Source organism: Pituophis catenifer, unplaced genomic scaffold (assembly GCF_029215685.1).
Source record: "Pituophis catenifer annectens isolate HBS135680 unplaced genomic scaffold, rPitCat1.0.hap2 SCAF_6, whole genome shotgun sequence".
Lineage (NCBI taxonomy): Eukaryota > Metazoa > Chordata > Lepidosauria > Squamata > Colubridae > Pituophis > Pituophis catenifer.
Window position 1 is genome coordinate 26683153 of NW_027256886.1, and position 60948 is coordinate 26744100.

At 37.4% G+C, this 60948-nt stretch overlaps 1 protein-coding gene across 1 annotated transcript; it reads left to right on the forward strand.

Moving 5' to 3' along the window:
* Positions 1–39047: 39047 nt before the first annotated feature.
* LOC139318029 (phospholipid scramblase family member 5-like) lies at positions 39048–53367 on the forward strand. Its single transcript, XM_070945267.1, has 7 exons — positions 39048–39060; positions 41621–41763; positions 46938–46980; positions 47923–48143; positions 49267–49428; positions 51919–52080; positions 53329–53367. The coding sequence occupies exons 1-7, from the start codon at positions 39048–39050 to the stop codon at positions 53365–53367; spliced, it is 783 nt and encodes a 260-aa protein (XP_070801368.1).
* The last annotated feature ends 7581 nt before the right edge of the window (positions 53368–60948 follow it).

Here is a 60948-nt window from a genome sequence, read left to right on the forward strand (position 1 = left end):
GAGGTAAAATAGGTGATGACATTTTTGGGAAGAAAAAAAACTTGCTGGATTTTGCCTTTAGATGTAGCTCATTTTCTCCCTTCCTGTCTTCATTTCTACATTTTTGAGCTAAAGCTTTGTAAACTTCTTCATGATTAATCCTTCCTTTGATTTCATTTTCAACCTTCTTTAACTTCCGCTTCTTTGTAAGATGCCTATTAAAAATACTCTAGATATCTGCTAGAATTTATTATTATTATTATTGTCTTCAATTATTAAAATCTGTCTTTCCAAAATCCATGGTTGGTCTTTAACTAAAATTCTTGTTAAAACCAAGAACTTAGTTAAATCCTCCCTGTTAGTAAAGATCAAATCCAAGATAATTGATCCACTAATGTCCACATCAACCCGTTGAATGAATGTTTTTCTCTCTCTATTTCTCTCTGTTTACATGCATTTGCATATGTTTGTATGTACATGTACATGTACACACACACACACAAACACATTGTGTTTTGTAACATTAGTTTTCCCTCAGATGCCTGGTTTGCTTATCAAAACCACCATAATTTTTGACGCTTCAGTTATCTGCTTTAAAACATCTTCAGCAACCTACACTACTCCTTTTGATGGGTGTAGCGATCTTAGCAAGATAGTCCTTCTATTTTTGTGCTCTTTTATATTTTAACACTCACATTACCATTTGTCCAGTTACTTCTGTACATATAGCTTAATGCCTGATATATAAAACTACATAACTTCCTCTCTTGCGTTGCCTGTTCCTCTCCAATCCACCGGTCCCTTCCAGGGAAACTTTCATGCTTATTATTCAATAAATTCAAACTGGCAAATTCAGGGCATGTCAAACACTCTGGATTGTTATCTTGCTAATGGCAATAAGAGTTTTCTGATTATTATGCACCGAACAGAATGAATATTTTTCAGATCTGTTTGTTGGCTTTTATTATTGAAGTAGGTGTACAGCTTCCTGCTAAGTGGTCAGTCCCTCCCTATTTGGAAAGAAGCATTTTTTTTAAAAAAAAAGAAAAACTAATTTTAGTAATTTTGTTTTTTATAGGAAGGCTTGCAGAACACATTCTGTGTACTGCTTCATGTTATTGGATCATCACTGTTTAAACCCACTAACCTTCTGCATAATCATGAATTGGCATGCTGTGCAAACACTCAGAAATCATTATCAAACCCAATTTGAGTGGCAGGGAGGATACACCGAAAAGAACCTGCCTGTTATGAAATGACTAATGAAATTTAGGCTTTTTATATGTCAGAGCTATAAACAACTGTTTCTACCTAGTATTTTCCCTCCCCTCCCACACACACCCAGCATTAGAGTAAAAGGAAATATACAATGTAGTGCAGGACAAGGAATGAATAGAGTCTTTTCGCAGAGACCTGTAAGGGTTTTTGACAATCGACTTTACCACCATCATTTTCAAAAGATTCTGCCAGCTATTTACTTGTCAGCAAGTCAATTTAATTCTCAGATGCTCCAAAAATTGTTTTTCATGTTACGCTATTGATATAACAAATTATTAATTTAGAGCTTTCAGTGAGCCTTCTTTCCTCCTTCTAATGCTGACTCCTCCCTTCCACCCCCCTACACCTACTGAGAGAGAGCCTTACTTCCATTTCTGGCATCTGGATATCAAGTTATCCCCTCCCCCCATCCCAGCTAAAAATTACATTAAGGATGTATTAAGGAAACCTTGGATAAAGTGGACTTGACTATTCTCTATCAAGCAGTATATTAACATACTGATTAGTTGTTAGTCTTGCCAGTCTTCTAAAAAATTATGACAGGCCACACAGCAGGAAGCAAATGATCCTTAATACTTTATCCTTTGGGACACAATAAAATGCCTTTTGCTTGCATACAAATAAAATATACATAAAACTTGTCATACAAGATGGCAGAAGGATAAAAATGCTTCAAACTGACTTTGCAATGTAATTATTGTAGACCTTTTTGTCTTAGATATGATCTTGTTATAATTGCTGCAGCTATATATTTTCTATTTAAATCTACCAGTTTGTCTGTCTGTCTGTCTGTCTGTCTGTCTGTCTGTCTGTCTTTCTCTCTCTCTCTCTCTCTCTCTCTCACACACACACCAAAAAATTGTACCTGCTTTCCAAATAACATTTTTCTCTATGTGGTTGAGCCTTTTATGAGAAAATCACCTTTTTATTGACTTCCCCTACAGATTCAATGAAGGCCAAGTCATCCATTGCAGTGAGTGTCAGTAGATTTTAAAACACCATGAAAAGCTCTAACACCTTTTTCTACCACAATTATTGGTCTGACCAGATTTGTTGTACCCCATGCAGTCACTCTAATGTGATGTACATATGCATATATAATGTAAGTACATATGCAGTATATACTGATATCAGTGGTGGGTTTCAAACATTTGTACTACCGGTTCTGTGTGTGTGGCTTGGTGGGTGTGGCTTGGTTAATGTGGTAGGGGAAGGATACTGTAAAATCTCCATTCTCTCCCCACTCCAGGGGAAGGTTACTGCAAAATCTCCATTCCCTCCCGATCAGCTGGGATTTGGGAGGCAGAGAATAGATGGGGGAGGGACCAGTTGGAGGTAGTATTTACCCATTCTCCGAACTACTCAAAATTTCTGCTACCGGTTCTCCAGAACTGGTCAGAACCTGCTGAAACCCACCTCTGACTGATATCCTTAATAGGGATACAGCAAAAGCTCACAAAACAATGTGCAAGGTTTTGCAGACTCCAAAACTCCTCTTGAGGCAAGATCAAAAAGAAGGAAAACCAAGAATTAGGCCAAGAGGCATGCCCTTTAAAGTCAATTCTAAATTGAAGACTATGGACAAGATTATGTAAAGCCAACTTCAACAAACATTCATTTGAAGCAGCTTCATAAAGTAAAAATGATGAAATGGTATTACTTTGTTTTTAATGCTTCATTAAATTCCATTTACTAGAAGAAACTTCTCAGCATGCCTTGCACCCATGCTGAATCCTCTTTCAGCTAGTGGAGCTGCCAAGCAAGTGTTTTAGGTAATGCAAGGTGCTTAATGAAACAAATTATACAGTATCCATGTCTCAGTAAGGTAAATCTCTGTATCTAGACATGACCATGCTGTACAGCTTTATTGTCCAACTGAAATGTGTTATAAGTAGCAAATTTGACATGGTTAGATTACACTTAGCATTTGGAGACAAAAAAACTTTGCTCTCTTATTGAAATACTTGTATACACATTCATTCAAGTTCAGAAAACACAAAAAAATCCATTTAACTCTAATCATCTGTTGCCTTACTGAAGCAGGCAATCTCGTTACCTGAAAAAGAACAGAATTAAGAATGAAAAATTACAGTTATATATATGTATGTATGTACTATAATTATATATAGATTTGTAACTGTTTATTGCAATGTATTATACCTCATTTTTTTGTTATTGTATGTTTTCATTCATTTTAAACACTTGATAGTATGTATTTTTGTGTCTTGTTTCTTTTGTTTTTTTTATCCCACTCATTTTTTAAAATAAATAACTCAAGACAATGAACATATATTCCTACCTCCTCCTATTTTCCCACAATAACAACATTGTGAGGTGGGTTGGACTGAGTGAGTGGGCCAAGATCATCCAGCTGGTTTTCATAGCTAAGGCAGTACTAGAACTCACATTCTCCTGTTTCTAGCTTGATGCCTTAACCACTAGACCAAATTGGCTCTCTCTTTTTCTTCTTTTTTGTCATTATTTTAAATGCAATAAAGAAACTATTAAAAAGAACCTGAAATGAAGCAAAATTAAAACAGCATTTCATGTAAAATTCTCATGATTTTTTATATTTTTCTTCTTTTCATAGGATTTCTTCAGTGTCGGTATATTGTTGTGAGAATAAAATAAAGCTTTCATAAATTAAATTTAATTCAGCAGCGCTAAATTCAAGACATATTCAAAATTATTTATTTATTTAAAAATAAATAAATAAATAAATATTTATTCTTCTGCTATAATATAGACCCATCAGTTGTAAAGTACAGAGGAAATATATGTTGATCACAAAAACCTAGGGCTGACCAATGAGAAAAGGAATCCTTGTGGATTTTACCCCATTAGTTGTTGCTGATTATGGGGGCAGCACTCATCTCTGTTTCAAGACCTTTAAATAGACTCTTTCCAAAGATGGCTCTATAGTCATGTGGCAAGCCACAAAGTGCTGTTTCCTCCCCACTGAAGTGGTATCAATTTATCTATTCACATTTGCTTTTAAACTGCTAGGTAGACAGGAGCTAGGTGAAGATGGGGCTGAGTCCATGAGGCTCAGGTCTCGAATCTGGGCTGTCAACAAACCAGGGGTAGGTTCTACTTACCTTTACTACCGATTCACAACGGGATCGTGCGCGTGCACTCACTTTGCTTGCACATGCGCCTTGCTTCTGCGCACATGCCTTGCTTCTGAACATGCACAGATCGCTCTGATGATGGCAGGGTCAGTGGGCGGAGCCTCCTGCCAGTTTACTACCGGTTCTGTAGAACCGGTCCAAACCGGGGGCAACCCACCACTGCAACAAACCCAGCATTTTAACCACTGAGCCATCATGCTGCCCGATATTGGCATATAGGTGTAAAAAATGCCAAACCAAATAAGACTTGTGCAGATTGATTTTGTATAAGAACAGGCAAGATTATTATGTGTTGAGAAATGGAAGAACAATTAAATTTCCACAATGGAAGAATGGATTGTGAAATGTCAGAATTTGCTGAAATGACAAAAGGAACCAAAGGCAAAAACAAAACACTGAAACACTGGAAAACTTATATGGACTTTTTGCTAAAAGAAGAAAAAATAATCATATGATTTATGAGTTTGAATATTTAAAAAGACATAAACTCAGGGAGGAATTTGTATAACTTCTAAGTGGGAGAGAAGATTATAATTATTTGTTGAAGAGATTGAAATTAATTATATTTTCATAACTTCAGATTCTTTTTTTTTATTTTCTTGCACATTTTTCTCTTTTTCTTTAGATTTGTCTTTTATTTACTATAAAGTCCTTTTCAAATATAAATAAAAAAGTAAAGCTATATGTGACAGTTTGTATTGCTATATATTATTCTTGTAAAAAGTTCTAGAGGAGATCTGTGTGCATGAAAGAAATGTTAGGAAGAAAGACATAGAAATATGATTACAAAGATGAGGGGAATAGTTCAAACTGTTGTAAAGTAAATTTCATTGTAATGCAAGAATCCCAGTTATCTAACATATGTACATTTATTCAAAAATAGACTAATATATTGTCCTTAGGATATGGCTAAGGTATTTGCATTTGCTTTAAAAAGCATATCTAGTTTTAAACTTTGCCTACCTCACCTATTAGGGATTAGTTGCTCTTGGAAAAAGTTGGTGAATGCAATTGTGCTGATATTCCTGGATTATTGATAGCTTGATTATGACATTTTGCTAAACTGATTGCTGGAAGCTGGAGCTTTTACTACCTTTACTGTAAATTCTAACAGTAGTGTTAGCAGTCTTCTCCTTGGTGCCACTAAACTATAGAGGTCCCACAAGGTCTTTGAATTCAGGTAAGTATAGATTAATCTGCCATTTTAAGGTCCAGTGACATTGATTGGATTGATTCACTTATTATGTGCCATTGAGTTGCTTTCATCTTCTAGTGATGACATAAATAGATTTTTCTCCCTGATGATCATTGCAAACAGTGTACTCATCAGCATTGTAACTCAGGACCATCCAACCTGTTGCTCATTGTTCTCTTCTTCTCTTTCCTTTCTGAGACTACAGCCTTCTCCAAAGAGCTAGATCTTTGCATAATGTATCCAAAATTGGATAATGTGAGCATGGTCATTTGTGCCTCAAATGAGAACTCTGGGTTGATTTGTTCAATATTCATCGGTTTATTTTCTTGGTTGTCCATAATGTTCTCAGGGATCTTTTCTACAACAAAGCTTAAAGGCCTCAATACTCTTCCTATCTTGCTTCTTCAAGATCAAGACAGTGGATTTTTTTCTTTAAAATGGATTACCACCTAGATATCACCATCTATGGCTGAAAAAAGCATCTATATGAAAATTTACAGCATTCTCTATTCAGGCGTCATCCAGATTTTGAAAGTGTAAATATATACCTATTGGCTATGCTGAGGAGGAATTCTGGAAGCTGTGTTTCCAGCTGGAGGATACTTAGCTTGACAAGGCTACACATTTACACAGTTCTGCGATAGATAGACAAATATTTGAACTTAATATAAGTTATTCCTGACTTTGTGAATCATTTGCACATTAACATAGCAGCTTCTTTCTTCCTGTAATTTTTCCATTCCCATTCTCATCTCCATGCCCAGAACAATATGTATCGGAATTATGTTTTTATAATGCTTCTGGAATATGGTATATGGTAAAGCCCCTCCAGTTCTACAAATCTCTGCAATTATTGGGGTCTGTAAGATAACACTTTCTATTTTCCTATTCATGGGGATCATATCAAAAAGCAACATCCTTTCCCTGCCTTTCAAATTGCATGAGCCGAGTTTTGGAGAAGTTCTGAAAACATGGTTTGAAAAGAAATACATCTTGAACTGCAATAACCCGCTTGGAGAATACTACATGTGTTTCAATCATTTGTTGGAATACTATATCCTGTTTTATGAGAAAGAAATAGACTTCTCATGAGAATGTTTAAAATGTCACTTAGGTTCAGTGTTGAGTTGGGTGCAGGTGGCTGTACAAAGCATTCATTTGAAGGATATGTGTTTATTCAGTTGTTGCGGAAAATGGAATTGATTGGCTGGACAACTAGTAAAATAAGCAATTGTGCTTTGATCTCCTTGATTCTTATTCTCTCTGAAGATGGAAAAGTGGTTTTCATTGTATATTCCTTTTATTCTGCTTATTTTAATTTCTCAACATTCTCATGCAAGTGTTCGCCATCCTCTTTTTCTTTATAGCCATGAAGGCATCATGCTGGTACGAAATATCTCCCACCGCCCACCGTTTAGCTCTGCTATTTTACAGCTGCTTTGGATCAATGGAAATAAGGATTTGCTGACCCTGATTCTTCATAGATTGCATTTCTTCTTAGGGACAAGAAATTTCTTGAAATAACATCGCGAGAGGCATGCATATTTATTTCCAAAATCATTTTAGTTGCTGGAAGGAACAGTCACTATGTTTACACTGGCAAATAATACTGCAGCAGCCTCTGTGGGTTTCTTTGGTTTTCAGAAAAGAATTCCAATCCTTACTTATCTGTACAACCGGGTCTTCTATAAAGCATTGTGGGATGACTGCTTGATGAGATAAATTGCTTTAAATCAGCTGAGGGCCAAAAACTATTTTTTATTTGATTTGTTTATTCAATTCATATGAATAGAATAGAATAGAATTCTTTCTTTTTTTTTGTTTTAAAAACAAACTTTATTAGATTTAAAAAAATAAAATTGTATAAAACATTCACAACCTTAAAATACAATCAACAATATCAACAAACAACAAACAAAGTATATATAATGTATATAAGTACACATATATACAAAAACTTATTTTCCCTTTTTTTCCTTAATGACAGTGTATAATTATTACTTTTAATTTCTTACTAAATTTTGACTTTACCTTCTTTTCCATTGGTTTATCCACTCATACCAACTGTCCCATATCTTAAAATACTGTGAGTCTTCCTTATCTTTCAATTTCAACATTAGTCTATCCATTTCTGCACATGTGTAAATTTTTTGAATTATTTGCTGCTCCGTTGGCAATTGATCTATTTTCCAGACTTGTGCTAGGGTTAACCTAGCTGCCGTAATTATATGTAATATTAGGTACTTTTTTTCCTTTCTAATGTTTTGTTTAAGCATTCCTAACAAAAAAAATTCTGGTTCTAACTCAATATTCTCTGCAATTATTTCTGATATCCAAATTTTTATTTTTATCCAATATTTCTTAATTTTTGGGCAAAGCCACCAGACATGAAAGAAGGTTCCCTGTGCTTGCTTGCATTTCCAACACGTTGGATTAAGATTTGCATACATCCTCATCAATCTCGCAGGGGCTAGATACCATCTGTACCACATCTTGTAGTGATTCGCCTTACATGCTATGGATTTTGTTATTCTATAGTTGGTTTCCCATACCCTTTCTCATTCTTCCAATTGTATATTTTTGCCAATATTCCTTGCCCAAGCTATGATTTGTCCTTTAACTAAATTTTCTGTTAGGTCGAATTCTAATAAGTATTTGTAAATCTTTGAAATCAAATTTCCATCTTTAGTTCCTAATAATTTGTCTAGTCGGTTGGGATTTATGTCAATTCCTCCTTCCTCATTGTCTTTATTGTATCTAGTTTGTATTTGTAGGTAGTGCCACCAATCTATTTCTATGCCTTGTTCCCTGAGTTCCTGCTGTGTTTTTAATCTTCCTTGGGGGTCCAGTAATTCTTTATATCTTATTAATTTATGGGGGGCTAGTGTGTTGGGGTGCATTGCCGCCTCCAATGCAGATATCCAGCCGGGAACCTTCATATAATGTTTATTTTTAATTTTGAACCAAATGCCAATCAGTGAATTTCTTATTATGTGGTTTTTAAAATTCAGAATAGAATTCTCTATTGGCCAAGTGTGATTGGACACACAAGGAATTTGTCTTGGTGCATATGCTCTCAGTGTACATAAAAGAAAAGATACGTTCGTCAAGAATCATAAGGTACAACACTTAATGATAGTCATAGGGAACAAACAAGCAATCAAATCATATTAGGAAACAGTCAATATAAATCGTAAGGATAACAGCAAAAAGATTACAGTCTTACAGTCATAAATTGGAGGAGATGGGTAATAGGAATAATGAGAAGAATATGCCCCCAATCTCACCAAAAGAATAGAATGAATAGAATAGAATAGAATTTTTTATTGGCCAAGTGTGATTGGCCAAGGAATTTGTCTTGGTGCACAATGAATTTGTGCATATGCTGTCAGTGTATAAAAAGCAACTCTAGAAAGCTTACAACCAAGTAAAAGCAACAAGATAAAACAGGAAAATAATAAAGTAATAAATATTAACATTAAATTTTATTTAAAATTAACAAAAGAGCAGGTGGGGATCTCCTTTGGAAGGCACTATGTTGCAGAAATTAGGAGCCACAGCAGAAAAGGTTCTCCTCTTGGACCTCATCAGCCAGAATTCCTTGACTAATGATGTCTCTTCTGTGGTGTTAGTGGGACAGACCAATCCCAGTGGGGTAAGATAGTTCCTAAGGTAACTTTGACCGTGGCATAAAGGGCTTTAAAAGCGATAACCCAAACCTTGAATGGATCTGGAAGCAATCTGACATTAGACTATGAAGTTGTATTAGTTACATGAACTGTCCTATACTTCATAAACTTGTCTGCTGCTGTCAAAAGCGATGGAAATCTTGGTACCAAAATAAGCACAAGGTAATTATGGGAATATCTTGGAAGTCAGGGGAAGTTTAGAATTTGGGGAGTGGTAGCAGAAGACTGCAATGGGTAGCTGACAATACGCTGCAAACATTATGGAGTAGTGGAGATATTCAATTTTTGAGAGGAGTCCTTTGACCAAGAAGAAAATGTGTCTCTATAGTCTATTTTGAGCTTGCAACTTTTCATGTATATCCTTATTTATTTATTTATTATTTATTTAATTAAATTTTTATACCGCCCTTCTCCAAAATAGGACTCAGGGCGGTGCACAGCCAAGGTAAAAACAAGACATATATACAAACATGGTGAATCTAAAAAACTATTTAAAATAATTAAATGTTTTGGCCGAATTAAAACCATTTCCAATTTAAAATCAATTTAAAAATTAAAAAATTTGGTCAAGCCAGCCCAGCTTGTTGGAATAAATAGGTTTTTAGGGCCCGACGAAAAATCCGGAGGTCTGTTATTATGCGTAATTCTGGGGGGAGGGTGTTCCAGAGGGTAGGCGCCACCACAGAGAAGGCTCTCCCCCTGGGGGTCGCCAGCCGACATTGCCTGGCGGACGGCACCCTGAGGAGGCCCACTCTGTGTGAGCGTACTGGCCGGTGGGAGGCTATTGGTGGCAGAAGGCGGTCTCGTAAGTACCCCGGCCCTAAGCCATGGAGCGCTTTAAAGGTGGTCACCAACACCTTGAAGCGCACCCGGAAGACCACCGGGAGCCAGTGCAGCTCGCGCAGGAGAGGTGTCACGTGGGAGCGCCTCGTCGCCCCCATGATCCCCCGCGCGGCCGCGTTCTGGACCAGCTGGAGCCTCCGGGTGCACCCCAGGGGGAGCCCCATGTAGAGAGCGTTGCAGTAGTCCAGGCGGGAGGTGACGAGGGCCTGAGTGACTGTGCGTAGGGAGTCCCGATCTAGAAAGGGACGCAACTGGCGTATCAGGCGAACCTGATAAAAAGCCCCCCTGGCCACGGCCGTCAAATGATCTTCCAAGGACAGCCGTGCGTCCAGGAGGACGCCCAAGTTGCGAGCCCTCTCCGTGGGGGCGAGTGATTCACCCCCAATAGTCAGCGATGGCGTCAGCTGGCTATATCGGGACGCCGGAAGCCACAGCCACTCGGTCTTGGAGGGGTTGAGTTGGAGCCTGTTTCTCCCCATCCAGGCCCGCACGGCCTCCAGGCACTGGGACAGCACTTCAAGGGCATCATTGGGGTGGCCTGGGGTGGAGATATACAGCTGGGTGTCATCAGCGTATTGATGGAACTCCACCCCGAAGCCACGGATGATCTCACCCAGCGGCTTTACATAAATGTTGAACAGAAGGGGCGAGAGTACCGACCCTTGTGGCACCCCACAAGCAAGGTGCCTCGGGGTCGACCGCTGCCCCCCTGTCAACACAGATTGCGACCGGTCGGAGAGGTAGGAGGAGAACCACCGCAAAACGGTGCCTCCCACCCCCAACCCCGCCAACCGGTGCAACATGATACCATGGTCGATGGTATCAAAAGCCGCTGAGAGGTCTAACAGGACCAGGATAGAGGAATGACCCCTATCCCGGGCCCTCCAGAGATCATCCACCAATGCGACCAATGCCGTTTCCGTGCTGTGCCCAGGCCGGAAGCCGGACTGGAGCGGGTCTAGATAGACAGCTTCATCCAGGTACCGGGGAAGCTGTTGCGCCACCACACTCTCAACAACCTTCGCAACGAAGCGAAGGTTGGAGACTGGACGATAGTTAGCCAAAACAGCCGGATCCAGAGAGGGCTTCTTGAGGAGGGGCCTCACCACCGCTTCTTTCAAAGCGGCCGGCAGGACCCCCTCACCCAAAGAAGCGTTAACAATCATCTGGAGCCAGCCTCGCGTCACCTCCCGGGAGGCCAGTACCAACCAGGAGGGACACGGGTCCAATAAACATGTGGTCGCGTTCAGCCGTCCCAGGATCCTGTCCATGTCCTCGGGAGTCACAGGATCGAACTCCCCCCAGATAACACTCTCAAGACCTGCCTCAGTCATCCCGTCCGGACATACCCAGTCAGAGGCCAGCCCCTCTCGAATCTGAGCGATTTTGTCATACAGATATTGCACAAAATCCTCAGCTCGACCCTGCAAGGGGTCATCCCGCACTTCCAGATGGAGGAGGGAGCGGGTCACCCTAAACAGGGCGGCTGGGCGATTATCTGATGACGCGATAAGAGCGGCAAAATAGCTAGTTTTCGCCGTTTTTATCGCCACTAGGTAGGTCTTAATATGAGACCTCACCCGTGTTCGGTCAGATTCGGAGCGGCTGGTCCTCCAGCTACTCTCCAGGCGTCTTTTCCGGCGCTTCATCTCCCTAAGCTCCTCGGAGAACCAAGGAGCTAGGTGAGTTCGGTGCCGGGTCAGAGGCCGCAAAGGCACGACTCGGTCCAAGGCCCCGGCAGCCGCACTGTCCCAGGCGGCCACCAGGTCTTCCGCCGAGTCATGAGCCAGAATCTCAGGAAATGGCCCAAGCTCCATCTGGAACCTGTCAGGGTCCATCAGGCGCCTGGGGCGGAACCACCTTGCCGGTCCCGCCTCCCTGCGGCAGGGTGCAGCGGTTAGAAAGTCCAGTCGAAGGAGCGAGTGGTCAGACCATGACAAGGGTTCGATGACTATATCCCCTATATCAAGGCCACTCCTTCATCAAACCTGTGGAAACTACACTATCAATTTTTGGCAAGTAACACAAAACAACAATCAATGCATATACTATAAATAGAAAACTGATATTTAATGCTTTTATTACATTTCTGAAGGTTGCAAAAGAGAGTTTTACAAGTAACATATTTCCTTAGGATTCTCTTTCACTAGTACAACATTCTGACTTCAGTATTAGAATTGTACACACCTCATCCCCCCAAAATGGTCTCCTAGACCAATTTACATAAATAATGAAAATGATTACATTTTTAAAAATAGGAGTTCAATACTTAGAAATAAGCCTCATGTATATTTGATATATGCTTGGCTGTTTACATTTTTAAAATATGCATACTCGGAAAACTCCCGATCTAAAGTAGTGTTTCTCAACTTTGGCAACTTTAGAATGTCTGGACTTCAGCTTCCATAATCGCCAGCTGGCATGAAGTTGAGAAACATTGATCTAAAGAAATTAGGGAGAATTAAGTCTGATTCAGAGATAGATAGCTTGAGGTCCTTGGCTTTCTCTTAAGCTTTGTTGTTTTCTTGCGACATTTCATTACTCCAGTAGATATCAGCTTCAATGCTACTACAAATATTGTCTACTATACAGCTGTGGCTTCTTCGAATACCCTGATAAGAGGTTTTTAGATAACCTTTAGGTAACCATGGTCCTATATATTAAGCTAAGAAACAAGCAGAGAAATTCTGCTTTTCATTTATACAGATAAGTAAAACTACTTCATAGTTTTTATTATACAGCCATGTCTTTTTCTAATCCTTTGTTCTTGTTCCACACTTTCTCATGTTCCAGAGACCAGGTTAAACTATGGATATGATTCCCATGTTAACAGCATTAATGCCATACATGCTAATATTTTTTTCATAGGCTACAAGCAGCAGCAGCAGCAAAAGCCAGACCATTGGTTTGAAAAAAATCCCACACAGTTCACATTCAAGCTTTTTCCTGTCCAGTGAGTAAAATTAACTGATTTGAAACCCCTTATTTTACTTTTATTTGTCTATATTTAATTCTGCCTGTCTCAACATTTTTTTCTCTATGATAATTCTTATGCTGTGGGAGGGATTTCTTGCAAGAGAAATATGTTTATTTGTTTGCAGAAGAGACCTATGTTTTGTTATCTCTCTGGGAAAAATATCTGAAATGCATGTAAATGAGGCATGCAGTTTATAATGAATTGGTCTGAAGAACATGATGATCTATCTGCTCATGAGCATTTCATTAACTCCGCGTATTATATACTCTCCTATTAAATCTTAGTTTTCAGATTTAGAGTGAAGATAACATTGGTTTTACCACTCTTACAATGTTACCCAGCTCTCCCACAAAATTATAAGATGAATCCTTCTTCATTTCAGTTTATGGATTAACAGAAGGGCTAAAGTTAGATCTGAGGATTTTGGCTGGCTTATACAGTACACAAACCACACTGAATGTTTAACAAACAGGTATCTATCTCTCCCACATATATACTTTAAAAAACATATTCCAGCTAGCATAAAGAAGTTTATTCTCTATATACTGTAGAATGAACAACTACAAGAAAGATATAGGTTTAGTAAAAGAGGCTGCCAATCCAAGAACAGCCTTGAACTCAGATGAAAGAATGGCAAAGACTTGGAATAATATTTGACCCTGTAGACGTTGTTACTATGACAGTAGAGGTTGAATGAGTGAGACCAGCCCACAGTAGGCTCAGACTAATTCTAGGGTTAAGGCTTTGTTCTGCTTTGTACTCGGTGCTTATTAACAAAGAAGTAGATGGAAATTGAAGAGATAAAGAGTATATATTGCTCAGCACCGTGAAGCATTATATAGGAGATGTCATTTCTGAAGCTATAATCACTATTTGTTTGCCTACCCTGTGGTTCATTTTGTATTCCCTTAAGCATTAAAGAAGGAAAAGGAGGCACTCTGACACATACACTGCGCACAGAGTTATATTTGTAGGAGATACTTAATTGAGAAAGGGAACACAGTATGTGAAAAATAACCAGGGAAATTTATTTTTAAAGTCAAACTTCTCAGAGGTGTGTGCATTTTGTTGATATTAATTTCTTTACGCCTGAGAGTCTTAATTAGTTGAGGTGTTAATCTGCCATTCTGCCTTTCATTGTGAAAAGATCTATACTGTTTATTTATTTCTTAAATTGCTACACTTCCCACCTCACCTAAGTGACCCTTGTTGCGATAAGCAATCTATTGCAACTTTGTAGTTTGCACATAACTTTGCTTTAGAACTATACAAATACAAATCTACATATAGAAACTCTGTTCTACTTGAGTCGTCCCATAGATTTTTATTCCAGTTTATGATGCAGCTCTATGGAAGGAGACTGTAAAAATTTCTTTTGCATATATATTTTGAAATGCTTTTAGTGATGAGCTCAGGCGTGGACTATAAAAGTACCATGTCTTCAGATCTTTATTTTTATTTTTTTTAACTAAGAATCCTAAGAAGAGATGGCAATTAATGGCAGGTTTTCTGTCATTTGGCTGTTGACACTTAACAATACAAATCACTATAACTAAAAAAGTAGCAAACTTCAAATTAACTATAAATGATAGCCTTACTGTATTATTGTTTGCTTTATTGTTTCACATTTTCATCTTCACGTCTGTTAGGTGGATTCAGATTTAGTCAGTTATGCTAAGTCTTATTGATTCAGTAGGTATATTTTAAGTATGATTCAGCTGGCTTCAAAACTTTTGATGTGTAGCATATTGTAAGGTAGATATATTTTTTGTTCAGTTGCTAAGTCATATCCAATTTTTTGCTATAAAGCCTATGGATCATAGCACACCAGCTCCCCCCCCCATCCTCCCCTGTCTCTCTGAGTCTGCCCAAACTCATGCCCACTGGGTTGATAATATTATCTAACCATCTTATCCTCTGTCATCTCCTTTTCCTTTTCCCTTCAATCTTTCCCAACATCAGGCTCTTTCCCAATGAATCCTATCTTTTCATTTGGTGGCCAAAGTATTTGAGTTTCAGCTTTATAATGTGTCCTTCTAAAATATAATTGGGGTTCATTTCTTTTAGCATTGATTGATTTGATCTCCTTGCAGTCCAAGGGATTCCCAAAAGTCTTCTCCAACACCACAATTACTTGATGCTCAACCTTCCTTGGTCCAACTTTCACAACCATACATTATTACTGGGAAAACCATAGCTATGGACCTTTGTTGGCAAGGTGATGTCTCAGGATGGATATATATCTCCATATAAATACATACATGTTAGTTGATGAAGATGTTTTTGACTGTGAAATTTAGCTAAGGGGATGAGAGCACTGCTATGCTGGTAAATGTTTGAAAGAATTAAATTGCCCAAGTCATACATTTGAATGAATATATAACCATCTCTCTTCATATTATGATGAAGAATATTATTGTTATATACATAGAGAATGTTAGATTAAGTATATAAAATTAATAAAATTTAAATTCAAGGAAGATTTGCATTACATCAACATTTCACTACAATCCCTTAACATGCCATTCAGAAGACAAACGCAGGCCTCATATGTTTGTAAATATACTTTATTTATTTTTATTTATTTATTAGTTGGTCAAACATGTACAAGATAGCAGGTATAAATATGAATATGGACATGAACGAAGGAAATGAATACAAAAAAATGGGGACAGTAGGACAGGGATGGTAGGCATGCTGGTGCGCTTTACGGACCACTTAGGAATGGGGTGAGGTCACAGTAGACAATTTAAGATTGAAGCTGTGAGGATTTGAGAATCTAACAACAGAGTCAGGTAGAGCATTCCAGGCGTTGACCACTCTGTTGCTGAAGTCTTATTTTCTGCAATTGAGTTTGGAGCGGTTTACCTTGAGTTTGTATCGATTGTTTGCCTGTATATTATTGACGTTGAAGCTGAAGAAGTCGTTGACAGGTAAATACATTGTAGCAGACAATTTTGTGTACTATGCTTAGATCAGACTGCAGGCAGCACAGTTCCAGCTTGTCCAAGCCCAAAATTTCAAGCCTGGTAGCATGAAATTTATAATGTTTATTTATATTTATAATGTTTATTATAATAAATATAATTATTTATAATAATACTATCCTACATAATCTTCCAACTGATTTGTAAAACTGATTTTATGACTGTAAGCCACTCAGAGTTACTCTGGACAAGATGGGTGACCAATAAATTTTACAAATACCGTAAATGAAAAAGAAAATGCTGAAATACAATGATATAATTCAGTCTTTTTACAATTTGTAAAATTATATTTCTGTCTTTCACATACGTACATCTCAAGTGGGAGAAAGGCTAAAAACGTTCTAAATGGCACATGTAATACCTCTTTAAAACAGAATCTACTATAGGGTTTTGCTTAAAAACTCTGCCATTACTCAGGATGCCCAGAGAACACCTCCTGCTGTTTCTTATACAAATGAATGGGAAATCCAAAGATAAATTGCCACCCAAAGTGCCTGATAGTGGACATAGCAAGCAACTGTCATTGCAGCTCTATAATTATGCATGTATTCTTCAAATATTATACAATTAGATGGCCTCATCTCTCTTTCTTTGTGTTGATAACATTTTGTAGGTGTCAAGAGCATTGAACTATCTACTTGTTCATTCACTCAGGCATTCATGGAACACCAATACTTGCAGGAAGACTATGTTTTGGGATGGGATTTTTTTTTTTTTTAGTTTTTTCAATGATATAATATTTTAAAGATACACAGAATATACAGAAAAGCACATATGAATGATCAGCAGAGGCGGTATTCAGCTGGTTCGGGCGAATCGGTAGTGGTGACTAAGGGTGGGCGCCCACTCGCCCCAGCATAATACTGTCCTATTTAGCAACATTTTTGAGGCTGGGCACATGCACAGAAGACGCATACGAGAGCAAAGCGCATATGCGGCAGGCTGGGTGCATGCATGGAAGGCGCACATGGTAACAATATGTGAAACCCACCACTGATGATCAGGATTAATTTTCATTCTAGGGCAATGAAAGTGACTTGCTTTCTGGTTCCACTGTCTCTAAATATTTTATTTATTTATAAGCAGATGTTATGCCTGAAATGTATATTTTTCAAGCCTTCTCATTTTTATTAGGAATAGTGGCTTATATGCACTGGAAATCCCACCCCATCTCATCTGAGAAACATATTAAGAATATGAGAAAATAAGTATGATAAATAAATAAGTACTCATGTCAATAATGCTTTGCTCAATGGTGCAACATACTGTATGCCTGTCTTTTTTAAATAGTTTTCTATTTAAACAAACACATTAGACTCTAAAAATTTTGATAATAACATTCTGTGTTTATCCACAACAGTTTTGGCTAAATTATATAAACTATCATGACAACCAGTACGCTCTCATAGAGAGGGACTCCTCCGGGTGCCGTCAGCCAAACAATGGCGACTGGTGGCCCCTAGGGGGAGAGCCTTCTCTGTGGGAGCACCTACCATCTGGAATGAGCTCCCCCCCTGAGATACGGAGGATCCCGGATCTGCGCACCTTCCGCCGCGCTGTGAAGACCTTTTTATTCCACCAGGCAGGCTTGGCTAATCTTTTCCCTCTTTTTAATATGTAAATTTTAATCTGTTTTTAAATTATTGGGGTGTTTTAATTTGTCTGGGCCAAAATGGTTTAATTCGTTTTTATCTGGTTTTAAAAATTTTTGTATCTATGTATTTTATTGTTTGGCTGTTCACCACCCTGAGTCCTTTGAGATTAGGGCGGTATACAAATCAAATAAACTAAACTAAACTAAACTAAACTAAACCTAATTGAATACTGTTTACAATTTATGAGTGTTAAATACACTCATTTCTATTAATTAAATGCCTCCTTTTTTAATGCATTGTACTTTGGCTGGTCTGAAATTATCAAGTACCTACCGTTTTTGACACATTCTTTTCTTTTTCTACCTATCATAAAAAAATCCTTCATTGCTCTAATATGATAGCTGAGTTTATATTTATATTAGTGCCTATTTCACATATTCTGGCGAAAGAACATCGATTAGCCTCAAACACCTCAGATGAAATTGCAGTATACCAGAACCACCACATGGTGGCAACATTTTATTGTGCAGGGTTATTTTCCCCCCCTGAAGGTTGAAGTTTTCACTCTTGTCTTCAGAAGGAAAAGCCAGTTGTTGTAAGGTTGCATCTTAATTTGTTATCACGTCTGCTCCTGCCCTACTTTTCCTTCCAAAACCACTCATTTGGTTCCATGGTGGGTTTTTTTTTTTTTTTAAGAAACAGTGTCAGAGGCTGAAGAACACTGAACCTATCAATCTTCCAGTGTCAGAAGATCAAAATTATAAATTGAAATGTCACTACTATCCAGTTCTGCAGTTCTGTAGGTTTCCGGTCCAATTTAAAGTGCTGGTTTTAATGTTTAAAATTTTTAAAATAACATGGCTCCAAGGTTCTTTTGAAGACCTTCTTCTCTCAATGGCATCACCTGTTCTATATATGCATCAGGTTGTAAAGGTTAAGGTTCACCACAGTTGTGAGGTGACAGATGGGACATCCCAAAGGCAGTGTGGTTTCCACTCTATAGAACAACCTCCCCCTGCTATTTCCAAATCTATGTTGATATAATCTTAAAATCCTTAAACATTGGTTCTTTCACAGACCCTATTATTAATGCATGTTTGTACAACACCATAGTTTTCTACTTATATTATACAATATATATATATATGAATAACAGTTTAACAGAATTGGAAGGGAGGTCTTCTACTCCAAGCCCCTCCTCAAGCAGGAGACCCTATTCCATTTCAGACAAATGATTGTCTGATTTCTTCTTTAAAATCTCCAGCTTTGGCGCACCCACAACTTCTGGAGGCCGGTCATTTCACTGATTAATTATTCTGATTGTCAAGAAATTTCTCCTAAGTTCTAATTTGGTTCTCTCCTTTATAAGTTTCTTGTCCTGCCTTCAAGTGCTTTGGAGAATAGGTTGACTCCCTCTTTGTAGCATTCCCTCAAATATTGGAGAACTGCTATCATTGAGTCTGTCTATAACTGGCTGGTTTGGCTCTGCAAGCCAACAAGACAGACATCGACTTCAGAGGATAATTAGAACTGCAGAAAAACAATTGCTACCAACCTGACTTCCATTGAGGACCTGTATACTGCAAAAGTCAAAAAGAGGTCTGTGAAAATATTTACAGACCCCTCGCACCCTGGACATAAACTGTTTCAATTCCTATCCTCAAAACGATGCTATAGACCACTGAATACCAGAACAACTAGACACAAGAACAGTTTTTTCCCTAATGCCATCACTCTGCAAAACAAATAATTCCCTCAACACTGTCAAACTATTTACTAAGTCTGCATTACTATTAATCTTCTCATAGTTCCCACCACCCATCTCCTTCCACTTATGACTGTATGACTGTAATTTTGTTGCTTGTATCATTTGTTCCCTATGACTATCATTAAGTGTTGTACCTTATGATTCTTGATGAACGTATCTTTTCTTTTATGTACACTGAGAGCATATGCTCCAAGACAAATTCCTTGTGTGTCCAATCACACTTGGCCAATAAAAAATTCTATTCTATTCTATTCTATTCTATTCTATTCTATTCTATTCTATTCTATTCTATTCTATTCTATTCTATTATGTCACCCCTAGTCCTTGTTTTCATTAAACTAGATATGCTGCAACCATTCTTCATACACATTTATGTACATATTGTATATGAATTTATAACGTTATATTGTGTTGATTTAAATGATAGTAAACCTCTGAGAGTTAGTATTCAATATCTGCTTTTGAAAAACTTCCCACCCTCAAAGTGCATGAGGAGATAACATTTGTCATATTGAGGACTAACAGAAATTTTGAGGATTGCCGGTAACAAAAATAAGAATATTAGCATGTGAGGTCAAGCTCTGCAAAGGAACAGAATACTTAGTTCATTAGTGAAGCTTAAGAGTTTATATCAAAGACCAAGCAATTGAAACAACGATTGCAGTAGCTATCCTTTATATGTCTATGCCCAGGATACTGCCTGAATTTGTTCCCCAGATTTCTACACTTTTGATTATCTCTATACTCTACATTTCATCCTATGAACTTCCAGGATTGTCTCCTTAGTTCTCAATGTCCAAGAAAAGATGTTGAGACTCTAGAAAGAGTGCAGAGAAGAGCAACAAAGATGATTAGGGGACTGAAGGCTAAAACATATGAAGAACATTTGCAGGAACTGGGTTTGTCTAGTTTAATGAAAAGACATGATCTTAGGGGAGACATGATCTTTATCTTTTCTTTATCTTTTATTAGATTTGTATACCGCCCTTCTCCTTTCGGACTCAGGGCGGTGAACAGCCAAAATAAAAACATTTGTACACAAAAGTTAAAATAATTTTAAAAATAATTAAATGAAATTTGGCCCATAATTTAAAACATTTCAATTAAAAATCAGTATCAAACTTTAAAACCAACATGAAATCAGGCCAGTGATAGCAGTGTTCCAATATCTCAGGATCTGCCACAAAGAAGAGGGAGTCAAACTATTCTTCAAAGCACCTGAGGGTAGAACAAGAAGCAATAGGTGGAAGCTAATCAAGGAGAGAAGCAACTTAGAACTAAGGAGAAATTTCCTGACAGTTAGAACAATTAATCAGTGGAACAACTTACCTGCAGAAGTTGTGAATGCCCCAACACTGGAAGTTTTTAAGAAGATGTTGGATAACCATTTGTCTGAAGTAGTGTAGGGTTTCCTACCTGGGCAGGGGGTTGGACTAGAAGACCTCGAAGGTCCCTTCCAACTCTGTTATTCTATTCTATTCTAAAATTTTGATTATGCTTTCCTCCACTGTATGTGCCCATTAAAATAGAACAAGCACCAAATCAGGATAGAAGGAATACATCTAACACATTTGCATACCATGTAAAATGTAAAAGTAAACAAAAAATAGTTTTCATAACGATAATATGCAAAATTTGAAATGAGTTGTGTGGTCAATGGGAACCCTGAAGGTTATTTACTTACCCATAATCTAAAAAGCTTCTTCAAAATCATGCCATTAGCTTTCTGAGGGTACCGCACAGCAGAGCTAATAATGCAAATAAGGTTCATGTAGTTAAACACTGCTATTGATATTTTTTTTTTAAGTTTCCCAGGAGGTCTCCTTATCTTGCAGCTATAATCATCTCCATTGTGAAGTGGTATAAATTCTATGTATCACTTAGAAAGAAATAAAATTGCATAAAATATCAACCATGTCCTTCTATTTTATTTTATTTTTGTAAATGCCAAATTTAGAAACTACTTCCAAATGCTGGAACCTATATATGTTTGAGTTCTCCATCAGAAGCCCAAGGTTATTGTTACTTCTGTATTAGAGTGATATTTGAACAGTGATCTCCCATCATATTTCTAAGAGAAAACTTAGTAGGTCTCTGTCTATCATTTTGGAAACAGCTCAGGGATACTGACAAACAAAAAAGTTTAGCACATCCAGAAAAAATATGTATATGCATTTTTTATTCCAAATATGCCTTGTCAAATGTTACACACACATACACACACACACACACACACACACACACACCCCATGCGCACAATTATTAGGCAAGTGAGTATTTTGACCATATCATCCTTTGTATGCATATTTTCCACCTCCAAGCTCTATAAACTTAAATGCTTAAGTGGATATAAGCATGTCGGGTGGTGTGTATTTGTGTAATGAGACAGGGTGTGGCCTAAGGAGAGCAACACTCTATATCAAGGTGTGCATAATTATTAGGCAGCTTCTTTTCCGCATGCAAAAAGGGCTAAAAAAAGACATTTAACTGACTCTGAAAAGTCAAAAATTGTAAAAAGTCTTTCAGAGGATGGAGCACTCTTGAAATTCCTAAGATATTGGGGTGTGATCACAGAACCATCAAACGTTTTGTTGCAAATAGTCAACAGGGTTGCAAGAAAGTTGTTGAGAAAAAAAGACACACTTTAACTGCCAAAGATTTGAGAAGAATGAAACATGAAGCTGCCAGGAACCTGCCATTATCCTCCAGTGCTGTCATATTTCAGAACTACAACCTACCTGGAGTGCCCAGAAGTACAAAGGTGTTCAGTGGTCAGAGACATGGCCAAGGTAAGGAAGGCTGAAATCTGACCACCACTGAACAAGCCACATAAGTTGAAACGGCAAGACTGGGCCAAGAAATATCTGAAGACAGATTTTTTCAAAGGTTTTATGGACTGATGAGATGAGAGTGACTCTTGATGGACCAGATAGATGGACCTGTGGTTGGATCAGTAATGAGAACAGACCTCCATTTTGACTCAGATGCCACCAAGGTGGAGAAGGGGTACTAGTATGAGCTGGTATTATTGATGATGAACTAGTTGACCTTTTCATGTTGAAGATGGACTCAAAATCAACTCACAAACCTACTGCCAGTTTTTAAAAGACACTTTCTTCAAGCAATGGTACAGGAAAAAGTCTGCATCTTTCAAGAAAACCATGATTTTTATGCAGGACAATGCTCCACTGCATGCATCGAAATACTCCACTGCATGGCTAGCCAGTAAAGGATGAATAATCACATGCCCTCCTTCCTCACCTGACCCTCACCCTATTGAGAACTTGTGGGCTCTTCTTAAATGGAAGATTTATGATGAAGTAAACAATACACCTCTCTGAACAGTGTCTGGGAGGCTGTGGCTTCTGCTGCACAAAAAGTTGATCATCGACAGATCAAGAAACTGAAAAACTCCATGAATGGAAAGTTTATGTCTTTATTGAAAAAAAGGGTGGCTATATTGGTCATTGAATTTTTTTTGAACTGTCAGAATTGTTTATTTGTAAATTTTGAGTTGTTTATTATTCCCACTTTAACAGATGAAAATAAATGAGTGAAATGGGAAATTTTTCATTTTTCACTTAGTTCCATAATAATTCTGCATACTAATAGTTGCCCAATAATTGTGCACACATAGGTATTCTCCTACGAAAGCCATACCCTCACTTTTACTTTCTTAAATATTCAGGTTGAGGTTTATTATCATTTTGGATTGACCGAAGAGCACTGTAGTTGTTCAATAATAAAATTAATCCTCCAAAATACATCTTGCCTAATAATTGTGCACACCATGTAGTGACTGGTTAAGTTCTTAGGTAGGATTCTGAAGAGTTGAAGCAAAAGATATCTTTCATGACTCTGTGGCTCACAGAGCATCAGATGGGCAGTATCAAATTCCCTTGAACCACTGATATTAAGAAACACAACGCTCCAAAATAAGGGTGAAAATATTCATGCAGTGATGCATGCATTTTTTTTCTCACCTTAAATCATGTTATGTTACAAAGGATGCAATTTAATATTATTAGCAGAGATACTACAGCTCCACATGTCAATCTATCTATCTATCTATCTATTTATCTATCTATCTATCTATCTATCTATCTATCTATCTATCTATCTATCTGTTGTGGTCCGCCAGCAGCCAGCAGAGCTGGCAGCAGATTTGGACAGTGAGGGGGTTGGGGAGGAACATGGGCCAGTCCTGGAGTCTGGGGAAGGCTCAGACGAGGGCTCTGAGTCAGAGGCAGAGAGGGGACCAAAGCCAAGTCTGGTAGTTCTTTGCTGCCTCTCCAGAGTCTGACATCAGTGAGGAGAAGAACAGCGGGAGCCTGTTCCCAGTGTGCACATGTGCAGAGCTGCCAGATGACAGGAACAATTAAGAAAACAGGGTTGACTTGGGAGTAAGACATAAAAGAGAAGCGAATGGGATGTGAGCTTTTGCAAAAAGCAATTAGTTCATCTGGTCAGTAAAAACTCTGGAAAAGTTCTGTTGACTCTATGCTAAGTTTGGCCTTGTCTTGCATGTGGCAATTAGTTTTCTGGCAGCATTCCAAAGGAGATAAAATAGGTGTTTGTAAACACTCCTGTTAAGGATATTGTTGTGTTAACCAACCAGCAGAGCGAAGAGCACAGGGAAACAGTGCTGAGAGCGATGAATAAAATACAAACTGGTTTATCAAAGTTTTTACTTTGTAGTGAAAAACAATCTCATAGTCTTTAATCAATTCAAGTCTTTGTCAGTCAAATCAGTCCAGTGATACAAAAGTCTTCTTACCATACAAAACAACAGTAGGTAATAAACAGTAGCACATTCACACTGGTAACAGATCACGATGGTAGCATATCCACACACGATGGTAGCATATCCACACACGATGGTAGCATATCATCAATGACTACATTTCAGCTCCCTTCTTAAATACAGTTACAACAGAGCTTATCCAATCAGGATACAATGACTCAGCATTAAAATGACTCAGCAGTACTTATTAAAGTCATAGAATACATATTCATGTTAAAGTCATAGAACACATATATTGTCCATATATTGCCTGGACAACCTGTTAGGCTTACACCATATCCTAACAACTCCCCTGAAAGACTGTTTGAGAAGCCTTTCGGACTGGAAATGACAATAATTCACAGCCATATGAATTAAAGAGGTTTGCCGGGACTAAGTTTGTGCTGTATACTTTCTAAGAAGCCTAGGTCAGAACTCTATCTATCTATCTATCTATCTATCTATCTATCTATCTATCTATCTATCTATCAATTTCTTGATCTCCGATTTTCTGCTGAAATTCTGGGAACAACATGTGCATCATCTTCCCCACAAATCTTCTACTTTCCTTTCCTTGTTTCTCTACTTACTGTTTCCAATAAAATGAAAAGAAATAAATTGGTTTCTCGTCTGCCCTTCCGTCACCTTTGAAAAGTGGGAAAAGATAGGTTTTGTGTCATTTTGGTAGCTGAATATGGTGGTTTTATTGTTGTTCTTGTATTTGAGCCTGCCTCTATGTGCTTCTTTAAATGGATTTTGTTCTTACTGCTGCAGTTACTTTGCAGCCCACTGACCATAAATAAATAAATATGATAAATTTGTGTGTCGTGAGTTACAGAGCACTCTCAAGGAAGCAGATTATGTAAACCCATTTCAGTCTGGATTTATTTCCAGTCATGGAAATGGTATTAGTTGACAACGCTTTGGAAGGCAGATTCAAGATTCAGAAGGATATTAACAGACCTGAACAGTGGGTCCAATCCAAGATGTTTTTCAATGGTGAGAAAAGCAAGAACCCAATCCCCCAAATGCACATGTATAGAATGGGCAGTATCTGGCTCAACAGTAATAATTGTGAAAGGGATCTTGGTCTCCTAATGGCCCATCATTTAAATTTGAGCCAGTCAGTTCTCACAGTGGCAACTGACTGCACAGGGAAGCCACTAGTCTCCAGTAGATGGGAGTAACCAGGATCTACACTGCAATCAAATCTAATAGCCACCGAGCTTCATGACTGCCATGAATTGTAATAATTCTTTTTTGAAGCATGCAGGAGAGATGAAGGAGGCAAGGGTGGACAAGCAAAGTTTTTCTAGCAGTCTTTATAGAATACTCTGTCCTCAGGATTAGATTAATACCTTCCTTATTGGTCTCTGTAAAAGCCAGAACTCGAAAGGCTTTTTTAGAGAACAAATGGTCACCATCATACCTACAGCTTGACCAGTGTTTATGTTTCCATTGGGTTTTATGTTTTTATCCTGCGTGTAGATTTTTGTGCTAAGAGCAGAATAACTACTAGGAGCCACTTGTGTTGTGTCTTAAATAGGTAGAAAGAGAATAGTGAATTTTAATTGATCCAAAGTGTAGCAACGTCCCATCCCACCCCAATAATTAAGACAAAAAAATTAGTTCCAGAGGCAGAAACAAAGGTTTGAGGAATTAGAATTAGGTCAAATTGGTAGGGAATCACAGCAATACGTTCCAAATGCCAAAACAAGAGAGTGAGACCTTGGCCAAATGTTCATCTGTGAATGCTATGCTCCAACCTTATTGGGAGAAAATTTATATCTTGAATCTTGAAAACTCATTTCAGTGTTTTTGGTCCTGTTGCAGCAGCTAAAGCTTTCAGGCAACCATGTTCCTTCATGTTGTCATTTAGGATAAGAGAAATTCAAGAGGAAGCATGATTCAGATAGGGAAATATTGGTAACATCTGCCATGGCTTGCAACAATAAACTGTTCAAAAAATACATGAAAAATATCACATTGGGTAACATCTATTCTCAGTAAGCTAAAACTTGAAAAATAAATGTGACCAGTTTTATCCTTTCTTTTCTCTTCTTTTTTCTATTAAACGCATTTAATGGAATAAGCACACAAATGCATTTAATAGAACAAGCACATAACATTTGCTCAGGACAATTTCTGTTCTGTCAATATTTTTTACCTGTCTCTTTCATAAATGTATTTCTTTCACTTGGTGGTTGAGTTCAATTGCCCTATAATGTAGGAAAAACTCCCCTCCCCTCCCCTGCCCAGCAATAAATGGGAGCAGGATATGTTCCAGTATTTCTGCTTGTTTATTCAAAACTTCCTGATCAGATCTGAAAATCTTGCTGAGCGCAGCAACTTTTCCCTGTGAGTTACACATGGGAAAAAAGAAATAACAGGACACATTCGGAAATAAATTAAGGAGATAGGTTTGTCTCTTGTGCATTTCACAGTATTTAATGGGCAGTCCTGTTCCTTGTACTTAGGAGAAAAAAAAATGTTCAGGGATTTGCCTGGTAATTTATCAGGTGCTTACTGACCACTGAATTTACCAGGTATCTTCAGACATAGTGAACCTGCTGTGCTGGGAATGCATCAGCAACATCTGAACCTGCTATTCATTCTGGTGGAATGTTAATGGAAAACAGCCAGTTGAGCTGATCAGTGCAAAAGGTTCCTTAACAGACCATATAGCCTTCTTTTTGTTATCTGCATTAATGGCAGAGAAAACATTATGAGGAATGAACTGATGTGATGTCTAGCAGAAATAACTACTGCGGGGGAACAGAATAATATCATCAACATGCCATCAGGAAGATATTTGAAAGGAATTAAGCACCAAAAATAAAACTTTTATGAATTAAAAAAGATTACTCTGCAGCTACATTCAATAGTGTCTCTAAACATTGCTATTAAATGCAGAAAATAAATTGGATGGAGACTTTTAATTCCTTTTATTATTTTTTTAGGAGATGAAATGCTTTATTACAATTAAACTCATCTGAAACTTATTATTCTTTCAGTATGCTAATTAATAGAGTAAGATCATGGAATTGTTAATTAAAATACAACACCTCAGGGAAACTGAAATTAATTTTGATGTCCTAATCGAGCTACCATTATGTCATTAAATCTTCCCAATACTTTGTTTGTTTGTTTTAAAAAAGAGATGTAGACGGGTTTTTTTTTAAATGTAGTTTGCATTTGTAATAGAACTGTAAAATGACACAATTTTAATGCGGGCAAATGTGATGAGTCAGTAGAATTACAATTGTAGATGCAACAAGAACAGAAATCTTGATAAGCTAAGAGTAAATCATTATCCACTCTTAACAGACCATTGGCAGACTCTTAGTTTGGAGTCCATACTCCAAATGGGACAATGCTAAGCTAAGTCCTGAAAATTAGTGTTCTTGGGACTTCCTGCAGAGAATTCTCTGGAGTCCTGATATTGCTAGAACCCAGGTCTTTCCATGACTTCTAGTTGACCTTTTTGCTGTCTGTTTCCATATTTGGATATTTTGAGTAGGTCAGTGTCTTGTGTCTCTTGTATCCAGCTGTACTTAGTCCTTCTGCAAAGAGTATTAATAGGGACCTCTAGTTAATTTTTTCTTGAGTTTTAATACAGTTTTAAATGTGTTCATAACATTTCTCATGATTTTTTCTTGGCTATTGATTTCTTCCTAAGTCCATCATCTTGTCCTTAAGATTTAATTTATTCCTAACTTAGATTTCTTCTATGGTTTTTTTTGTTTTTTGTTGTATTATTATTTATTTATTATTTATCTCAACCTAACAGAACCTTTTGTAATTGCATGAAATTAGAATCAAGAGCCAGTTTGGTGTAGTGGTTAAGGTGCTGGCCTAGAAACCAGAAGATCATGAGTTCTAGTCCGGCCTTAGGCATGAAAGCCAGCTTGGTGACCATGGGCCAGTCATCTTCTCTCAGCCCAATTTACCTCACAGGATTGTTGTTGTGAGGAAAATAGGAGGAAAGAGTATTGTGATTATGCTTGGGTTACCAATAAAGGCAGGATAAAAATAAATAAATAAATAATTAGAAACATGGATTTTCAGTATGGAAAGCATGCATTTTGCCATTGAACTATTTTAATTTTTTTCACCAAATTCCTATTTTGGCCCAAGGTTAAACAATCCTCTGGACAAAGAATGTCTCTGATGCTCCTGCACATCACACAATTTATTACTTTCAAAAATAATTTCTGATCCTTCTAAGTATTGTAGTACTTATTCATGATTGATCTACACTTGATCTCAGTCAAAAGGCTGAAAGGAATTCTAGTACTTAAGGAATTTGATAACTCTACTCATTAAAAGCATGTTTTGTTAATTTTTATTAGAACAAAAATACATCTGTTTGGAAGGAGAAATATATAATTACAATATAATTAAAGAAGTAATATAACAACAACAACAACAACAATAATAATAATAATAACTTCATTGTCACTGTACGTGTATACACAGTATACCCATACAACAAAATTCACTTAACACCCAAAGACCAGGTCCAACATACATAAAAATCCCCAACATACCCCTACCCACCACAATTCCCCACCCCTAAACCAACCAAGCATCCACACAACAGACCACGTAATACTGTCTAACAGCCCACTGATGGTGGCCCTTTAGTTCATTGTTGAGTGCAATTATAGCTCTGGGATAAAAACTATTCATTATAATATATTATATTATAATATATTAATTATAATATATTATAACTATATGATCTGCACAATCATAAGGAAGGCATGTGTGAAGATAGTTAGATGTTTCTTTTTCTTCTGCCATAAACTATTGCAACATGCATGCTTACTGAGCATTGATTCATCACTGCTTCCTTAAATTTGTCCTCTAGGGCATAGGTCCTGCTTGTCTATCTCTAAACACAGTCCTGAATGATTGTCCCTTTAGTGCAGGAACCTGGTTTGTTCTCTAAGGTTTTTAATCTAATTTCCCTTACCATTTGCTGTATTGCTTGGAGATTATAGGAATATAAAATCCAAAACATCTAGAAAACTTTGGAAAGCCTGTCCTTGCCATAGAACGATATATTCTTTGCATTGCACAGGGACACAATAAGTTCTTAGCAGATCTTTTTTGTCTACATATCATTGAGAAATGACTGTGCATTGCATTTAAAGTTGGGGTAAGCTTAGAGGAGTAATCATTCTGAGGATTAAACTGCAAACCTGATTCAATAAATATTTGATAGAGTAAAAGCCAATGGTCAGCTGATTCTTTTAGAAATTCCAGAACTCAGAAAAAGCCATTTTCAGACCATAATCCTTATTATTATTATTATTATTATTATTATTATTATTATTATTATTATTATTATTATTTATTCAATTTATATACCGCCCTTCTCCTAGTGGACTCAGGGCGGTGCACAGCCAAAACTAAAATACATAACAATACAAAATTTAAAATTAATTAAAAGAATTATATACTTTGGCCCGAATTAAAACAATGCGAATTAAAACCCATTAACAAATTAAAACTAAACAATTAATAACCATTAAAAACTAAAAAAGGGGGCGGGGCTCACGCCAGCCCTGCTTGCTGGAAAAGAAGAGTTTTCAGGGCATGCGAAAGACCCGGAGATCCGATATCCTTCTTATCTCCGGGGGCAAATCGTTCCAGAGGGCGGGAGCTGCCACAGAGAAGGCCCTCCCCCTGGAGGTCGCCAGCCGACATTGCCTGGCTGACCGCACCCTGAGGAGTCCCTCTCTGTGGGAGCGTACTGGTCGGTGGGAGGCTATCGGCGGCAGAAGGTGGTCCCGCAAATACCCAGGTCCTATGCCATGGAGCGCTTTAAAGGTGGTAACCAACACCTTGAAGCGCACCCAGAAGACCACTGGAAGCCAATGCAGCTCATGCAGGAGAGGTGTCACATGGGAGCGACCCCTCGCTCCCATAATCCCCCGCGCGGCCGCATTCTGCACCAGTTGGAGCCTCCGGGTACTCATCAAGGGGAGCCACATGTAGAGAGCATTGCAGTAGTCCAGGCGGGAAGTGACGAGTGCCTGAGTGACTGTGCGTAAGGAATCCCGATCCAGAAAGGGACGCAACTGGCGAATCAGGCGGACCTGATAAAAAGCCCCCCTGGCCACGGCCGTCATATGCTTTTCTAAAGACAGCCGTGCATCCAGGAGGACTCCCAAGTTGCGAGCCCTATCCGTGGGGGCCAATAACTCGCCCCCAATAGCCAGCGATGGCACCAGCTGGCTATATCGGGATGCCAGAAGCCACAGCCACTTGGTCTTGGAAGGGTTGAGTCGGAGCCTGTTACTCCCCATCCAGATCCGCACGGCCTCCAGGCACTGGGACATCACTTCAAGGGCATCGTTGGGATGGCCTGGGGTGGAGATGTATTGCTGCATATCATCAGCGTACTGATGGAACTCCACCCCAAAGCCACAGATGATCTCACCCAGCGGCTTCACATAAATGTTGAACAGAAGGGGCGAGAGGACCCTTCTGTAATGACATTACAGAAGATGAAAACAAAGCAAAAAGTTTTCCTTCACTAAAATTCATTACGATTAGTATGTAGGATTTAAACATTTGCTCTTGTTTTGCCCTGCCATTTGAAATCTATGGTTAAATTATCACTGTGACCTAGTTCTTCATTTCAGTTAATTGCCAACATAAATAGTGAATTAGCTATAGCTACTAAGAAAATTTGCAATAAACTGTTAATTGTTATTTTAAAGATTTTCTTCTTTATGTTTTGCAAGAAATCCTGATTTCAGCTCCAAAGAAAGACTTTTATTCCTTCCATGATAAACTATCAAGAACATGCTGTACAAGCAGTGAGTGACTTCTGTGAATTAATTGCAGCTAGCAAAAATCAAAATAATGGGGCAGCATTTACAATTACTACTAGACTATCTGCAATACCTCTGCAAACAGACTAACATCAGTGAAGTTACTATACATACCAGATGGAGGAAGAGAATCAGAGAAGGCAAAATACAGGCACATCGCAAAACAGTGTTCATGCTAATAATACTTTTTTGCCCTACTTTTTTATCCTTTTAGATGAATATGACAAGTTATTTGCCAGAAAAAAGAAAAAATAGCATTGTGGTAGGAAACTTTTTAAGAAAGCAATAGATTCAAATTCCAGTATAGTTATCAGACTGCGCATAACTTGAACTTCTAGATTGAAATGATTCTTGACTCCATTTGTGAGAAAGGTATAGTTTTATTAGAGATCAAATGCATTGCAGCATTGCATAGCCAGAACTAAGAATCAAAATCCCTAAGTTCTCGTTTGTACCCCCCCCCCCCACACACACACACTTTGCTGTCTCTCATTGCCCACCCCATCAAGTTCATGCAAGATGTTTTGAAAACGGTCAATCCAAGTGCAGGTTGGTATGCAGTTCCCTCTTTCTTCCAGCTGGATGACCTTGAGGCAGCATATCAAGATAGTACAGCCTCTACTTTCTATTTCCCAACCATTTCATTCCCCCTCTCCACAATCCATGGCAGTCTGACACCACCTAGCAGCAAAGCACATAAGATGACAGCTTCATGCATTTTCTTTATATTTAGCTCTTTTAATAACAATATGTCTCAACATTACAAAACTTATAAGCGTTCTTGCTTAGAGATGAGTAAACTCTTGAGATCCTAGTATATGACTGAGGGAAGTGCCTGTAAAAGTTTTTGCAGATAGCAGAAGGACTAGCCATTGGGACCTCTTCAAATCCTTCTGATTCAAGAAGTATATTGCTTGCTAGGCAACATGGAGAAAGTGGAAATTAGAATAATTCCTAGGCATATCACAGCAACTCTAATGGCTCTGTAGAGCACACACTCCTACTTTGCAATTCATTTTATGTGGTATGGTGGGATTTGATCAATCTGCCTCCCAAATATAAGGTTGCAGCCTATTCATATTGTATCCCCCTTAGCTTTAGTTGTTTTTTAATTCTTATTTTGGCAGTAAGAAAAAAGAGCCTGGTTTGATAACATAGCTTTTAAATTAAGTTTGTACACAATAACAAATGTAATCTGCAGCAGGTCCCAAAGGTGCTTTCTCAAGAAGCAACTGGACTTTCTTGTTTTTCTTGGAAGATGTTTTGCTTCTCATCCAAGAAGCTTCTGGATGGGGAATAGGTGGGGAATGGAACAATTTATATTTCTTGCAGACAGGTAGTCATTTGCATTCTTTTAGGCAGTCGTTGAGGCCGCTTGAAGGTTTGCCTGTGCTACCTGAGTAGTGCAAATGGGTATGGAGACCTCTGTGGAACCGCTGAAAGGACCTTGCATTGGAGCTGCACCCTCTGCAGGACGTGACTAGGTAGAACACTTAAAGATTCCATTTTTGAAAGCCAATAATCAAAGCAAATTCTCTGAACTCACAAAGAACAGTGAAATAAAAATATAAAACCTAGTTTTGTAGTTGTAAAGGACATTACTTAATTTTTTAAAAGCACAAAAATGAAAAATTCAAATAACCCAATTATTTAAGTCAAGAGTATCAGCTAGTTTCCTATGGGATTCATATTTTTTTACAGTCCTTGGATCTCTCTAAATTTCAGTGCTGAAATTTAACTTCATGCAGAGATTGCAGAACAGAGAACAAAATAAACAGAGGCATTTATCATGCAATAGACTTATGCTATCTGTATATTAATTTAATAACATTGCCTCTAGAATAATAAAAAAGTCACCCAAATTTCAGAGTTTCGTTCCCCCCCCCAGTGAAGTCATCATATCATTACCCGACTACAGGTGTTATTTTAAAAAACCCTCTCATAAAAAATTGCCCATCCCTGCTTTAAGAGTATTTTATGAGACATATTTCTCACATCCAAATAAATAAAGTCAAATGGAAGAGATTTCCCAGAATAGTTTAGGTGGAATTGAATTTGATATTTGGTACTGGTTTAAAGTTCATATTTCTGAAGTTTTACTTTTTGAAAATTATATACTTGTATGCTCTGCTGCTATTATTAGCCAAGAATTTCTGGCTGCAATCCTGTAATTTATAAACTGAAGGATTGTGTGAAAGTGATTGTGAAGAATTGTGTGAAAATGCTGTTTCTCCAGTAGAAAGACATTCTGGTGAAAGGATAGCAATTATCTCCAAGGAAAAGTCTTCAGGAAGCTCAGTGCTTCAGGTCACTTGGTCATTAGTTCCAGCTTCTAAAATCAAATCATAGATGGCTTTGATAGAAAAAACTTGTGGAAGTTAATTGCATAGTTTCATAAGAAACTATGCAATAAAAAAGATAATTTGCATTCAGAAATAAAATGTATGTGATTCTCTTGTGGAAAATCATGTGTTGAATATTAACCCTACATTGTTTCCAAAATAGCTATATCTATATGATATTCTTCGGCAATCATAAGGATGCAGAGAATACATGAAAAACCCAAATTTGGGTGGGAATCCAGGTAGTTCTCAACTTACAACCATTCATTCAACACACATTTGAAGTTCTAAGCATATAATAAAGAGGGATCTATAAGCACTTTAGAAACAATGCAATGATTATTAAAAATCAACATGGATTTCTCAGTAAATCTTGTCAGTAAGTCCTGACAAGCTAATCTTATTTCAATTTTTGATAACTTTCTGTATAGATTGTGGTAATATACCACATATATCTTGACTACAGCTAACATTTCATGAAGTATCCCATGTTGTAATACTAGCAGGCACCTAATTTGAGCAACAGAGATATAGACGGTGGTAGATGTTCATTAGTAACAGTGACAAAAGCATAATTTCACTGGGCAGGAGAAGGCAATGATAAACCAAAGCTGTATTTTATCAAGAAAATCATGTGATTAGATTATATAAAGATGATTGATGATATAGTGCTTGAGGTTGGGCTTTCAGGAAGAGTTGAGAATCTTTTGGAGTGCTAACTGATGTTTATAAACACTTCAGGACATCTAGTTGCTGATATGGCCACATTGGGAAACAAATTCCTTTGCAGGCAGAATTACAACTAGAATAAAACATCCAGTGAGAACTGGATAAATGGTTGAAATTGCCTAGAAGAAAAGAACATTCAAGATTTAGTCTACACTCAGACACAAAAGTCCCCCGACCTTTTAGAAACCACTAGAGATAGTTGACATTTTAAGAGTACATAATGGGAAGGCCAAAAGCTAAAGGTCCACAGTGGAAAGGATGTTCCCTCATACTCACTTTAATCCTCCAGAATAGATAATATTAATACGACACTTATCTTTACTTTTTTGTAAGAGAGAGGTGGATAAATTAGCAAAGTAAGCATGAGGATATGGTCACCTACAAGGTTTATTTTTAAATACTTGGTGGTGGTGGTAGGGTGTGTGTGTGTATGTGGGTGTGGGTGTGTTGTACATATATCTTCCAAACACTTTTGATTTCTGGATTACAGGCCAATTTATTTCTCAGCAACACTTTCAGAAATGGTTTGCCACTGCTTTCTGTCCAGGGCTGAAAGAATCTGGGTAGGCCAAAATCACCAAGTTGACTTTGTTGGCTGAACTAGAACTCAGTGTCTCCCAGTTTTGTTTTTTTTTTACCCTTATGCCTTTAACCCCTACATCAAAATGACTCTCAAGACTATTAGGTCTATATATAATCCAGTATATATGTTCTTGGAAATTCAGATAGTCACACTTTCTTTTGCTGCATAACTGCTTCCTTCTATTACAATTACAATTAAAGTAGCATTTGGACATACTGAAAACAGAGTGGGGTAATTGGCCTAGGAAGTACCAAAAGAGTTGTGCCTAAAGCAGCTAAAATGTTATATATGGATGAATCTACGAACATACATGAAAAATACATTATGCTCTCCCTAACTGTCCATTTAGCCAAGTATTGACAACTCTTTCTTCTCATCACGGTCTTTTAATTGTAGATATCAAATGTTAAATCTGGTACATGTACCAAGCTATGATCATTTCCTTTTGCAGTTTAGTTAGGCTGTGATTGACTGAATTCCTATGTAAGCCTCTATTGAAGCTATTTGATCCCAGGCATAAATGGATCTTAATGTAGAACACTGGCAGGTAATATGATCTGGAATCCTTTGGAAGCAGTTGTCTTATAGAATAGACTGTCAACATAATAGGTCTTGAACCAAGTTTAGTTAAGAAAACAGGAATATGGCAGAAATGAGAGACGTATGTATTAGTGCTCTCTCTATATCCTCCTTCACAATGGAGCTTTTTGTGAGTGCCAAAGGTTTTTAGAAATCTAGCTCAGCCAGGGAAGCTATTGTCGAGGACATAATCTTCTTCTATCCTCTATCTTGTAAGCAGTAAACATGTTCTGAAAACATAAAAAGGTAACATTACTTTTGTAACTATTTTGAAGAAAAGTATGTTATTGAAAATGTCTGGTATGACTTCACAAGCATAATTGTCTTTCTTTTTGCTATGGTTCCCTTTCCCTATCACACAACTTTTTTTTTCTTTTCTCCATTTTGATCATAATGTTTGGTCTTTCCTTCAGCAAAAGAGCCTTTTTATGTTGCAGAGATTTGTTACTTCAATTTGTTACATTTGGTTTTGTAGACTAGCAGCTTCTTTTACTGCACACAGAGACCCTCCAAAACCATGCAGGCCAAAGCAATTTACTTCTCTCTTACTGATTATTTGTCAAATGCAAGCCTGCCATTGGAATAAGGTAAGAATAAAGAGATAAATCATTTTTGGAGAAAAAAAATAAACATATTGACAGCCCCACAATTCCTATACTGGTCTTTATTTTTACATTATCTTGGCTGAAAAAGGGAAAAAGAACCTACAGAATGCTTGAAACAATCAAATGAGCATCAGCTGCCCATGATAACAATCATTCTGACACCTCAAATTGTAAATCACTCCATTAGGAAAACATGTTTCAGCTGCAAATCCCATAATAAGAACCTTCTCTGTCTGTGCTGAATGATTCTGATAGCTGAGAGGCTTAAGGAACAAAGCTTACCGAGGAACCAATATTCCCTGACTTATATTAAGTGTAATACAAAAAGGTCAGTTTTTGAACTTGATCCTTAGCTGCAGCTTGCACAAATTCATATATAACCTCTCTTTTGATAGGCCATTTTTTTTGGTTTATAGTGAATAGTTTACATATGTTTCATTACACTTGGCAAAAGCAAATGGATCCTCTGTTCTTCACTGTTGTAAACTAAATCTGGAAAAATTTCTTTGGAAAGGCAGCGTACAAACTGTTAAAAATATATGTTTCCAGTTGATCCTATATTTCCAAGCTGATCTTTTAAAGACTTAATTGAACATTTAAAATATGGGAAGGATCTGGTTCTTGAGTTTAATCCAAACATGTCTTTTTTAGCCTGGTTTTAGTTTTTAATTTAAAAGACATCCTCTTTTGAAATAAAAATCTTTTCCTCTTGTACGCACTTTAAATTCTCAGACCAAATCTTATACTAACTCTAGCCTCATCCTTCTTTTCTATATAATTCTCTCACCAAACATCCTTTCTCAAGGGAGATGAATCTAATGTTAGGTTGGAGCATTCCAACTTTAGTAGACCCTTGAGTTTTCCAAAATGGGGAGTTGTTCATGTTTCTTTGTTCCATTCCATGTTTTTATTTATTATTAAACTTAGTTTCCTTTTCCAAAGCATTGAATGCAGGAAGAAATTTAAACCATCTGTCAAACTGTTTTAAACTTATGCCTTAAAATAGAGAATTAGATGGAGGTTTCAGCTGCTCCACTCCACCCCTTCTGGGGCTTCAGATGTTAGGCTTCCTATCCTGATGTCAAAAACAGTCTGATCTGGAACATAATTCTAATTTCTGGCAGCTGATACACGTGATAGTGAGACCTTTCTTGTTTTTGTCTGTAGTACTTGGTCTTCATTGGGACTCGTCTTCAGAATTCTTTTTTTTATTAATCGAAGAAGGAAGGAATAAAAGAAGAGAGGAAAAAATAAAGCAAAATGACAAACAGCCAGCTAGCCGGTCAGATAAGGCAGATGTAGACCCCACTTCTTCAGGAAGGACAGGGTCTGCCTGTCACATGCACAGAGTGTGTCTAATGACTGCCTTTTATTTGGGGGATAAAAATGTTGCTTCTCCTTTTTAAAATCTGTCCAAGTTGTTGGAGCAAAGCTAAGAAAAGAAAAGACTAATGTACCTTAATTACCTGGAGTGTCAGATTAAAGGTTGGGATTTTCAAGGTGTTTTGGGGGGAGTCCAGATAAAAAGAAGTGGGGGAAGGGAAACAGATTTTCAAGGAGAAAAAAATCTATTACACATTTTTACAGAGAATAAATTGATAAATATGTAAAAAACTAGAACTCGTTGATTCAGTTCTACATGTTATGTTAAAGCCTCGTTGTTTTTCTCCTTTCCTATTTCTATATGCAAGGTCAGAAACTGTATATACTTCAGCCTTTTCTGCACAGTTCAGATTGTGCCACATAATATTCTTTTGAGGTTAGAAATATAATTATAAAATCATGTTCCATCTATTTACACCACAGAATTAAATTTTATCTGGGGTGTGTGTGTGTGTTTGAATATTTAAACCCCTTATTAAGCGGTTTAAATATTGATCAGGGCTTTATGCTTTCTTTTAATGGGACCTATTAATATATTAGCTTTCCATAAAAATGTCTAATTTGTCATTAATCATTAAAATGTGTAGTCAACACATCTTACATTGCATAGAAATGTTTTGAACTGTCTTCATATACTATTGTATGGCATAAGTAAAGTATCCATCAATCTTGAATGGAATCTTGTACCAACAAATTCTATAAATTAAAATTAGTGTATGTCCTGAATTTTTCAGTATATAAAAAGATGAATCTCAAACCACAGGCTATTTCTCTGAATAAATGGGGGCAAAGGGCTTAAATTGTAGTTCTGCCATCAGCCATATGAAAATACAATTTAGATGTAATTATCCTGAGAAAGAACTAAAAAGACATCATAAAATGAGCTTGAACATGTATAGATAACTATCAATGTTAGCTAACAATGACTTTCAACCTGCTGAGATTTGCATGACAGCTTTTTCTTCTATTGCCCTTTTTGTGGTCACTTAATAGTTGTGAATCATGGCTGTGTGAGTCAGACGTGGACACAATCACCATGGCAACTTGATTATGAGTTAGAAATATAAGCTGGCAACTCAAGGTTATTTTTTTCCTAATGCTTTTAGGATGACCATTAGCTTTATAATGTAGTGTCTAGATTCTGAAGAAATATCTCCACATCTGAATTCTATTTCCATTGCAAGACAAACAAGCAGTTTCCTAGGTATGATTTTCTTCTGCCACGGAACAATTTCCCTTGATAAACTGACTGACAGGAGGATAAAACCTTCATCATACATTCACATTTTCTTCTGTTCCCATAGAAAACATTGTGACATCACCTTTCTTTAATTCATGCATCTTAATGTTGAGGTAGTTAGCAGATAATGTAAAAGCAACATACTGCATACGATATGCATGTGAAATTTAATCCCACAGCCATTAATACAACAGCTAGTTTGTTAAATATGATTGTTTATATGCATCCTCTTTCTTTTCATTATTCACACAGATAGAGAATTCTTTTTCTCAATTCCAGGCATTATCTCCCCCTGTTGCTCATACCAGCAAAATGCAGCAATCAGTAATATAAGAAAGGTGATATGTTTCCATGCTATTCTTTTGCAACCTGACTTGTAGACAGACATTATCTGAACTTTCTGCATGCTGTGCTTTTTCCATTCACCTTCTGCCCTGTTGCAACCAGGTAGCACGTGTGGGTTTTTTTTTTCTTTAACCCAGATTACTTTGAAGAAGTGATCCAGGCAGCTTCATGGCTTCTCAAGGTAAGTGCTAATATATAAAGTATAACAAGAGATAATATTCAATAGCAATCAATAATATGATTAAATGGGAAGGTGAAAGTCCATTTTAATTTCTGCTCTGAATGGAGGTAGAATAGAACGGGATGTCAAGGATAATATATAAATTTGAATCTGCATATGTCTTCATAGGTATTTGATATTGATTATACTCCACTGCCTGCTCTAGTCTGCAGGTATGTATCGGTGCTATTTATTCAGCAAGAGGAAAACTCAGAAATGTCAGGCTTCCATTAAAAAGGTTTGCATCCTTCAAGCACACTTCACCTGAGAAATCTCACATCAGCAACTCCTGATCATTCTGAAACATGCTTGAGAAAATTCCTGCTAACAAGCTTCTGAAGGACAATTGAGTGCAATCAAACTGAAGGGTAGTTCATGCCATGTCTTCCCTTTAGTCTGAGACAGCTAACTTCTCATTAAAGGTGAAAATTGCAGCTTGGCTGAAAAGCCTTTCAAATCTTCCCCCCCTCCCCTTTTTTTCTTTTTCTTTTCTTTTCTTTTTTTTTTAAAAAAGAGTGTTACACTTTAAAATGAAGTCAAATTTCTCTCTTACAACTTGCAGCTTGTCTCTTTAAATAGCATGTGTGAAAATTTGGTAGAGAAATTCTCTAGAAGTACTAACAAGTTCACTCCACTCTCTTCCCATCATGGAACAATCATAGATGAAATGCTTCATTAATGCAGTCTTCAAGCCTGCATGATTTTTGTTGCTTGCCCCATGAAATCAAAATACTTTCATCTTGGCATTTTCTAGTTCCTTCAAAAAGGTATTATTCGTGAAATGGAAAGAATGTGGTCAACCTCCTGGAGAAAAGAAAAATCCAAGTAGCTATTATAAAAACATTCTGCAGAATGAATAGTCTAATTTATGTGCTAAAACAGAAAATTGTAATATTTCAATTGTGTTAGCAAAATCATCATGCTCCTAGAAGCTATCCCACACCAAAGGAATATGAATTGTATATCAATTTTTAAATTTTTGGTTAAACCACTTTATTTTCATTTTAATATATTATATGTGATTAGAAAGAAAGAGAAATAAGATCTGCAAATTAAGAAAACAATGCAAATCATGACTCAAAATGTCCTCATTTTTCCACTAATAATTCCAGTATACCTGATTCTTGATTTTCTGGAGTTAATTTAAGTCTGAGAGGAAAGATTCCACTTTGCTTGAACTTTTAACTAATAAAACCTCACAGTAGTTCATGTAACACAGGTTTTGGCAACAGCACAACCCAGTGAGGTAACATGACGCAGGAGAACCAATGAAATATTTACAATCCAGTTATGCATATTTAAAGAGAAAGAGAAATTCAAAGGGATTCTTTTTCCTTCCCGTGGTCTTAAGCCTTGAAGGAAAGCTGTGGTTGCAATAATAATTAAGATCCCAATACAATTTACAGGATGAAGGACCAATGTACGCATTCAAATAAAGGACTATAAATTCATCTTAGTCTATAACTTCAAGAAAGATGGATTTAACTTTTCAGTCCAGAATGAAAAAGATCATCATGTAGGGTCTCTTCAGATGTGGTACCTGACCTCTTCTTGTTTTTAATTCAGAATAACAAGAATATGAACTGGAAAAATTAGGTAAAATGTGAGTAGTCAGTGCATAATGATGTAGATAAGAGATCAGGAAGAAACAAAAAGTTGGAGACTTTGTTATTTTAGATACTTTTAATGAGGTGGTAGGATTCTGACTAGTAGATGGTGATAGGTTTCCATATGCCTGCTCCATATGTGGTCCTTTAGAGGGTGGACCACAGGTCCCTTCATGCTTCATTATTGATCAGGCTGATGTAAAGATGAAAGCCAGTAATTATCATGGTATGATGACAGTGATGTAAATAGTTGATAACTGATTGACTTCATGGCTATGCTGTGCTCTGTAAACAAGCCACTGAAATAGAGTGAGAATGAAAAACAACATATATGAATTGCTTTGGAATGTAAAAGGGACTGTGCATCCTGGTAAGAATTTTAACTTCGGGATATCTTATATTGCCTTCTTTTGCTCCTAAGCTAGGGAAAGGGAGGCAGATGGGAAAGTGCTGGGGAAAAAAATAAAACTTTATGAATTCATTTGGTTACATGATGGTGCCTAGGCAGTCCAATTTACTAATCTTACCAATTCTACTTCTACAGAATTTATATAAAGTATATTCAGCCATCCTTTATAAGGGAGATGGGTGGTTAAGAAATATGAAATATTTATGAATAAATAAACCTCTCAGAACAGTATAGGAATTATATTTCCTGGACCATATGTAGCTTTATCTTAATAATAACACATATTTCTATCAACATCACGTGGATGAACTTTAAGGAAACAATTGTTGAAAATTTATATTTTTCTGCATATTTTTTGTGGTTCCAACTTTTGGTCCCTTGGCTCAAGGCCTCAATAGAACAACTATATACGATCAGGCTATGTGGTTTTACATTTAATGGTATATATTATTGCAATCTATTCTCATTCCTAATGTAAATGTTCTGTTTCATGCAAATGCTCTAGGCCCAGTTAATAAAACCATGCAAGATCATCTTCCAGGTTTTCTGCACATGCCTGAGCAAGCAAAGCCTTCAGAAACAACCGTAATCTGGAAACAAACCCTGCTTCCATCTGGTTTTCCACCTGGTCTGGAATACTTAAGACAGGTCCTGTTCCCATTCTAAATAACAACTATAAAGTTATAGTAGATGCATTATGAGCTCCTGTTTAAAATTTATTTCATGTTAACAAAAATACCTGTTATGCCTTCTGTATTTTTCTGCCTATAGTACAATTTTAAAATTAGTATCCAGATTTGCTACTTATTCCTCTGGTGTGTATATTAAAAAAATGATGTGTTGTCTATGTCAGGGTTCCAAGTAACACCCACAATGAAAGAAGACTCCGAGAGTAGAGTTTCCTCAAAGTTCCATTTTATCAGAGATGTCATATTGACACATCTGGGGAAACCTAAATCTGAAAGCTTCCAGGTTTTCTCAACCCAAAAGAACATGCAAGTCCTTTCCCCTGCACCGACATGTCCATCACAGGGTCCAATCAATGCACCTTCCCAACTGGAGATGCCTCCCAGGCACCCCACTCCAGTTGCAGGGCAGAATGTCCTTGACTCTCAAAGAAAAGAATGTTATTATGGCTAAATATCTCTCCACTCCATACAATCCCTCCTCCCAGTTTCCCACAGCACTAAATGTGGCAGTCCTGAAGATCCAAAGTAAAAGATGGCTTCCAGACTGACAGTCTACAACAGGTGTCCCCAGCTGGTCCACAGACCGATACCACTCCAGGGAACAGGGTCATACACATGGAGAGTATTGTTCTGCCCCAGCTATGGACCCCAAAGAACACAGCACACACAAAGTTTGTACAAAACTTAAATTTACTAAAATAACTCAGTCTTTTCCAAACATGCTGTTAATAAACTTCCTTAACAGCCTACAAAAAAACAAAGATAAAGTAATCACAATCTTACTAAGGTTGGCAAAAAGCCCAGAAGCAATTTGTGGAGATCCAGACGCGAAGGAGAATGAACTAAAGTTGTTCCCTACAACTTGCTTCAGTCAGCATTACCCCTTAAATAGGCTAAGGGAGTGGCCAATTAGTCCCAAGCCTTACTCTTGATGAGACCTCCTTCTGAGAATCCACTCCTGCCTTTTGGCAGCTCTGCGCACCCGTGCATCAAGAAGAAGCTCCTCCTCTTCGTCCTCTTCACTTAAAGGAGCTTCTGGAGGTTCTAAAGGCCCTGGCTGAATCCCTGCCTTCTCATTGTCTGACTCAGGTGCCAGCTGCACAGGCTGCTGGCCCAATACCACACCAGCCTTCTCGCTGTCAGAATCAGCTACAATCCACACAGGCCGCTGACGGGACACAACAGGTATGGTGCACAAAGCTTCATTTGCACATGTGTGGCATTAGGTCGTGCACATGAAACAACCCTTGCCACTGCCACTGCCACCGCCATCACCACTACCGGTCTGTGGAGCCACAAAGATTGGGGACCACTTGTCAGAACAACAGTCAGAAGAAACACATTGTTATTAATATATACACTTTAAAAATAAGGAAGGGTTTATTCCTATTTATTCATATGGTTGTGTTTTTATAGTCCTATCTGCTGCTTAGAAAGGCTGGTCCTATTACAGAAAACTTTTCTTGCTCTTCATCTTGAAAACTGCTAACCTTAACCTTTATGAATGCACCACCAAGGGTTTTTTAAAAATGTTTTTCTGTCCCATTTGGCTCCAACTAATGAAAATAGGTGAAGTGTCTGAATCTTGTAAATAATAGCTTACAAGTGAGGCCAACCAATATCTGCTGGTACACTTCCCAAAAGATTTGTGTAGATCAACAATGGTGATTGAGAGATGATGGTCCGTCTCTCAATTATTTAATGACTGAAGGATTAAAATTATTTTAATCCTTAATCTATAAGAATTAAAAACCTGTCCAAATGAAACTTTTACAGTGTAATCATCATAGGTCAGGGGTATCAAACTTGCTGCCTGGGGACCGGATGCATCATCGCTGGCCACACCCACCCACACCCTGTTTAGCGAAGGGGGGAAAGTTGTAATATGTCACATCATGCCGCTGTGATGATGTGAGTTTGACAGCCCTGTCATAAGCTCTTCTAGACTGCTGGCCCTTCCATTCCAAAACCCTTACAATCTAGATTAAAATCTAATCAAAAAGTTTCTGATTTAGCCTTTTCTTCCCCAGGTCCATGCTGATATTCACATTAGGGCAAATGTCTATGTTTTTATTTTTTGCAACATAAATGAATGAAATTAAAAGCTGCATGGTTACCATGGCAACAAGCTTGTTTTCCAATACCTCCATAAATCCTGGCAAGAAGGCTCTATGCTAATAAATAGGGATGCGAGGAGAATTGAGAGAAATCAGAAATGAAATGGTTAAACCGCAAAGAAAGTTTATTTTGCATGTCAGTAGAAATGATAGACAAGGGATTATATACATAATCTGGGAGTTGAAGTTTACAATACTTAAAGTTGCCAAGTTTGAGAGCCGCTGATCTAAACAATATGTAAGCATTCCACTAGTGGACAAAAATGAATGTCTGCAAGTGCTGCCTATTTCTTTCAGGAATTTTGCAGATGGCTTATAAAATATGATCTGCAAATACGCCCCTATATTCCACGGTGCTTTTGTCTTTACTGCTTTTAACTTTCTCCAGTAATGAGGAAAAAGGCTGGAACAGGAATATTATTTTTTGGATTTTTTTTTTCATGGCAGCATCTGGCTAAGGTTGGATGGGAAATACTAGGGAATCCCAAAACTGTAATCTAGGCTGGAAAGTCAATAAAACTTCATGGAAGAAAGCAATAGCAAATAATGTTCCCATTGCTGCCAAGAAAATTGCATGGATGTTCTTGTGGTTATTAGGGATCAAGTTTGCTTCAAAGGTCCTTTTTTTTTTTTTTTTTTTTTTTTGGTATTTTTCAAATTACAGAGATGTTTTATGTTCTCCAAAGCAGGGGTCTCCAATCTTGGCAACTTTAAGACTCGTGGACTTCAACTCCCAGAATTCCTCAGCCAGCTTTGCTGGGAGTTGAAGTCCATAAGTCTTAAAGTTGCCAAAGATGGAAACCCCTGTTCCAAAGTATTTTCTCATCCCTGGCAGAGCAACATTTCTTCTTTAATAAATATTGGGGATTTGCCCATAACGCTGAAGTCCCAGAACAGTCAATTATTAAAATTTGGGCAACAAAAGAGGCTAACATAATGCGAAATCCTTTCCTTCTGCTTATAAGGAAATTAAAATGTGGCAATAATAATGAAGGACAGTTATCTTGCTACTTAATTTGTGCATGTATGTATCTGCTGTGCATGTGTGCATATTCACATCAGAGTTGACTCCCCTGCTGTTTTCTTCCAAGGTTTTTCAGAAGTGTTTTGCCACTGCCTTCTTCCTAGACCAGAGAGTGAGTGACTGGCCCAAAGTCACCCTGTCAGCTTTCATGCCTAAAGTAGAATTAGAATTCCCAATCCCCCAATTTTTGGCCTGGTGCCTTAATCACTATACCATTCCCACTATGATTGATTTGCTTTTAGCATAACAAATCGAATAAAGTCAACCAATGTGAGTTTGTAAACTTTGCTTTATGACATTTTATGATCTGTGAATCCAGTCAACTGTGGGTTTTTGAAGAAGCCATAGTGTAATTAAAAAATCTAATAGATCAAGAGGAAAAAAAGTGTCTAGCCATTGAGATTATAATTCATGTGGTAGCTTTCTAGTCTGGGAAAAAATTCAGGAACAAATTTGAATGTTGCCAAACAAATCAAGCAAATTTTTCTAGCTAATTTATTAAAGTGATTAAAGAAAACTAAAACAAAACCCAAAGGGCATAAACAACAAGTCAAGAAGCATCAAAATGCATCAAAATGTCAAGAAACTGTGATGTAACAGTTGTCAAAAGAGACAATCCAATATTAGTTTACAACTGGCTCTCACTGATTGGGCTGATGTTCTTATAAACAATGAAGTAAATCTTGCAAGATTTGCCAATGCCAGGTGTTGATTCTGGAACTTCTTTTTTCTAATGAAGCAACATAACTATTTCCATGTTCTTTCTTATTATAAAGTTTATGATGGAAGAGAAAAGGTTTAAGGAACTATATGATTTTGTTACAATCTGTCTTTTTCTGCAAAATAAATAAATAAATAAGTGGTCTAACCCATCTAATATTCTGCTCCAGGCTCAGATTTATAGCATGAAAGAAGCTAGTTTTGAAGTTTTCTACAAAGCACAACTTTTGATTTGCAGCTGGACCTAACTTGTGAAATCAAATTCAAATTATGAAACCTTAGAACATCTGTCACATCATCACTGCAGTTTGATCTAAGGCTGTGTGTCTAGCGCTATCAAATTTGATCAAACACTTCCAAATACTCCATGAAAAGTGTTGCTAGAAATCCTGTTCAGTCATAACAGCATAGCAGAGTCCAAAACTCTCTTATCATTAAATAATGAAGGTTGGACTTGGATTTTTCCATATCTTGAAAGAAGGGAATAAACTTGTTCAGTGTCAAAAGTGTTTGTGTCAGTGACAGTGTTATGAAAGATGTCTCTCTTCTTTCTGATTAAGTTTCTGGGTCTGAATAATAAGTTCCTTCCTCCTCTTACTAAATGTCACAGCCCTGTTTTTTTAAAAAAAATCTGAATGTTGCTTCGGAATGATCACCTGTTTTAAAGGTCCACGAGTTATTTCAAGAACTGAAATTATTGTGTAATGCAATATTTTACTTGCTTTCCAATTTAAATGGAAAAAAATTAATGAGTAATTCATCAGTGCAGCATATTCTTGGTTTTTCTCCAAGAACGTTTTCCTGGTGTAATATTGTTTGCACTGGGAATTATAGGAAGCATAATAAACAGCGTGGTTTTTTAATATTTTTTTAATCAGGCTGATCTTTATTAGAGTCCTCATCAGAATAGTTAGAGACTCAAGGGTCATGATTACTACCACCACCTAGTAATAATATGGAAATAGAAGGACATTGTGGCTTCTTACTGTTTGACCCTACTTAATTTTAGTGTTCCATTTCATTTTCTTCACATCATATATGAGCAGAATTCTTACAGACATGATGCTGTAAATATTTCTAACATATTTTTTTCCAAATAGATTCTCTGAATCTCCCTATGCAGATTTGGCTTAGTTCTACTCCCATTATTGAATTTCTATTACACCCTGCAAAACCTTTTGATTTATCAATGAAGGTCGTTGATAAGTATGAACGTCTTTAACTGTTCTCAGATTTTTAGTGTTCTCAAGTTATCTCTTCAATTTTGAACAGTTGGATCAGATCATTATTCACCAGCAAGTGGAGCTTCTTCAAGGTATTTGAAGTCTGGATTCCTACACTAAATAGAAGATGGCCAAATTTGCCTGTTTCTGGTTCATAAAATCTTTCACATTTGTTAAGTTTTAAGCAAGTGGTTGGTTTGTCACATAGTTTGCTTACAGAAGTAACTATATGCTTTTCTCTCACTAAAACCAAGTAATATTGAAAATTTTTAATACGCTGGTGCATTCCTTGAATGAATCAGCTCATGTTATATCCTATGTGATATTTAGCATAATAAAATATTAGGCTACCGAGTTCCATCTGATGCTAATATAATCCTTATGCTGCAGTCTGTTGTATATATAAGGTAGAGGTCACCAACTGGTGGTCTATGGACCACTGGTGGTCCGCAGAAAAATTATTTGCATTTTTTATATTGCACTAAATACTATTTATCTTTTTTAAAAAATCATATTAGTAGTCCACGGAATTTAAAACTATGAATTTGGTGGTCCCTGAGGTCTGAAAGGTTGGTGACCCCTGGTATAAGGAACATCATAGGAGCCATGGTGGTGCAGTGGTTAGAATGCAGTACCGCAGGCTACTTCTGCTGACTGCCAGCTGCCTGCAATTTGACAGATCAAATCTCACCAGGCTCAAGGTTGACTCAGCCTTCCATCCTTCCGAGGTGGGTAAAATGAGGACCCAGATTGTTGGGGGCAATATGCTGACTCTGTAAGCTGCTTTAGAGAGGACTGTAAAGCACTGTGAAGCGGTATATAAGTCTAAGTGCTAATGCTATTGCTATCAATTACTGCACACAAACTGGAATGATATTTGTGCTAATGGAATGAATGAATCCAAAGCTAATAACATAACCTCACTTTATGTGGCTATTTGGTAGTTGAGACAACTAATCTAAAAAAGTTTAGATTTGGCTCAGCTTTAAATGTAAATGTAGTATTGTTCAAAATGTCTATCCCTTTGATTATAGTTATACTCGGAACAGAAACCTGCAGTAAATATGAGATAAAAAATCACATGGGGCAAAGAGTTTATTATGCTGTGGAAGAAAATGGTTTCTTTGATCGGAACTTCTGTGCACCATTACGGTCTTTCACCATAAGAATCACAGACAATACTGGTCAAGAGGTGATAACTGTGAACAGACCTTTAAGATGTAATAGCTGTTTGTTTCCATGCTATCTTCAACAGGTTTGTAATGTTTAAGAATAGTTTAATTATAGAGTAACTGGATTAATTTGACTATGGAGATTCTCAGCCATCCAGGTCATGGTTATCCCAAAGATGTTTTTCTCCAAGAGGCAACTGGACTTTCTAGTTTTTCTTTGAAGACGTTTCGGTTCTCATCTTTTTTCAGATGAAAAAAGCATATTTGGATTAATTTGAATTTATAACATACTTTGATGTGGAAATTGTTTTGAATTTGGAAGTACATTCTAATAAAAACTCAATTCAAAGCAATTCAGTTCAACACAGTAAGATTTTTAAAGAGTGGGATTAAAAAAAAAACCTCGTAAATGTCTTGCAAGCCTTCCAATCTCTAGAGATATTCTTTCCCAGTTTTATTTCTTCCATAATTTCTGTGCCCAGCAGTCCACATGTGAGCCTTATGCCACTAAGGAGTGATGTGATGATAATTACAATCAGCAACAATTGTAGTATTTTTATAACATCAACTTTATAGCATAAAACCATATTCCCTCACCCAGCATCCCTGTCTTGAAAGAATTTATGATATAAGGAGAGAAATTGAAAATATAACTATTTATGTATATGTGTGGATGAATATACATTGGCTAAAGAGCTTGCAATATACTAAGAAAATTTCAGATATTTCATATTAATAGAACAAACAGGTTTTCTCTGATTAATTATAAATAACAGATTATACTTTAAAGTAAAAGAACTTTTATGGCAAAAAGCTCCACTTGGTCCTGGAGTTTCTTCTTTCAGAAACTGAGAAGAGATAGAAGAAAGGAGGGTGAGACTAGGAAAAATAATGTAATTAACCTAAATTGATTTTCATCTTCAGTCATACATTATTGTATTTTAATTTTGTTAATTTCTTCAGTTTTAACTATAGTTTTATGTTTTCATTGTAAAACTTCAAGATTGTTAAGAAAATAAGCTTAATAAGCAGCCAAACATAATGATTCAGTTCCAAATTTTAGACGCACTTTAGGGCTGAATGCAAAGCTTGGTAGGAATGCCCATGTTGTGCCTGTACCATTTAAAGAATAAAACAAAACAAATGAATATATGCATCAGGTATATTAGTCATATGCTGTCACTTGTATTTTTGATTGCCTACTAGTTAGAAGTTCAGTCACCTCCTGGAACCACAATTGGCTACGTTGTGCAGAAATGGGACCCCCTGCTACCAATATTTACAATCCGGAATGGAAATAATGAAGATGTGTTGAAGATCACAGGTCCTTACATCACATGCGGTTGCTTTGGAGATGTTGATTTTGAGGTTCTTTTGGCAACATTATTTGAGTTTTCAGTAATAAGAATCTGCATCAGAAATGTCAGGCAGGCGTTTGCGAGAGAGAGAGAGTGAAATGAATCAGTGTTTTGTTATCTGGATTGCTCATGTTGGGCGCCTTTGGCCAAACTGACAGGAAATTGAGGGAGCTGCAGTATCTACCCCCTCTGGACGATGTTGGTTTCAGGAAAACCCTGAGTTGCAGTCCATAAATGCAATTTCAATTAATAATTCTATGCAGGTCACTCTTATATTCCTTGTCTTCTCCTTGGAGCATTAATAGCTCCTAGAAGGTAGGCATATGTGTGAAAGTCTGTAAAGGCAATATCTATTTTCCACAGTATGTGATTCATACCAATATCTTATCAACAATGTCAGTTTGAATAGTTATGAATAGTTTGAATAGTTATTTGCAGAGCAGCTGAGAGACATGACACACTACTATTGAAAAAGTGAATAAAAGGAACTTAGACACACACTCTATCTGTGTCTTTCTCTCTCTCTCCCCCCTCTCTCTCTGTGCTCTCTCTCTCTCTCTCTCTCTCACACACACACACACACACACACACACACTCACTCACACACACACACAAAAAAAAAAATACTGCCAAGATACAGAACAGAAGAATTAAGTGAAAGTACCTCTTCAGTGAATGTAAAATAAATGATTGCAACTAGCTTTTACAAGATGGTCATTAGTTCAAAAGTTTTAGATAGTTCCAAATTCAGAAAAATTTCGCCCATCAATGGTTTTATTAATACAAATTCTATATGGCCTATCCATGTTGCTAATGGGACAGTTAGAGAGAGTCTTTGAATGTTATTTGCAGAAGTGCCATAGTTGAAAAAGGCTTTTTTCAGAAAATGGCATTCTTAGGCACACCAGGTATCCATCACTTGAAATATTCTTGCCCTTACTTGTCCATCACTTAAAAGAGGGGTGGTAGTTGAGTTCAGTCTTAATGGTTTTAAGCAGCAAGAACTACTGGGACTAAGATGATGAGGAAAAGTGGGTCCATGCTCTGCATGTATTTATTGATCACCCAAATCAAAAAAAATTACTCTGGATAACTAGAGTCAAATACAAATACAAAAAGCACATAATACTTTAAATGCCAGCTAAAGCCAGAAAATGTCAACTAGACTGAAATGTTCTGCAATACAACATTCGAGACTCCAGTCACCTGGACCTAAAGGTTTGGGGAAAGAATCAGGGTCAGAGGCAATGCCATATACCGTATGTATTGGTTGGACCATGATTTTTTTGGTTTTCCTGGGATTTGAGATATTTGTTTTCTTTTTCATGTTAAATTAAGTTTTAAATTAAATTAAATTTAAATTAAATTAAATTAATGCCTGTTTCAGGCATACACATTATTTCTGGTTTGTTTCCAAAATGTAGGGAAATAAACTTTAGTAGTGAGGCCCAAAAGGCCACAGAGAACACAGACAGTATGGTTGAAAGTTATATCCAGCCTTGGGAACACAGGTTGCCTATCCCAACATTCATTCATTCATTCATTCATTCATTCATTCATTTATTTTAAACAGTTGCCCATCTGATGAATCATAATCCAGGATGGCTCACAAACAACAACGCTATTAATATCAAATCACAAAACCATAGGAAAAACTCCTAGTTCCACAAGGGCAACACACACACACACCACCTGCTCTGCATTCCATTTTATTGGCCTTCAACTTCGCTTATGCTAACATAAAAAAGATGTGGAGACTCTAGAAAGAGTGCAGAGAAGAACAGCAAAGATGATTAGGAGACTGGAAGTAAAACATGTGAAGAACGGTTGCAGGAACTGGGCATGGCTAGTTTGATGAAGAGAAGGACTAGGGGAGCAGTGTTCCAATATCTCAGGGGCTGCCACAAAGAAGAGGGAGTCAAGCTATTCTCCAAAGCACCTGAGGGCAGGACAAAAAGCAATGGGTGGAAACTAATCAAGGAGAAAAGCAACTTAGAACTAAAGAGAAATTTCCTGACAGTTAGAACAATTAATCAGTGGAACAACTTGCCTCCAGAAGTTGTGGATGCTCCAACACTGGAAATTTTTAAGAAGATAATTGGATAACCATTTGTCTGAAGTGGTGTAGGGTTCCTTGCCTAAGCAGGGGGTTGGACTAGAAGACCTCCAAAGTCCTTTCCAACTCCTATTCTATTCTATCCTATCCTATCCTATCCTATCCTATCCTATCCTATCCTATCCTATCCTATCCTATCCTGTCCTGTCCTGTCCTGTCCTGTCCTGTCCTGTCCTGTCCTATCCTACCCTAACACTTAGCATGCTAAGAATATCCTTAGCCAAGCAGAGAGAAAATCCTCAGTAAATATCAATTTGTTACTTTGATAACCAACAGTGTGTCAGAAGGATTCATCACAGTTAGATAAATTATTTAAATATTTCAGAAATAGACAGGTGAAGTTTTCCAAATAATTTCTATGCTGTTTTTTTTTCTTTCCTGCAGGTAAAATCTTTAAATGATATGTCAACTATTGGCAAGATTTCTAAGTATTGGTCTGGATTTGTCAATAACATATTTACTAATACAGCCAACTTTGGCATTCAGATTCCTGTGGACCTTGATGTAAAAATCAAAGCTGTGATGATTGGTGCTTGCTTTCTCCTAGTAAGTATGTTTCCCATTCTTTCTTCTCTCTTGATTACTTTATAATGTTTTGATACATCCCAAAAATAAGCGACGTATCACTTGATAACTTTTAAAGATATATCCATATAATCATTTCTGCTACTACCAAAGGCTGGTAAACTCTGCGCTAAATACAATAGACTTATATTGGGATGTATATATCTTTGTTCTTATTTTGGATTATTCTGTGTATTATCAAAGTCAATGGGAAGGAAATATCATGACCTTTGCTAGGCAAGCATATTAATTATGGGAACTGTAGCCCTAATATTTCAAATACCGTATTTTTCAGAGTATAAGACGCACCTTAGTTTTTGAGGAAGAAAATAAGAAAAAAGCTAATTGGCAGGTGGATCGGCCTCCCGGAATCAATCAGCTGTTCCCAGAAGTGAATTTTAGCAACAGGTTCCTTGGTTGTGATTTTATTTATTTTTATTTTTATTTTATTGAATTTCTATACCGCCTAGTCCCGAAGGACTCAGGGCGGTGCACAGCCATGAAATAAAACACATAGATATACATATATATGATCTCTGTGCCTTGCTTTTTTTCACTTTTTTTTCTGCCTCTGAAACTTCTGAAATTCTTTTTCAGAAAAAAAAAATTCTGCCTCTGAAACAGCTTCAGAAAAAAAGCCTCTGAAGCTCTGTTTGGGGGCTTTTTTTCTGAAGCTTCATTTCTGATGCTTTTTTCAGCCTCTGAAACCTCAGTTTGAGAAGCTGGGCGGGGCTACATTCAGAGTATAAGACACACCCAGATTTTCACCCTCTTTTTTTGGGGAAAAAGGTGCATCTTTTACTCCAAAAAATATGGTATGTAGTATTGATAGAAACATATTACATGGCATTTTTAAAACCCTGCTGGAAATACTTATCAGCAAAGAAGGAAGTTTAGACAAGTTATGTTCCACCTCTGCTTTTCCTTCTGCAACCCTAGAGCTGTCATATAACTTTTTAAAGAAAATTGCATACCAACTAGTTGTTATTCCACTACTTTATTCATACAAGACTAGAAATAACATTCTCCTGATACTTAAGGCTTTCCAATTTCTTCTAGCACAAAATTGTCTTTGCCCAGAGGCACCACACAGAAGAGCAGCTGTCTAATAAAAATAATAATAAGCATAATAAAAGTCTTTGGTGTAATGAAACCTTACAAGTCAGCTTTTTGATATTAATTGTTGCCATTTTGTATCTTGCTCATCATTCACAGTTTATTTATTTGTAGGACTTAATGTTCTTTGAGAATTCCTTGGATGGATTGTAACAAGCAAGATGATAGGAATAATAAAATATGCAAACGACATTTCAGTAAGTAAGAATGAAACATAAATTGGTTGCTTTGGCTTTGAAGACTTATACATAAGACACTTCCTAATTCTTTTTCATTTTCTTCCAGCAGTCCCTTGAGCACTGGATATTACTTTTGAACTGTACAATCTGATTTTTTTTTGTAAGGGGAGGGGGCAGTAATCATGATTATTACACTATAACTTATGTAAATAATTGTTTTCTTCTTTTAATTGTGGGGTGGTTGTTAACTATTTTACTGTGAGTGTGTTCCACATTGCTTTGGAGCGGCTGCAATTCTCTTTGGGTTCCTTTGATGTTATTGCATTAGAAAACATGAAAGATTAGAACTCAGACGAGCAGCCCCACTGATGAAAAGCTTTGATTCACAACCCCCTTTGAAGTTTTGCAAGTGTTGGCCCCAGCTATTAGCAAAAGAGAGAGCGAGAGTTTTATTTCCTTATATCCCAAGAAGCTTTCAGATTTAGAGTTCAATTAACAGTAACTAACAGAGACATCATCTACTGGGAAAGTTTAAGACAGTGATCTCTTGGGACAATGGTGGATGATGGTATAAATTGCTCAAATTTAAGGGATGCATAAACAATACGGTATCTTTTTAAAGATCTACATTGACAAGCTTGGATCCCCCCCCACCCCATGCAATATGTGAAGAAGTATAACGCATGAAATGCAATACATAAAATGCACAAGATGGCAAGGATGTTTGATTGACAATTGTGACTCTGAAATTTATTTCTTATTTATTAAATTTCTACTCTGCTCATCATACTTGCATGCTTCTAGGTGGTTTACAGACAAATATACGCTTCCTTTGACATTGTTATTCTAGCTGCACATAAGAATAGCCATGCAGAACAAGCTCAGGCTTATCTTCTTCCAATATTTTGTTGATCACTACAATGGTCTGTGGGAATATCCTTTGGAGACAGGAGGAGGAAAGGCCAGGGCTACAGCCAGATAAGATACATTTCACCCCTCAGAAGGAACAGGGTGTGGAAAGCATCTCAGAGGGGACCTTCCCTAGTTCCCTGCAAAGTAAAGGCAAGGGATAGAGAGATGCTTTAACATTAACATGATTTTGTTTCTGTAACCTTACAATAAAGGTAGCGTTACTACTCATGGTATTGGTTTCTTGTCTCAATTACCCTGAAGGGCTGACACTCACAGAGGTCAACCAGATGCCTCCTACATACTTACAGGCCAAAGGTGAGGCTCCTGCTATTGTTCCCTCTTGTAATTGCAAGAAGAGTCATTCTGCACCTAACTGTAAAGTAACAGTGAGTCAGTCTCCAGAACCAAAGACCTTTGCTACACCTGTTCTCCAAGAATTCCCCATCCAGTTTTAAAGCCATCCACCTCAGTCTCCATAAACATGTCTTGCGGTAATGATTTCACCAGCTAATGCTCTGTTTGACTGCTGAGAATAAAGAGGATGACCTTGATGGGGAGAAGGAAGAGCTATTACCATGGCGATAAGGGGATGAACATTGAAAAGTTTCAGACAAACACCTCCTAAATTCATATAAATAAAAGACAGGAGAAGAAGCACATACAGATTTCCAAGATTCTGTTACTACAGCCAATATTAATAAAAGTGATTTTAGCCATAAATAGCATTTGTTTCTTGGCTTGGTTTGTCTTGGCTTGTATGGGTGGCAATAAGGAATGGAATAACAGAGTTGGAAAGAATCTTAGAGGTCTTCTAATCCAATCCCTGCTCAAGCAGGAGACCTTGTACCATTCCAGAAAAGTGAGTGTCTGGTATCTTAAAAAGCCTCCAGTGATGGAGCACCACAATCTCTGAAGGCAAGCAATTCCTCTGGTTAATTGTTCTCACTGTTACGAAGTTTCTCCTTAATTCCAGCTTGCTTCTCTCTTTGATTAGTTTCCATCCATTGTTTCTTGACTTGCCTTCAGGTGCTTTGGAAAATAGGTTGACTCCCTCATCTTTGTGGCAGCCCCTCAAATATTGGAACATTGCTGCCATGTCATCCCTAATCCTTCTTTTCATTACCCAATTCCATTCTTTATATGTTTTAGCCTCCAGCCCCCTAATCATCTTTGTTGCTCTTTTCTGCACTCTTTCCAGTCTCTACATCTTTTTTTTTTTTATAATACAGTGACCCAAACTGGATGCAGTGTTCTAACTGTGGTCTTATTAAAGTTGTATAAATTGATACTAATACTTCACTTGATCTTTATTATATCTTTCTGTTAATGCAACCTTGTTCTGGCTGTTGACGCACACTGCTGGCTCATATTTAAGTGAGTGTCCATTAGGACTCCACATTTTCTCTCACAGTTACTCCTATTGAGCCAGGTTTCTCCTAATCTGGACCTGTACATTTGATTTTTCTTGTCTAAGTGTTAATCCTTACTTTGATATACTTTGAATTTTATTTTGTTAGATAGAGCCCAGGGCTAAAGTCTGTTGAGATCCGTCTGGATCCTCATCCCTCTTTTAAATCTCCTTCCTACATGTTACTTATGGTGAGATAAGAACTTCCTCTATTAGCTGGCCATTGGGTTATTGATGCTTTGCATTGTAATGAAACAATTCAAGGTTCTAACACATATTAGCAATGACTAGGCAACTTATTTACTTGCCTAGTTAACTCCTTTCTAGTTCAATTATTTTAATTCTATCCTTTCCAATCCATTCGTAAAGAATATGTAAACATTTGGCCAAGAGTGAATGAATTTTTGTTCATTGATTCCAGCCAAATTTAACTGGTATTGTTATTCCAAATATGGAGACATTATGTTATGCCAGCTTGTTGTGGCACAATTTTTTTCTCAGCTTAGTTCCTTTATCTGAATCACAAACATAGCTGAATGTACAACACTTCAGATTTATGAAGCTCTTTAAGAGTGAAACATTCAAAATTAGAGCTGGTGTCCTGCAAAGCATGCAATGAAGCATTCCTCATGGAGTGTTAAAGCAATCATTCACCTTTATTCAGTGGTGGGGTTCAAATAATTTAACAACCGGTTTTCTGCCTTAATGACTGGCTGGATGGGCGTGGCCATGGTGGGTGTGGCCAGGGAGTGTGACACGCAGCATTAGGTCTCCTGCACCCCCCAGAAGTAAGAATGGGCTGCAGGGGAATTTATTTTATTTTATTTTATTTTACTTCAAATTTATATACCGCCCTTCTCCCTAGGGACTCAGGGCGGTGTACAGCCAAGTAAAAACACATAAATACATAATACATAATACATAAATTAAGAACAGATTAAAAGGAAATATCTCAATTTGGCCCAAAATTTAAAAAGACAAACAAATTTAAAATCATTTAAAAGGATTTGTTAGGCCAGCCCAGCTTGTTGAGGAAAGTTTTAAGGGCATGTCACCTTCATGCCCCGTTTTGGGTCTAGGAGGCCTCCCTGCAGCCTCCTGGGAGTGTAAACAGGTCATGGGGAGGTGCTGCACTCCGCCGTGCCCCGTTTTAGGCCTAAGAGGCCACCCTGCACTTAACTGGGAGCCAAAATGGGGCACGTGGGGACTCAGGGGAGGGGCACGGAGGGGAGGGGCAGAACCAGCCAGCAATTTAACTACCGGTTTACCAGAACCAGCCTGAACCAGCTGAATCCCACCATTGCCTTTATTGCATCTGAAAGAAGGCAGTGCTGCAACCCCATTTTAAAGGCCATCCTTGGGCTCACAATATTGTTGTCATCATATCATATCATATCTTTCATCCAGTCTTTCACTTTCTCTTCTTAAGGGAGATTGTTGAGACGGTGGTTGGTGTTCAGCTGCAGAGGGCAATGGATGAAGCAGATTATCTGCTTTTAAATTCCCATTTAAATTCTGGGTTCAAGCCAGGGTATAGTACTGATACAACATTAATTACATTTACAGATGATCTCGGAAGAAGTCAGAATTGAGATGGTATAACTGGCTCAACCTTCCAGGAAATCTTGGCAGTTTTTGATACTATTAATCAGGATATCCTTCTGGGTTGGCTCTGGGGATTAAGAATGGGAGGCACCATTTTGTTGTAATTCTTCTCCATCCACTGTGACCACTTCCAATCAATGTTACTGAGGGATGGTGCCTGCAGTTTGGGGCTCCTCATAGCTACAGTCACTTGCCATTCCTCTTCAACAGCTACATAATGCTGGGTGAAGTCATTTGATGGCACAATATGTGGTATTATCAGTAGGCTGATTACACCCCGTTATACATCTCTACTTCTGCCTCGGTAGGTGATGCTGCTGTAGTTCTGATTCAGTGCCCAAAAGGCTGTGTGGATCTGGATGAGGAAGAACTAACTCTGTCTCAACTATGGCAAGATGGAATGGCTTGAAATTTTGAAGCCTCAGTCTTCGTGATGTCATCTTTGACTCTAGACTTTTCCTGACAAAACTGCTCCACAATTTGGGTGCCTTCACAGCTCCTATTAGAGGAACAAGTGCCTAGGGGTACTTTGTAAAGATTCATCTTGTGCATCAATTGTTGGGAAGCCTTGTTCATATATGCCTAGATATTTTAGTCATTTCCGCATTGGACTACTGCTGTGCACTCTACATGAGACACAGGGCTGTCCTTGAATATCATTCAGGTCTTGAATCTGGTGGCATGGGCATTATAGAGCACACATAGGTTCACCCAGGTTATACCCTCCACTCAAGTTATATCCTGTCTTGTGCAGACTGTGCTGCCTCCCACATTTACCTCACAATGTAATTCAAGGTACTGATTATTACCTTTTAAATCCTACTTGGAACGAGACCTGCCTTGCTAAGGCCACATTTGGAATACTGCATTCAGTTTTGGTCTCCGCAATGTTAAAAAGAAATGTGGAGACTCTAGAAAGAGTGCAGAGAAGAGCAATAAAGACGATTAGGGGACTGGAGGCTAAAACATATGAAGAACAGTTGCAGGAACTGGGTTGTTGCAATATTTTTCAGGATCAGACTCAATAAATTTAGTAAGAGTTAAAGGTTTAAATATATCTCCTTTTATTTACAATAGGCATTCTATATTCACTGAATATTCATAGGTAGAAGCAAGTAAATGGGGGCAAACAGCTCCTTATATATACAATGGGTGGAGCTAGATGTGGGAGTGGTGAATCATGAATACATTAAGAAGTGAAGAATAAGTTAACCCCTGATACCCCGTTCATATATTATTTACACATTATAGAATAAGGCATTTACATCTGACAAATCCCCCTCTAAATGCCGATTCGTTATACAACACCAATTACATTCAGATTCAGGACAGTACAAAACATACAATTTAGAAGTTAAGTATTTATGCTGCTTGGCAGGTAAAGGCTTTGTCAATATGTCAGCTAATTGTTCTGAAGTTTCACAATGCACAGCTTTAATAAATCCATCCTGAGATAATTGTCTCACATGTTTAAATTTTATATCTATGTGTCTGGACCTTTGTCCAATGGCGTCAGATCTGGATATTTCAATAGCTGCTTTATTATCTTCATGCATAATAAAAGGTAAAGCAGGTTTTTTCCAAACATCTGAAATCAAATCATTAAACCATACAAGGTTATTTGCAGCTTTAGATAAACAAACATATTCTGCTTCTGTCGTTGAAGTGGCCACTAATTCTTGTTTACCAGTGTACCAGTAAACTGGACAGTCATTTAAGAGGAATATATAACCAGATGTACTTTTTCTACATGATGTGTCTCCAGCCCAGTCTGCATCTGCATAACATGTAAGCTTTGGTTCTTTATTATCGTTAGGTTCCAACATTAAACAAAAGTCTAGTGTACTTTTCAGATATCTTAATATTCTTTTAACAGCTTCCCAGTGGTACATTGTTGGCTTGCTGACATGTCTGGATAATAAATTGAGGGGTAAAGCGATATCTGGTCTTGTCCAATTAGATATATAAAGAAGTGAACCTATGACTGATCTATAAAATGTGTTATCTTTGAATTCAGGGGATGATTCATCAGTATTTCTTAGAAAGTCAGTTTGCATAGGAGTATCACAAGGTTTGGCATTACTTAGATTGCATTTATTTAAAAGCTCTATGATCTTATCTCTCTGAGTAAGTTTGAATCCTCTTTTTGTTTTATTAATTTGAACACCAAGATATTTGTTTACTTTGCCTAAAGATTTCAATGAGAAATGTTCATTTAGCTTAGTTACAAAGGTTTCTCTTCTCTCTTTATGTTTTCCTATGTATAAAATGTCATCCACATAGATCAATACAAATTCCATGTAATCATCACCCTTTTTAACGAAAAAACAGTTATCAGCAGTGGTGGCATTGAAGTCCATGGTTTTAAGTATTTTTACTAAGCAATCATACCATCATTTACCAGATTGTTTTAACCCGTATAAACTCTTGTTTAACAACCAAGTCTCATTTCTCTTTGTGTATTGACTGTGGGGTGCTCTTACATATATTTCCTTATCTAGTTTTGCGTGTAGGTACGCTGTCTGTATGTCATATTGGAATACATCGAGATTAAGTGCTGATGCTACCACTAGAGCTGTTTTGACACTCTCGGTTCTTACTGTGGGGGAATACGTGTCAGTGTAATCCTCCGGATATTTCTGTGCATAACCTTGTGCAACTAGTCTAGCTTTGTATAGGGTATTGCCTCCCTCTAAGTTCTTAATTTTATATATCCACCTGGTACCAATAATTGTTTTATCCTTTGGTGCGATTGCAGGTGTAAATACATTTAGTCCTTGTAAGCTTTCCATTTCTTTTTTCATTGCTAATTCCCATTTTTCTTTTTCTTCACGAGGGAGTTTTAACACTTCCTCATATGTATTAGGTGTCTTTGACTCATCATCCATATGCATTATATAGTCTTTATATTTATTTGGCATCTGATTTCTGGTGTTTCTAATTGTTTTTTCAGGTTTACTATTGTTATCATGCAAATATCTTGCTTCCTTTTTAGTTAGTGTGTCTGTCTTTATTTTGTGTTGGCTATTTGTCCATGTTTTGGTTTTGTTTTTATATTTGTTGATGTTTTGCTTTTCTATGGTCCCTTTCTCTTGAGATTTTGTATCTTTGTTGTCACTTGGAAATATTTCATTAAGATGTATTTTAGACCAGTTGGCCTGTTCATGGAATACAGCTGTTCTGGAGACTATAAATTTGTTATTACTATCAATGAATCTGTACCCTTTAGTACCTGTCTCATATCCCATAAATCTGAGTCTTCTGGACACGTTTTCTCCCTTTCTTCTCAGTTGCTTAGGTATGTGTACGTCTGCAGTGACCCCAAATATGTGCATGTGTGCCAATTTTGGTTTTCTATTATACATTACTTCATATGGTGTTTTATTTACAATGCTGGACCAGGTTCTATTCTGTGTGTAATTGGAATAATGTAAGGCTTCTGACCAGAATTGTTTGCTTAAGCCAGCATCTTCCAATGTGCATCTAATCATGGTTTGTAATGTTGAGTTCTTCCTCTCTGCAATCCCGTTCTGGAACGCAGAAAATGGACTAGACGTGTAATGTAACATTCCTCTGTCCTTTAACCATTGGGAGAATTCTTTAGACATGAATTCACATCCCCTATCTGTC

Bases quoted from the DNA above. Each gene is read 5' to 3' on its own strand.
- LOC139318029 (XM_070945267.1), top strand. The intron at 41,764-46,937 runs GTCCTGTTCCCA...AATTTTGAACAG, and splicing joins GTCTGGAATACTTAAGACAG to TTGGATCAGATCATTATTCA. The intron at 48,144-49,266 runs GTTTGTAATGTT...ATTGCCTACTAG, and splicing joins TTCCATGCTATCTTCAACAG to TTAGAAGTTCAGTCACCTCC.